The sequence below is a fragment of the Melanostigma gelatinosum genome, assembly GCF_949748355.1.
Source record: "Melanostigma gelatinosum genome assembly, chromosome: 23".
Lineage (NCBI taxonomy): Eukaryota > Metazoa > Chordata > Actinopteri > Perciformes > Zoarcidae > Melanostigma > Melanostigma gelatinosum.
In genome coordinates, this window is record NC_136656.1 from 10,776,205 (window position 1) to 10,848,293 (window position 72,089).

At 43.3% G+C, this 72,089-nt stretch overlaps 2 protein-coding genes and 1 long non-coding RNA gene across 3 annotated transcripts; 1 reads left to right on the top strand and 2 right to left on the bottom strand.

Moving 5' to 3' along the window:
• The first annotated feature begins 8,753 nt into the window (after positions 1 to 8,753).
• On the top strand, positions 8,754 to 51,020 carry sema4f (sema domain, immunoglobulin domain (Ig), transmembrane domain (TM) and short cytoplasmic domain, (semaphorin) 4F). Its single transcript, XM_079295550.1, has 15 exons — positions 8,754 to 9,495; positions 41,059 to 41,210; positions 41,315 to 41,374; positions 45,651 to 45,749; positions 46,421 to 46,532; positions 46,663 to 46,782; positions 46,897 to 47,051; positions 47,134 to 47,315; positions 47,484 to 47,625; positions 47,735 to 47,951; positions 48,146 to 48,255; positions 48,354 to 48,505; positions 48,905 to 48,960; positions 49,075 to 49,265; positions 49,442 to 51,020. The coding sequence occupies exons 1-15, from the start codon at positions 9,405 to 9,407 to the stop codon at positions 50,168 to 50,170; spliced, it is 2,568 nt and encodes an 855-aa protein (XP_079151676.1). The 5' UTR covers positions 8,754 to 9,404; the 3' UTR covers positions 50,171 to 51,020.
• A 3,208-nt stretch (positions 51,021 to 54,228) lies between these two features.
• LOC306796962 lies at positions 54,229 to 55,247 on the bottom strand. Its single transcript, XR_013773084.1, has 3 exons — positions 55,110 to 55,247; positions 54,839 to 54,892; positions 54,229 to 54,722 (listed from the first exon to the last, which is right to left on the bottom strand). It is a non-coding gene; the product is annotated as an uncharacterized lncRNA (long non-coding RNA).
• Positions 55,248 to 57,846: 2,599 nt separating this feature from the next.
• LOC306796632 (uncharacterized protein) lies at positions 57,847 to 58,998 on the bottom strand. The gene is made up of 4 exons (XM_079295673.1): positions 58,979 to 58,998; positions 58,762 to 58,877; positions 58,489 to 58,542; positions 57,847 to 58,377 (listed from the first exon to the last, which is right to left on the bottom strand). The coding sequence occupies exons 2-4, from the start codon at positions 58,873 to 58,875 to the stop codon at positions 58,123 to 58,125; spliced, it is 423 nt and encodes a 140-aa protein (XP_079151799.1). The 5' UTR covers positions 58,876 to 58,877; positions 58,979 to 58,998; the 3' UTR covers positions 57,847 to 58,122.
• Positions 58,999 to 72,089: the final 13,091 nt, after the last annotated feature.

Sequence of the window (72,089 nt, forward strand, 5' to 3'; positions counted from 1 at the left end):
GGACATACCAACAGATGGACATTGCTCTTCCTGGACTCACAAAGCTGCCATGGCTTAAAAAAGTAGTCCATAATAACCCTGACTTGTTGTTATAAGTGAGACCATGAATGTGTTTTGGACCACACACCAGATTGCTCTCTCGCTCTCATGCGCGCACACAGAAGGAGGAGAGATGTTAGCCAGAGTGAGACATGGGCTCTGAATCCCTCTCCTCATGAGGGATGAACCCTTTTTTCTTAAAAGGGACTTGCAGTTCAATAACATACCCTCGAATCTCGAACAGTATTTAAAAAACGCATGATTTATTTGCTGTACCCACTTTGCCATACCTATTTTAGGTTCCCAAACTATAGGTCCTCTCCTCTCCTGCTAGTCAGTCAGCAGATGTTTGGGAGGCACAGATGCCTCCCTCCTGTCCTCCTGTCACTCCTTCTCTGCTTTTTTAATTACCTCTGAATTTATTTGTCCTCGCCCTGGTCGCAAAAGCTTAAAATGAAGAAGCTGTTGTCATTTGAGCAGACGCCAAGCTGGATCATTATGTTGAATTATGTTACTTTAGTCGGGTTCCCATTTAAAACAGACATTTAATACATTCAAAGGAGCTTGTAAATAGGACTCAAACAGCATATAGGAGCCTATTTACGATTACTGTGTACTTATATCCTGTGTTAGTCACTTCATGATATTCATGTTTATGTTAAGCAAGACAAACTTCATTAATTTTCTTCCCACAAACTAATATTTGCAGTCGCGGACACCATTCTGACATACAGTCTTCAACACGTCAGACTGAGGGTTATCATATCTGCAGACAGCCACACATATGCACAGGGAATCATTTAATTAGTGATCTATAGTGCCGTGTAATCAACCTCTGAATCAACTGAATGAAATAATCAGTTTCTGCCAATTATAATCTCTTACCCTTTCAACACTGGCTGCGGTGTAATTACGCCAATGTGATCTGACTGCAATGTTTTTTCTGCAAATGCGAGTACAAGGCTTACAATGTAGTCGTCTTCTCAATATGCTACTATACAGGACACAGGTTGACAGAACGCTGGGTCTTGGTATCAGACTCAGTGCTGAAGCTGGACTCGGTACAGTTTCACAGCTCTGACTCCAGTTCAGCCGGAGCTTTCTTTCCCCTCAAACAATAAATGCTTTCACACTGAAAGACCTTGAACATTTTAAGCAAAGCAAATCTTTGCCTCTGAAATGGGAATATTCCACATCTGCCCGGGCCCACATTGCAGCTCAGTGATAAAGCAAGCAGAGGCAACCGGAGCCAGAGTCAAACTCTGTGGTAGTGTGCGCTTTAAAGGGTTTACATTTCTCTGCTATCAGCCACCCACAGCAGCAGGAACTGTGCTTAAAATCAAGGTTCCTGCAATAAAAAAGCATCTGTGAAATCTACCGTAGTGATGTAACTCATTCCTCCCCTAAAATTGACATTTATTCTTTCTGTGAAACACGGAGACCTTTCTGCCTGCTGCTAATGATGCCCAGTGCACCCCACCACACCTCTATTTAATGACTAAGACCCCTCTTTTCCAGCTGGATGAGGGTCAAAAGATGTTGTCAAGAACAGCTTAGCACGCGACCGACCTGTCTTATCCTTTACCAGGAAACAATGACCCTAATCGCCTCACATGCTGCAAATCTACAAGTAAACAAGCTTGCCGCCTACCATCCTCAGCTCACCCGGGCTAATAAAACACACACACACACACACACACACACACACACACACACACACACACACACACACACACACACGGGTAGAAAATGTACCATGCGCGGATGCTTGATACCCTACCCAACATTTGAACAGCACATTTTTGTTTGCACCACTGCAAGTGCAGTGCTGCAATAGTGAGATAAAAAATGTTCCTTTGCAGGCAATCTTTTTATGTATTTGGAGTCAACACTGAAATCCAACTGAGTCACGCGTTTCGCTTGTTCTTGGACCGCATTCAAGCACCTGTGGAGTAGATGATCCACTATGTAAGCAGCTGTACACCTCAATTTAAACACGCTGGTGTTTAAACTCGCTGCCTCTTCCTCTGCACCCCCACACTCACAATCCTGTTTTTCAGATTTGTTCAGATTTTTTCACCCTCACTACTTTTGTATTCATGTCACAGTGAGCCGAGGAGCTTCACTTTGTACCAAGCACTTGTTTCTTCAATTAGATCTCAGTGGGGCGGAGGAGTACAGTGTCGTACTCGCCCGAGGCTCTCTCCTGCTCTCTGCCTCTCCACACAGCAAGAGTGGGTTAACAGGATTAAGGGGACATTTGCATTGGGATGGGTGGAACGCCGAGTATGTTGGCAGGGACTCCATCATGGTATGTATTCAGATATCAGCGAGAGAGAGAGAGAGAGAGAGAGAGAGAGCTCAACGTTTAGCGTATTTAGGTCAGATTTGAAAATTGCATACACTAATACACCCGGAGGATGTTAAGGACCGGAGGAGCAGACTCAAAGACACTGTTTAAAAGGGCATTAGGAGGCGGTGTCGGAGGTTGTGCATCTTGACGTTGGATGCTGATCTAAGAAACTGAATCTGGATCATAAGAGAGTTGACGTTGGCATAATCGACTTAATCTGATTGAGGGCAGCGTCGTCTTCACGGGCTCAATAATTGATAGCACCATCTGCTGTGGAGTCAATCTAGAATCCCACACATAAGGCATTAGGTTAAAGCAATGCTGGGTAATTACGTTTTACCTTTATTTGCCACAAGGAGACTGATACTGAATTGAAGGTTTCATCATGGTGAACACAGGATGAATGTACTTGTAGTTCTCTGGGTTTGTGGGTGTGTCTGCTGAGAGAACGTTCAGTGTTCGGGTTTGTGTGGCGCTAACGCTTGCACTTGGAGTAGCAGACGCTGGAGCCATTAAATGATTTCAATCGTCACACTTTAGGCTAGCTATTTCAACAGCCTTTTCCATTACTCTGAGCTAACCATTTATCCAATCGTATCCATCTACTTTAACCATGTAGCCTATCCATTTTGTTTATTAGCTATTCATCCATCCTGAATGTTTAGCTAGGCATTTATCCATAACTCACAGGTGTCATAGCTGACTAAAAATCTAATTTCTTTTTTATAAAACGACTCGAGTTGCTCCACGATATTTCCACGCATCCCCTGGCAACCGCTGAAGTGCCTCCCTGGTTGTGGATCTCTGCATTACATGATTAGACTTCGCGGTATTCAATTGGAGTGAGCAGGCATTATTGAACAGCAGAATGTGGGTCTTACGAAGCACTTCTCGGTTCTTCGAAAGGATGAGGCCAATGATTATATTTCAGCTCACACTGAAGAATGGCTACACCACCGACGTGCCATCTAATTACAGCTGAAACAATCCCCTTAATTCGACAGGGCTTTCTGATAGGACATGTGTGGGTTTGTGTGCATCCATGTGTTTGCTGTAGATTGTGCTTGTGTCAATAATTGATTGGTCAGCATTGTTTGAACATCTTTAATTCAGTGCACAGGGATGGATAGCACACGCAGTTCTCCCCCATGACTGCACGAGAGAAGTGCCGGCAAACACGTGCTCATTTCTGTCTGATCAAAAGCACTATTGTTAACACTGAACACATGCACGACACACTGCATGTGATGATAGGAGATGGTTTCGTGTCCTCTGCCAAGCATTGTGTCGCAACACCTCAGCAGGTGCAGCCACATGAGAAGCCTCTCAACGTGTCGCCATGTTCCTTGGAAGCATCAGTCATGTTGTGTTCATGTCACGTTGGAAAGAACAGGTTGAGAGATTAATGCAAATTAAGAAACGTTGGATTTGAACCTATGGATTTAAATAAACCAGAGGGCAGATACGAGGGATTTTCTGGTCTTTCCTAATTACGTTCCATCCAATATGACATGCATGAGACATACCTGTAATACAGCCAGGAGAGATTCATCGGAGCGAAAGGCAAAATGAAGTGAACAATCACTGAGTTTCTGAGATGAGTCTTCTCTGAATGGGTCGAGGTAAGAAACAGAAATGATGTCATATTAACGTTGAGAAAAAGATGCTTAAGGAAAGGTCCTGCAAGGACACATGAGAGGATGAGGAAAGGATGTCCTTGCAAGTGTAGCTGAGATGGAACTTCCTAACTCATCCATCTACGAGGGAATGAACAGGTATCACTCTAAGGAGAGTGTGATGTTTTTGTATTGGTTGATTGCAACGAGGGACTCACGCATCCGTTGAAGGTAAGAAATGGAGATGTGGGGGATTGAACCTAAGACCTCAAGCATGCGCTCTACCACTGAGCTACATCCCCTCTGAGTGGCCATGTGTGTTGGGGTAAATCGATTGATGGATGGGTCAACAAAACATCATTTTGTATTTATTAAATAAAGCAAACAAAACAAGCAAACAAACAAGCTAACAAAACTCCTGTCATGCTGTCTCTCCTGTCCTGTGCAGTGCAGCTGTGCAGGTAAAAACTACACGCCCACCCCAGTGCATGCTGGTCCTATCCTCCTATATATAGCAACAGGTGCCACAGTAATTGCCCAAAAAACAATATAACGAAACAAATTACTATTAAAGAGAAAAAACAATCTTAATATATCAAACATCTATAACAATTAAACAATACTACTTATAAATGAGATAACAAAATACAATATCAAATAAATAGCTCCAACAAAAACTGTTGACATTTAGAGTAAATATCCCTTTGGAATGATGCAGTAGCCGCTCAAAACCTCCAGCCAACCATATCACAACATCTGAATATTACCTGTACCCAAACTGGTGCTAATAAAGTGAAGCAGAGAAAAGTTGGAGAGGTTTTTTTAGAGGCATGTTAAGTAAAAAAAAAACTCAGTTACTAACTTTAAATTCATTTACATGTCACGATAGGTGGCACCATTGCTGGAGGAGAGCTGACTGCGAATACTCCTCCATGCCATGCGAATGAATACTGACGGCTGGAATCAACTAGAAATGATCCAGAGACACTGGAGAAGCCATCAGCAACGTTCATAACCCCTCGAAAACAACGTGACAAAACAGCAAAGGTAAGACACAGTTTATGGTTATAGCTGTATAAAGTGAAGTTTATTTGATCTCCTCTCTCCAAGTGTTGGCTGTGGAGTGATGAAACGTAGACTGTGAATGAATCTGTGCAGTCTCAGCTTTTATAATGACATCGTTTGTGCTTGTAGCATGAAGTATATTGCTGGCAAAAAGAAGAAGCTGGTACTTATTGTTAGTTGTTCGTCTAACTCTAAGAGTGTTCATCAAATAAGTGTTTCACCTCTAGCGCCTCCATACATAAGAGGTGGAGACACTGGGGATTGAACCCAGGACCTCATACATGCAAAGCATGCACTCTACCACTGAGCTACATCCCCCACTGCATCAACTCACTGTATTGTAATTGGTGTAATTCAAAGAAGGTGGGGCGATGGTCTCAGTGTCTTCACCTGTCTGAGCAGGAAGAGTTGAATCCATTTATTAAATGACAGATTCATTGATTCTATCTTATATCGTTCACGATATCAACCATCTAGTGGCAGGTTAACATGTCTGTGTATCTTGAGTAACCTGGACATAAATACCCGCAATCATGTATCATTTGGGTGGAAGGAAACGAATCAAATGCTTTAACTTCAGTGTTGATCCAAATCTCCAGGCTTACCTGGGCTCAGCACAGAAAATCACAGCCGCTGCCTGAATCACTTCCATCTCCTCCCCGCAATATAACAGCAGAGTCCATTGTCCGGGGATTAGCGGTAAAGGTTTGGGGCAGTTTCTTCCATTTCCTCCTCAGCAGAGGTGAGGGATGGGGGGTAAATCAGTTGGCAACTAGCCAGCTTCGATACAAACACCAAGCAATGCATATCACAGAGGGTGAGTATTGACCCCACACTTGCCTTGTCATTTTTCTTCAGTCAGACATTGTGGGCGAAATGCTCTCATTCTGCACCGGGTTTCTGCTCTACGATGGAGCCTTTGACTGACAGCTTGAGTGACATATTTAGACAGAGGGAGGTAGAGGAGAAAATGTGGACATATGCAGCCGGAGAGGTGGAAAGTGTGATAGAAAATAGAAAAGATAGAAATAGATAGAATCTTTTGAGCAAAGTCTGCCCTGATGTTCATGGACAAATGTGTGTGTGTGTGTGTGTGTTTGCCGGGCCCAAAGCTGATCAAGAAGCAGCTGCTCGGTGATTCTGAGCCATATAATTACATTTTCAGGAGGTCGGTGGCTCGTGTGTCTCCCTCCATCTCTTTCCACTGTCTGCTTTTCTTTTCTGTCATCCTCCTCAGCCACAACAATCCCCCAATTTCAACCAGTGATCCCCAGCCATTCGTCACACACAAACTCACACATGCACAAACACACACGTATGTGCAAAACCTTTGGCCTGGCTGCATGCATTCGCTCAAAATTTGTAAAACAAAAAAAAAATGTATATGTGCACCCATGCATTGCAAACATGCACACACACACACATGTTCTACAGTCAAAAAGACACATTTAAAGACAGGCACGCACACTGACACACAGATTAACAGACGGAGTGCAGCGTCACGCATTGGGGCTTCCTTACATCGTGGTCTGAATATTAATGTGTGGTGACAGATAAGCAGCCGTGGCAATCCCTTTAAGGCCGTACTCCTCCCTGGTTAATTTATGCCTATCTGTATGTCCAATTTATGCAGATTTGGTGTTTCGGTTTGAACCAGTGTGGTTTGAAGGCTTCAATCAATCTGACTGTGACTGTGCATCTCGCTGTGTCTTTGTGTCTGCTTATAACGCCACCTAATTTACCGATACCTGGAAGACACCTGGTTAGAAGCCATGTTTTTCAGTGCATTGTTGTATATTTAATTACCACTTGTCCTCACCTGTCCAGCAGGGGGCAGCAGTCAAGCTTGACTTCAGCTCCAAGGGATTGGATGGATCCTGAATCAAATGTCAACGCCCTCTTTATTTGCTCCAGATGCACTGGAGTCAGTCTAAAGAGACAGTGACCCATGTCTGGACCTCCACACTGACATTGATAAATATACTAGCCAGCCAAAAGTCAAGGGTGAAGGCAGGGTGGGGTTTTCCCCCAGCGCCCTGATCTCCAACTGCCACTATGCTGATGAAGACGTTCATTGTGATACTGAGCGTTGTTTACTCATTCAAAAGTCACTGGCCGCGTAAAGATGAGACGCTCAGTGTGAGCTTAATCGGGCTCGATTAGAGACGGCGCCACTCACTTCTTATAGCTCCGTGTGGCTTTTCTTTATCATCGCTCCCTTACCCGACCCCTGTCCTCCTCCTCATCCCCCCTCCTCGTCAACCAAAGCCTTTAATCCGTGCCCCTCTGTGACCCCTCCCTTTTGTCCCGGAGTCGGGGTACATGTCTGCACCCCCGCCCCGTGAAATTGGCCGGTCAGCGCCGCCAGCCATCCTGCTCTCCTCCTCAGAGAAAGGGCGATTTAGCGGGAGGCTGAGTGTTTCATTGCAGTTATGGCTGCTGCATAAATTATTCAAAATGTATTCGAATTACAACACACGTGTGAGCAATTTCCAAACTAAGGATGCTGCGGTTTATTGATTTTCAAATAACTGTGTGTCATCACCACCTTAAATCACATTGCGTTATATTTTTTGAAGTACTAAATGTCAAGACAAATGAATAGCACATGCCAGAACACAGCCTCTCTGTGGATTATTAGTGTGGTTGAGGCCTGCAGACCATTGACCTCACTGTTTAATCATCTTTACTTAAAACGCTCCGCCCCCGATGATGTCAGATGACTGACAGGTGGATTAAGGAAGCCAGACCACACGGAGCAGAGTTAAAAGGAGCAGAGAGAAGCTTCCTTGACAAATGTTACTTCTTTAAACAGATATGTCCAGTGGGTAATGATTGAATAATGCTCTCCTGCACTTTGCAGTCACAATGTCTGATAGACAATTGGCTAACAGAGAGATTCATCAGTAGGTTTTCCTTTTTAAGCTTTTACTCCCCCTCCTGTGAGTTTCACTAAGTGTGAAGGGTCATCTAGTTCAGTCGAGGAAAACCTTGAGGAAAGCATTTGCTGGCATTAGTTGGTCCGATTCAGAATTAAGAGGATACATCTAAATCCGATCTGCACTTTTTAACACAAACTTTTAATATAAGGATATAAGGATCTCTTAATTTTTTTTAATTTTTTTAAAGAGGCTACAAAAAGTATTTGGAGAAAAACAAAACTACTGGTTAAACCTTGCTTGTTCTCTATAAATCCCATTCTAAAAAGGGCACATCTCAGTTTGAATTCAGTAGAAAGTGTTGCATGCATCCTCCAGGTTTTAGGACTTCTGCAACGACAGGTTTCACTTTAACCACGACAGGCTTTCGTCTCATTGTATGACAGGGCAGACAGTTCCATAATTGGATAATAGTCTAGTGGACACAGTAGAAACCTGTAATCACTCCCTGACCCCACTGCCTGCCATTTCCCACACATGAAATGAATCTGTAATTTTAAAGAACCTCGTAAAAACAACAACTTCCGCTTACCAGGAAGTTTGATATGAATCGCTTGTGGCGTATCTTCCAAAAGAAAACTAGGTCCGCACCTGTCGGCCGTGACGTCACCCTCCTACCTGTGTACCCTCGCGCTGCCTTTTTTCCGGAGGGCGGGGCGCGAGACGTTCGGCTCCTTCAGCGCTCGAGCGTTGTAGCAGCACACATCCTCTAGCCCGGTCACGCGCCGCCCTCCACAGCACCGTGCACCGTGCCAGCGCTCGAGCTCCAGCGACACAGCGCGCGGTCAGAATTTGGTTTCACTTCACGGACCTCAACGTGATTTCCCTGCTTTATTTTCCTCACATGCTTTTAAACTGAAGAAGAGCGGAGGTTTTTTTCTACAAGCGGGACAAGCTCGGCAACACCGGGGCACAGAGCGGGCATAAGAGCGAGGCTTCAGCTTACTATAACCCGGGACACTGGACATTATTCCTGCACGAGAGGACGGTACTTTGGATTACTCTGACGCACAGTTGTGACTGGAATACACCACAAATATAACTACAACAACGTGCCCTCTGGTTCTTAGCATGTCGCTTTTCACAAGTAGGTAATACAATACATGAGCGGATGCATGCATTAATGTGCGCTTTGTGCCGATTTTAGCTCCGGGGAGAGCGGTAACCTGTAGCAGAATAGCAGAATAAAACGTTTCAGGAAGCTTTTCTTTTTTTTTAAATAACCAAAAACTTATCTGACATTGTCTTGGAGCGTGCTCTGCACCTTTTTCTTTAAATTCGGAGAAACCTGCGAAGGCCGGACAGGATCAGGATGCACCACAGCTGAAACCACGAGTCCGAGGACTTTGGTGTTGAAATCAGATCGGACGGACCTCCAGGAGCCGAATCACGATGAGTCCTGATGGTGCCATGTTGGTCCTGCTACCGACGCTGTGCCTGCTCTCCGGAGCCACCTGGGCAGCGACTCTGGGCGGGCTGGGAGGTGAGTGCGAAACAGACACTCACGAGGGCAATATTAGTGACGATCAAAGCTGAAGTGATATTTAAAAAAAGAACAGCTGATTGTTATTTGGGAGGGCTGTCTTCACTTTGATGCATTTAAAAATGTGCTTAATGTTCATTTGCAAATGAAAACATGTTTCAGCTGGCCTCATCATCAGTGATGATGATGATGATAAAAGCTATCAAAACAATAACATGCCCGAGGCTGGTGCAACATCTGCGACTTCAGCATAGTTTGCAGGATATTCTTGTGCCATTCAATCATATGCACAGCCGAACTATAAGCTCTAAAACATGCTGTGTGATTAGCTTTGCCAGTGTTTGGCGCAAAACTTAATTCAACCCAAAGGTAAACCCGCAGTGCCACGCAGTCAACCTGCGCTCTGCGCTGCTGTTACGCAGTCGGGGCGCGGTGCCAAAGGGCTGCCTTCCGCCTTTATTGTGGCTTGATAAATGGTGACGCTGGCGAGGCAAGCAGGTGCCAGGCATGTCCTGCTCAACGCCAACAACAAGTGCACAGACTGGGCAGAAGCGCCGGGCTGTTGGATTCATCCAGACACGTATGGCTGTGCCCTCAACTTAAAGGGACAGTTCAGACAAATGCGCTTCCCGCTGGAGGGATTGATGCATGTGGGGAATTTGTCTTTTCATTTGCCCTGATCCAGAGAAGGCAGAGGTCAGGATCAGTGGCTCTGTAAGCTGGCAGTGATTCAGCGTCTTGCTCAGGGGGGGATAGCAGACTGGACGCAGGGGCTTAAAAAACCCAAAAGACTCTTAGTTTTCTAGAAAAGTGGCTGTGTGCATCACATAGACACCACTCTGACGGGTGAAAGAGAACCAGACACAGATTCGGATGGCTATAAGTCACAGTGAAGACAAGCTTAACAAGCTCCCCCTTTGTGCCGGGGTCAGCGGCACGGACTCTCCAGCCTTCCTGTTTTCTGGAAACTGGCTGACAGTTAACATGAAAAACATAAAACAAGGGAGGACATCCAACAAAATGATGAGAACCATATGGGGCAGTAGTGAGACAGAGCTATTTTCTGACCCTTTGGAGATTGAATTGCAGCCTCGAGTGTGCATCTCTCCATTTGTCCACGTTTTGAACGTATTCTCTCTCTGTTTGCAGGTTAATAAATCTGTGCTGTTGTTCCCCCATTGTATGTTTTTCGTCTTTCATCCCCCTCTCTATGTTCTCTGTCTGATTATTTGCTCGGGGTCCTTTCTTTCCCTCCCTCTACCATGTGATGGTGTTTACACCCAGATGCAGCGAGGAGGAAAAGATTTAGAGGTTGCGTCACTGTGTGTCCATTGACCATTAACCTGCACTCCAGTCACCTGACTGCATTAATGGGCTTTGCTCCACAGCTGCACTCTGCAGCAGAGCGTATTGTGCTTTTAACCCCTTTGTACTTTCAAACCTGTGATTGATCCACAGCTAAATTCTTACTTCAGACGGCCACTGCTGGCCCGGGGATTCAGGCTCATTCGCTGAATGAATGCAGTGTCTGTAAGTTAGCTGCCTGTCTCTGTGTGTCATTACGCAACTGTGGCCTGTGGGCACGCTGGCCCCGCAACAAATACAGTCGGAACGAGTGCCAGCGAACAGCAATGACAGGGAGACACTCCGAAGCGATGCCCCACAGAGCAGCCTTTCGTGTTTTCACGAAACACTCGCAGAGACAGAAACGCATCAAACATTTGTATTTCTTGTTTTCGTCATTGTCTTTCTGTTGGAACGTTTTTGCCACAGTTACATCAGATACCTCAAAGGTTGCGTGCTAGGTGCAAACGTGTATGACTGTTATCTTGATTGAAGTCCCAACAACGTTGCATTCTGGCAGAGTTAAAAGTAGGTGCCATCCTCACCAGGGTGTGTGTGTGTGTGTGTGTGTGTGTGTGTCCGTGTTTGCATGTGTGTTATGATTACTGAAGAGAGACTCTTATGTAAGACAGTGTTGTTATGAGCAACTGGTCAGGTGATGCTCGTGTTTGTCTGTGTGTGTGTGTGTGTGTCTGTGTGTGTGTCTGTGTGTGTGTGTGTAAAGCTTGGGTTTGCATGTAAAACAATATCCAAGCGACAACCTGCACAGTGTTGTGAGTGTTGAAGCTAACGTACGCTGCCTCCAGATGCAGTCCTGCTCAAAACACGTCTACAACTAAATACGGGATTTACTGTTCCTCCTTATGGCATCATCCTCAGGACCAGACCTGGAGACAAAGTTAAGAAAGTCTTGTTTCAAGATGCCTTTTATCTTTTTAATTCATTTGGGTCCATATTATCCATCCGTCTCGCCTCACACAGATGTTCATTCCCCACTGCCACATCGGCGTCGTGATACATCTGTATGTGTGGTGCTTGTAAGATGCAATATTGAACGGTTGGGTGGCTAATTAGGCTGATGTGGAATCGTTCCAACTCTCTGGTTAAGTGTTTGGGGGAAAGTCGTAAAACTGCTCTGCTGAAATTACCCGCTGCACAATGAAGTCACCATCAGAGTGTGGGCCTTTGGTTTCAAGACATCCCGAACAAGCCTAATTTATTCACATTTGTGTTTTTGCAAACAATTAGGCTCAGCAATCGTGAAACATATTCATCTTACTTATTTCAGTTCGGTTCATTTTAAAATAACAGAGTGCTGAAATAATTTCTATAATGTGCATAGAAATGTAAATAATGAACACACGGCACTGTATTTAAATACTAAACAAAACTCCACTTGGCTTTATATCACATTTATATACATGTGTGTGTGTGTGTGTGTCTGTTGTGACGGGATCAGCTCCAGTCAGTTTCACTGGTCTAGCAGCCGTTTTTTAATGCTCCTCACATGAAAGTCATTAGGGTGTCGGCACACAGGGCCTCCCCTGTGTGCCGACACCCTAATGACTTTCATTGCCTGGCTCCCAGTGGTGCACCCACCGCATGGATCAGGGTCCATTTACTGTGAGGGAGAAGAGGGGCTCTGTCTAATTTGATTTGCTTGGTATCTCTGAAACTATGCAGGTATATAAGCATTATGTCCCTTATGAGGCCACCCAGTGTCCATCGACTGTACCACCTGCAGTTTGCCTGGCCTGCTCACCAAAACTATACTTTCTCTCTTTGTTTGCAGTCAACAGGAGCTTAAAAGGAATCTCACTCCAGTAACTTTCAGTGATAGAAAGACTTATTGTAGTTTTTTATGTTTTTGTGCCAACATTTGCTCTCGGCTAGCGATGAACTATGTGTGGGTGGATGGGAGTCCCATCTAACAAAGACTAATCAAAGCAGGCTGCAGAACACAGTTATCGCCCTGATTTCACTACACACTGTTGTGTCTGCTCTGAGCTTCTCGTGAATTTTACTTGCCAGGTAATTCTGTTGCTTCACACTTCATACTATTATACAAGGAAGCAGCCAACTCTGATGATGAGAGATGAACGTGAAGTGAAATGTCTTGTTTGCTCATCTACCGGTTCTCCCTTTTGTGTCTTGACAAATTGTTTATTTCATAAAAATGTATACATTTTTCATGTTACTGGAGATGATCACCCCCCTTCCTCCCCCTTCACTTGCTCGACCATTTAGCGTCGATGACGTATGTGCCTTGTTTCCTGTTTAACATCATACACGTGTTAAATTATGTGACCTTTGTGTATTAGATCTGAGATCCTGATAAGGCGCTTGATATCGTGGTTGGAAGTGTGGTCAGGCTCATGATGTGCAAAATCCTCGTCCCTGCACACTTTCGCGTCAGAGAAAAGGCTGTGCGGATAGGACAGGAAACCACTAAGCTATCTGAACCGGGCTGAATACTGTGAGAATAACATGTGGACTACAGTACATTATGTGTTTGGGTTGAGGCTACATTGTTGTCTCCCACCAGGGAATACAAAGTGGTTATCCAAAGACAAGAGAATTTCCCTCTTTCTCATCCCTGCATCCCATTCTCTCTCTCGTCTCTGTTCCTTCGTCATACTCATCCAGCACTCATCGCTCTCTTCTTAAGTGTAGCTGATAGGACTTGGTGGAGTTGAGTGGTGCCATGGGAATGGAGAAAGACTTTGGAAAGGCTTTTGGCTCTTCCCTCAGTTTTGTCTGATAAGCCCTGGTTCTTTTTTGCTGGCTGTAGAGTGAGTGCATAACGGAAAGCATTTCCATCTATATCTCTCTTTGGCTGTTAAAATACCTCAAGTGGTTTAAAAACTCCCACCATAGCTTGTCTGCTTATTCCCTGAGCCAAAACGTAGCTTCTCTCGGTCTTTCGCTACATCACAACATTTAATTTCTTCAGTTTCTCACGTTTACTCTTCCTTCTCATTCCTCTGTTTTTGTCTTTTCGTTGATCTTCTGGAATCCATTTTTTTTCATTGGTCTCTGACCGTTGGCTCGGAGAGAAAGAGACCAAGCTAAGACTAAAGCTAACCCTCAACCTAAGCTAAAGCCTCGAACAAGCTAGCAGCATGTTTTTTTTGTCAAGTTATGCGTTCAAGAAAAGAGTACAGCACAGTTAGTAGCATACACTTTGAGAAAACGTGTTTTAAAGTCTGTCATTTAATTGAACTGAAACCAAAATGCGTTAAACATGAAGGCGAGGAATGGAGGAAGTGAATGAAAGAAGGATGAGAGGAGTCAATTCTGAGCTGTCATCGGCCTCCTACAGACAAACATTTTTCTCTCTTTCTCCTTACGTTCGTCAGCAAAGTTCATTAGCTTCTCATGCGCTTTTGCTGATAAAGCGCTCTCTATGAAGCCCCAACATTGTCTCTGATTGTGAGCGCGACATTAGCGCGGCACACGTACATCGCTGTTCATGCACTCTCCCACGTTGTTTGTGAATGGTCAGCCCACACAGGCACTCCTGTGACTGGAGCCCGTCAGAGGAAAGGTCAAGCCGAGTCAGATGCCAAAGGCCACACACACAAAGACACACAAAGTCGAGGCAGGCAGATGCCCTTGGTAGCATTCCCAGGAGGATTTCATGATAGGGATTCTTGGTGGCTTTTTTTCCCGCTCGGTCCTAATTCTCCAACTCTTGTTCCGATACGTCCGTCACCACTTAGCATGACCGCTGTGACCAGTCTAAACACTAAAGGCACTCAACGACGTGGTAGGACGTTGTAGGTGGGTTGGTGGAATTCTCCTTCATTCATTCATTCATTCATTCATTCATTCCTCCTTCCTGCCTTGTTCCCACTCCCTCGCTCATGAGAATCTTATGAATTGCGCTGTCAATGATGTGAAATACAGCTTTCTTAAAGGGTTTCTGGAGTTGAAGCCTTTGTGAGTATGCGTTAGTGTTTCTGGCATTCAGTGTGTATCACCTACAGAGGGCTTTAGAAGAAAGGTTTGCAGGGCGCGGCTCAAGCATATATCATCAACTCATTGGGAGTCACTCCTGCTCTCAGCCCTCATCTCCTTCCTCTCTAGCCCATGGAAATCCCATCTGATAGAACGCAAGTGGAAACCAATTATAATGCACCGAGAACGCTTTTCAGCATTTAGAAGTAGAGGGTACACTTAAGCTGAAGGGTTTGGTTTTTTCTACCAACTTGTTCTATTTAATTTCAGGTTAAAGTGAAGTTTTTTTTCCAGTATTTTAATTAAACCTGGACAGTCCCAGAGGCATTATTAATTGAAAAAACTTCCCGTCTTGTGATGAGATCTGGAGTGAGTTACAGGACTCTGTCTTAGAAACTGTTCAATATTGCTGACGGTCTCCTGGGACCATCGTCAGTCATAGAAATCAGTATTGATTTTATTGTTCACCCACTCAAGGGGAAGTAGAGGAGAACAGGAAGGGGCAGACAGGAGGCTCTGACTAGTTAATGAGCGTGGAACGCGGTTACATTTTGATGAAAAGAGCGCTGATAATAAAAAATCCAAACCGGTCTAATAAGCTTTGGGAAGTTAAACTTATTGTTATTGATATTGTGGAAAAACAGATCCATTTCATTTCCAGGATAAAACCAACCAGACCGACAGGAGGTGAGGGGCGTCACATGGTTTTAAGGCAAAGTCAGAGGTCACACAGGGTCACCTTGTCACTGACAGCATCCACTTAACCTGTTCGCTTTTTCAAGGACACGCACACACACACACACACTGACACACACACACACACACACACACACACACACACACACACACACACACACACACACACACACTGCAGTCACAATGAGAAGATCCTCAAAGAGTTCCTGTTTACTCAGACTGATTGCAAGTCTGGAAGTCATCATCAATCGATCGTGTGTGTGTGTGTGTGTCTTTAGGGCCATTAATGGAAAGACTAGAATGTGAGGGCCCTCCATCTACCTCTCTTTAGGCCCGTTTCACCTTTTGTTATGAGACCTTACATTTGTAATACAGAAGTATGGGTTTAATTCAATTGTAGGGTGAGTTGTTCACATTTAAGACTAATACTGCAAGTGTGTGTGTTGCTCTTTGTTCAGGATCTCGCAGCATTAAAAGGGAGGGGACGGAAGGAAACACACACACACTCACACAGCTCTCTTTTTCTCTCTCCTCTCGTGAGTAGAATACTATACTTCCTTTGGCCCTTTCCTCCGAGACGCACACACAAACAAACACACACTTACCACGCTTCTTTTTGGCCATTGATCTCCACACCCCAGCTGTCTCTCTGCCTGCAGCGCCCACAAACAAATACAAAGCTACATGAGCCGTGTTGTTGTTGTCTCAGTGTCCGAGTCAGAAGAGCATTTTTAAAAGCTGGACACCTCATTTTGGGATGGAATTCGTCACAGAAGCGCTGCACCGGCAGCAGCGAGCAGAAGTCAGCTTATTCCGTATTTGTGCCTGTCGGCGTTTCTTTACTCTGGGTGACAGTTGGGAGCTGGAAGAAGCCACCGTGAGAAGACTGCTGAGTTCTTGAATGCTTTCTCTACCCTCCATATCCTTATAGATGCTATTAGCCAGGTCATAACAGAGTAAGTACACCGGACACACAGATGATGATTACACACAGTCTCTGAAATTTCACCTTTCATCAGAACTGCACCATCAGGTTGAACCGGCTTACAGCTGTAAGCAGGACACACTTTGGCTCAACCGGTTTCCACAGAGAGAAAACAAATGCAGATGGTAATTATTGAATTTACAGTTCAACGAAGCTGGGAAAGTAAGAGTGCTTCTTACGAACACCACAGGGTGTTTGGTGTGTCGGGCTTACCCGTCCTGCTATGATCAAGGAAAAACACCTGGTCATAAAGGCTGCACAGAGACTCTAGTCTGGAACACACTAACACCTACACACAATCTCTCTCTCACACACACACACACACACACACACACTAGTCTTCAAAGAGAAGCTGAGTCATAGATCTTCTAAATGAAATGAATGAACTGATAAGGCCGTGTGTGTGTGTGCGTGTGTCTTCTGGCAGTCTCGGTTGGCACTCAACCACAAGGTCCATTTCTTCCTCACACACTCACACTCACACAAAGACAGTAAGGGCTACCCTGCTGTTCCTACTTTGTGTTTATTGATTGTTGGTGTCTTCCACTGCAGAGAGAGTTTCTTTGGTATTCGCGTGTGTGTGTGTGTGCGTGCATTGATCAGTTTTAAAAGCACTATGTTGACTATGTTGATCTTCAGTTCTCCTTTTTTTGCAGTTTTTTTATCATGTTTTGCATATTGACATTCTGTCTCTCAAATTTTTTGTCCAATTTGGTGTGTGTGTGTGTGTGTGCGTGTGTGTGTGTGTTTTTAAGGAAAGCGGAGTAACACTGGGAACCTTAATGGCAGGAAACAGGCTTGGGCAAAACACAAAGGAAAAACTGTCAGCAGTCCCCCTGACTCTCACACACACACGTAAACACACACACACACAGATACAAATGTATGTAGATATTTTAACATAGATGCCCACGCATGCACATCCACATGCACACACTTCCTGTTCTTCTTTGAAAGCGTTTAAGAAAGCTTGACTTTTTAAAATGTTTCATTACCTGCATGTGCTACTAGTTTTGGAGTCGTTTTGTATTTGTGTGTGTGTGTGCGTGTGTGTGTGTGTGTGTGTGTGTGTGTGTGTGCGCGCGCGCGCGTGCGTGTGGATAAACCTCTCATTAAATCCCTCCCCCCCTCTCTCTTTCCCTTACCGCCCCTCGGTCTCCCTCCTCTGCTCTCTTTATTGTAGTTTCTTTTAATTGGAGTCTGAGGTGGTAATTACAGGGTGGGAGGGAGTCTGGGAAAGGAGGAGGAAGGAGGCATGGTGGTGGAGGGGGGGGGAGACGGAGACGGAGGGAAGACGAGGATAAGAAGGAGGAAGAAACAGCAGGGTTGTGATGACAGAGCAGCAAAGGAGATGAGAGAGGGGTTGAGAACTGATCCTTGTGTACTTCTACTACACGAATACTATTGACATTGCGTCTCGTTTCTACTTGTTTGGTTATTTAAATGAGGAGTTCCCAGGATGCCAAGTTAGTGTTGCCCTATTGCACTGCTGCATATTCTTTGTCTGGGAATTATGATGTATTTTGAATGTTTACCATTACTTAGATTGTATAATCTGAGTTTCTTCTGCCCAAATCCGAGGCCACCTGGACTGTTTAAACTGTCTGACGCACTGATACTGCGGCACACAGACAGAAAAACACACAGCGAGGCCGATGCGCTTTTGAATCTTCGCACAAGAATCTTCGCACATTCTTTTTTTCGTCTCACTTGATCTTTCTCTCCACAGACACTGGCTTCAGCCTTTTCCTGAATCTTCTTATCCTTGTGTTTGTCCGTATTTTTCTTTGTTGCATTCATGAGAAACTTTCCTTTTGTGTGTGTGTGTGTGTGAGTGTGTGTGTGTGTGTGTGTGTGTGTGTGTATATTAGAGCGTACAAATGCTGAAGGCCTCAGTATTTTGCTCTCCTGGAGGGAGTAACCTGTGTTAAATGAGATACAGTAGCTGCCCCTCCTCTCCGGCTGTCTGGGACACACACACACACACACACACACACACACACACAACATTGTTGAAAGCCAGGATACATTAATGCTGATACACATTATCATAATTGAGGTGTCTGCTGAGCCCGTATGTGTATTTTGTGCGTGTGTGTGTGCATCCAGGGGGAATAGAGAAAAAGAGAAAGGGGGTCTTTAGAGCCAGACAGGCACCATACTTTCATCTTTCAGCTCAACATTACAATGGAAGACAGGCTGCCTAAAATGTGTGGCGGTGTGTGTGTGAGAGAAACATCGAAGGCCTCCTAAAAGCGTTATCACACTGTTCTAGAAAGCATGTCGACATTACAAAGCACTACACAGGCGCTTCATAGTCAGACGGTGACATCACAGTAGGACACATTAACTGAGCCTTTGTCTGCATGGAGGAGAGTGCAGATAAAAGCTCAGGCAACAATCATTCAGGTAATTACAGAAAGCATTGTGTTCTCTAAAATAAATGGAATACAAGGTGAAGTTTTTACACAGCAACTCTACTGTGACATGCGGCGTCACACCCGATATGAAACAATTCCATTTTGAAACAGCGGGACCCTGATCCAATTAAAGACGCAAGTTCCCCGACGTGACATCACAGAGTGTCCAGTCAGATGGCATGATGACATCACAGCATCTTGGGCGATCTCATCGGCTTAAGTGCTTTTAAATCACGACCCCCTTGTCTACGTGGGACCGAAGGGAAATGAGATCCCGGCAGTCCAGATTAGATTAGTATCGCGCTGACTGTTGTGTTACAAAAGGAGGAAGAGAGTATGAATGCATGGACATTTACAGGAGATACATAGAAGCATGTTCAAGGAAATGCATCCAAACATTTCACCCTGTATGATAAAAGTGAAGTTAAAGGTTAGAATGTGTTCTATTTCATATTTCGTCGTGTCTTTTCACGATGACACTTTATAGGCTCAATGATAATTTATCGGGAATAAAACCAATAACCAGATGAGTTGATAATGGAATCATTTGTCAGTTGCAGTTTTAGTACGAGCATATCAAGTACAACCTGCTTTTTGCATTGAGCAAATGCCTGCATCCATTTAAATTTAGATCGTGGACGCCTTCACCCATTGAACTAATAGGTATTGAATGGACATCAATCTGTTAATGGGGCTGTGGTGTGTGTGTGTGTGTGTTATTGTGTAGACTAGAGCCTGGCTGTTACACTTATGGGGCATTGAAAGAGAGGACGTATTGCATTAAAGACACTAAGAGGTGACGTGGACTTATCCCACCCAAACATATGGGTTCGGTCAAACTCTGCTGTGTGTGCTTAAGAGGGTAATAAGCTTGTAGTTTGGAAGCCTAATGTACTTTGATAGAGACATTTTCTAAGGCTTTAGTGTGTGTGTGTGTGTACTTTAGTAATATTTTGCACTTGGTAGCTGGCTACTTTAAAAACACTGACAGGGTACTGTTAATGCTTATGATTGTGTTAGTGCGTCCATTTGTGTGCACACATTCAGCTGTGTGTGTGTGTGTGTGTGTGTTAGAATAGGAAGTCAGGTGACCTCATTACACACAAGGAACACACAACAGTTAAGCCTGGTAGACTCGCTCAGCTGTGTTATTTGCCTCTTGAGTTTTCGGTGATGTGTTGACGGCTTGTTTAATGGAGCCCAGGGAGCCGCTGTGCACCTATACCTGTTCAAATATTCTCCCCAAACAAACAATAACGAGCTGCACCGTGTACTGTACTCTGCTGTGCAACAGGATATTGAAGCGCAAAACAACCCTCTAATGTTAACACCACAGGTCTGCTGTGGACAGTGCAGAGCAGTCCTTGCACGTGAAAATGACGTTGATATAAAATATAAACTCAGAGCAGCTTTACTGAGGGACATTCTGGAAAACACTATTATTTTACGGTCTCGTAAGTTGTTTTAGTGCTCATAACAGTGAAAGCGCTACACTTCAATCCAAAACTAAGAATTAGAAATAGATATTTCCTTCACTTAATCTTGTTAAAATCATTATGAGGGTAATGTGTGAGACTGCTCCAGGAAAGATTGCGGCTAAATCCCTCTTTGTCCAACAGTCTGCCTGCTAGTATTAAGCAGCAGCACCCTGGGAAATAAATGTGCACGTTGAGTCTGTTCCAGCATACGGATGTCTGTTTGTAGCTTCGCGTGTAGCACCGTCAGCTGCTCGTGAGTCTTTTTCTTTTACGCAAACGCTCTCGCAGAATTCACACATACACAGTCGGTCAGTGATGAAGGTGAAGGTGAAGAGCGGGGGCGTACAAAGTGCTACACTCATTTAGTTTTAAATGCACAGTTCCGTTAATAACTATAAATGTAATTTACAAGACTATTTATAGTGGAAAGAGTTAAAGAGCTAGTGGCTAACATCTGCTGAAGGTTGACCAAAGGTGTACTCGATGAATTAGCAGCTCAGCTGGTGCATGTTGTACACTGATGGGGAACTAGTGAGATGAAGTTAACTGTTCAAACTGTCGGAAGTCTTTTTTAAGGACAATAATCGAGGTTAGTTTTTGTCCCGGGACCGTGAAGTAAAGCCGGCCTTCTTAAAATATTAAGAAAGTGAGCTGAAGTTTGGTTCCTGGACGTGTGTTCTTGTTTGCTTTCTTTATTATTTCTACATCACAGGTTTGTTAAATGTAGTCCGACCGCTTTGCATTATGAATGTTTAGTGAGTTTGCATGTCCTCATTGTTCATAGCGGGACGTCCTCAGAGACACATGGGAGGAGTCATTGCTGAATACCATTTTGTTTTAGAACTCTGGTATTGTCATTGCTTCCAATTTAGGATGCTTTTGAAGCTAAACTCTGTAACTTTGTGGTAGATAATGCTAATGAAATTGATGGCAATAATTGATGAGCAACAGTCAACAGTTTCGAAGGATTGCAACTCCTGTTTAATGATGCAAATGCATTCATTGGTTTATTTTGTTCTTGTTGCGTGAAGCTAAGTGGCTCCTAAAACACCTTTGAGCTGTTTCTGCCTCCTTCCCTTTCTGCCTCATTGCTCTTTCAGACAGCCCAGATGCTTCTCTTTTCATTTGAGAGATAAATTATCCACTATTCTCATTTTACTGATTATGTCAGTATACAGGAGGAAAGAACAAAGCTGTGCAACAGCTCAAGTCTGAACAGACTGCAAGTTTTACCGCACTAAATGTGTAAACCGTGTAAAGACTCAACCTTAAAGATGTGAGAGCGAGAGAGAGAGCGAGAGAGAGAGAGATCAATTATTCACGCCTAACCTTTTCACCGCCGGTTATTTTAGTGAATCGCTTTGGACAAGCTTGAATTGGTGTGTGTGGAGTGTCTCTTTGTCTGTGTGTCCTCACAAGAACCATACATGCAGTATGATGAGTATTTGCATGCTGCTGGGTTTTGGTGTCTGCAGCGTATGAATCGTCTTCATGAAGGGACTGTAAGCCGGGACTTTATGAGTTGTGTTCATGCATGAGATGTGATGTTTATACTCTACACATATAGTGCATGTTCATGTGTTGTTTTTATCAGTGTCTTTGTGCTTTTGCTTATCTGTGTGTGTGTGTGTGTGTGTGTTAGCTGATGGCTTGTCAGCAGGCCAACCCAACCATTGTGAAGCAGTCACTGCTGCTACATTGGCCTCACGGCTATCAACCACTGATAAAGATGTCGACTAACATGCACTGCTGATGTTATGAAAATAACTTGGTTGACCAGAGAGGAAACTGTCGGCCCGGCCAACATGTACTTTAGACGGGCTCGGCTCAAACTGAACTCCAACTCGCATCCTAGCAGAAGCCTAGAGTCCAGTACAGTTAAATGTAGTGAAAGTATGCCACTGATATGTTAATGCCCTTTAAGATACAAGATACAGTTTAAATGGCGATACACGTTATGTGATAGTTCTTCTCCGTTTCCACACACACAAAGAAAAGCTGATCAGCAGGTTGCGGTGCAGCTAAAAGCCATTACACGGACAAAGATTTCCTTGTTAGGTCAACCCCACACACACACACACACACACACACAGATCTTAGTGCTTGCCAGGAATGAGCTGAGGGTCATTAATCTTGCTTTGCTTCGAACAAACTGACCGAATTCACCCCCATGCACTCACACACACACACATAGACGCGAACAAAGGCCGTCAGGCACAGGAAATAAACTTCTCTCTCTCTTGAAGTGTCTTTTAAAATTCCTCCATCTTGTTTTTCCACTTGTAGATGAACACTGTCTCTCCATCTCACTTCAGTGCATTGTCTTTTCTGAAGGGAGGATCTGTGTTCCCACACACAGGTGCAACCACGTGAGTGTGTGATGTAATGCATAAATAAATAGACTTAAATAGACAGGGTGGTGCTGCTCCATTGCAGTTCCACAGGTTTTGTTTTGGGCCATCTTTCGAATGTGTATTTGTGTTTGTGTGCTCTACACAGACGATGGTGAACAGGGATGTTGTGGAGTGGAGCCACGCAGTGAACAAGAGGATTTGAAGCCTTTTAGTGATTATGGGGGGGGGGGGGCACAAGAGATTAAAATAGTTGTCTCCCCTCTTACTGCTACTGCTGCACTCAAGCTGTTCTTTTAACCACATACCAAAGTTCAGTTGGTTGTTTTTAACTCTTTGTTAGAGACTGGCTGACACATCAACATGGTTGATCTTTATGAGATACAACGATCAATTGATTAGTTGTCAACTGTTGAATTAATCGACAACTATTTTGATAATTTGCTTAATTATTATTATTTATTGATTGTTGGGAAACGGGTAAAATAAATACGTATTATCAACCACAATATACTTATAGTATCAAAAGTAAAAGCACATATGTTATACAGAATGACCCCTGTCCGTGTTGTATTATCATATTATTATTGAGGCCTTAATATGTAAGCAAACAGTCAAATCAGCTCAAATGTCAGTAACAGTATTGACATGGCTGCATTATTCTGTATATACTTCTTAAAACTGGAGTAAATTTCTGGTTGTGTCCATAGATGGGTCAGAGTGGGAGGAAAAAGTAGGAAAAGAGAGGGAGGATGAGAGGACACTTTCTCATCACCGGCAGAAAATGAAAGTGGATGGGAAGAGAGGAGAAAGATGAGAAACAAGGGCAGAAGTCAAGACGAGCTGTCATGTCCTGTAGACCGATGGCAGCCTGAGAGGAGGGGAGATGATAAGTCTCCCCCTCCCTCTCTCTCTCTCCTTCTCTCTCACTGTGTGACCCGCTCTGTCTCTCCCTTTGGGTTCAATCAAGCAGGACAGTTGGTTCGACCCGGTCCGGGGGGGATTTACCATCAGCAGGCATTAATCTGTGTGACAGGGGCTTATTAGATGAGAGCGACCACCCCTGCTGGCTCACACAGTGGATGGAGCCGGCGCTGACACACAGAGAGGTGGCTGAGGGGAAAGTCACACTGTGAGGGCAGAAGAAAGAGAGATAAGTATTTAACTTTTTAAGAAACTAGTTCCTCAGAGGAAGATCAAAGCGACGTGAGGAGAGGAATTCATCTTTATTCACTTTGACGTCAGACGGTCAACATCTATTAGATGTGCAGTGGAAGCCGGTGCTGTCCACGTTTATCATTACAGTACACGGCCCTGCGTGTGCATGTGAGCAAGAGACGTGCACTTAGTGAATGTATTGTACACATTGTTGTTGCGTGTGTTCCTGCCCCCCCACCCCTGACACACATGCACACTGTCCTCAAACATGAGTGGCTGATCTTTAGTGCAGATTACGTAATGACACAGCCGCTCTGCAGCACAGCGTCTCCTCAGGCTGAGGGAGGATATAATGAGACTCATCCTTTCAATACTTAATAAAGTCCTTTCCCTCATGTGGAGTTCTAGGGCGTAGTTTTGCTGCAGAAGGAAGCTGAAGGGAACTTAAATCACCTGTGTTGCGATGCCGCACTGTGCTGACTCGCGCTGCGTCTTTGTGCAAACGAAGCAGATCAGAGAAGGAAGGCAGTGATCTGTGGCACCATAGAGACAGCATGGCAAACAGGCTAATGTACCCTCAATAAACAAGTTACATTTGTGTTTCAATACATTTACAGCAGTCTTTACTTCACTGGAGATTTAGTGTTATCTCAAGGGCACTACGACAGTTGATGGACGTAACACTCACAGGCATCATCTCATTCTCCACTGAGGACAGGAGGGACATCTCAACATCTTATCTTTGTCCTTTGATTTTTGTATACTTTGTTTAATTTACTCACCAAAATCTCTTTAAACTTTGTCGTCTTGTTCCAGCTGACGTAATCCACCAAAGAGTTCTTCTGGTTGCCTTCTATTGTTACAGTGCCCTGACAGCAGTGAGATTCACAAGCAGTAGGGAGTGCTTTGTGGACTTTTTTTGCAAGCAAATAAAAGTCTTTCTGAACATGCAGAAGAGATTGTCATAGTTTTTGCCGCCCTGAGTACTGTCGATGTTCTTCCTCTCAGGCTGTTTACAGCTCAAACAACCTGAAGATATGTCCCAAATCCATAATACACTGAGTGTGTAGTGTGTTTAAACTGAATGCTAAGGAGAATAAATGTATGAGTGTGCTGACGAGGATTATCCCACAAGGCAATGCACAAAAGGAAATGTAGGAGCTTCTCACAGCTGTAAAACATTGTATGTAAATTCACCCTCAACAACATTATTAACTGAACAACCTTGCACAGCCTTTCTCCAACCGCTGATGCAAGCAGAGAGCAAACAAAGCACCACACAAATGCATCGTAACATTGATTTGATTCATGGAGAATAAATCACTGATCTCACACTCTCGCTGAACGTGTTTGCACAAGGCACTTAGGAGGAAACACATGGAGGATGTTGCCACTGTAAAAGTTGCATTCCAGGAAAAGACTCATGCAGTTGGCTACCTACAGTACGTCTGTGTCACTGCATTCATAAACGCTCTGTCTCCCTCTTTCTCTCTCTTTGTTTCTTGGCACTGCAACAAGCTGGCTGATTGACCCCCTCGAGCTGACCCAGTTTTACTGTTTCACAGCACACCCACACACACATACACTCTCTCACACACACACACACACATGCATTACTCAGTTGTAGAGCAGGTCCTGCAGGTGTACGTGATTGGCGGGAAAGAGTGAGGGGGCGGATAGCACCCGGGGATACGGTTACTCCATAACAGCCTAAAGGCAAGTATACCGTATGTACGTCTGAGGGTGTCTCCTATAGTAAATGTCATGTGTATGTATGTGTATGTACAGCATGTCAGGGTTCCTTCAGATAAGCAGGGTTATTTTTTATTTTCCTTTTAACTTTTGAAAACTTTAAAATCAGATTTTACAAATATAATTTGCGACACAATCATTTAGTAGTTTAACTTGTTTCCTTTTTACTCACTTAGAGAGACTCCATAGAGAGTACATAATCAGCAGCTCATGTTTTCTCTTTTCTCCTCCTTATTACTGGACTTTTGGACGCATTGGAAAACAGAAATGTTTGAACCAATGTGTTTCTTAAAACACATTGGCTTGATGACTTTGAGTGTGTGACTACCATGTCATGCTCCTGCCGATGAGAAAGCACTAAGAGCAGCCAGACTGGTTTCCTTATCTTAACCTGAGAAGAGTCCACAGGCTCTGTCTACTCAAGTTGCTGGCAATGATATCATTTAAGGAAATTGAAAATGTATTAGTCTGTGCCAATTTCTATGTTGCAATCTTTGGAATCAATTCATTCTTTGCTGTGATTTCTTTGCATCTTACTTTCTTTCCCTTCTAATGACATGTCAATCAGTACAGTACTTGCTTTTTGGTCTTTCACATGAACTGAACCAAAACCTTACACTTCTGCTTTCTGACCTGTTTCTGTAGCCATGAGGCCACCTGTTCTTCAGATTTAGTTCTACTTCCTGTTGCATGTGGAACCAATCCAAAGTTTTAAGTTTGTTTCCCCGTTTTTATTTTTGACTGCCCCTCACAACATCAACAGCAGAGTGGAGTTCATAAAGCATCGCAGGAAAACATACATTTACATAAACACAGATTTTGCATAAACCCATGTGAGAGCTTTTCCTGCACTACCCAAAAGTGTGTGTGTGTGTGTGTGTGTGTGTGTCCATTGTACTGGAGATGGGGTCAGGAAGGAAAGCCCCGCCCCTTTATTTCCCTTTGTCGCCCAGAGTGACGATGACGTCGCAGAGGAGCCTGGAGCTGCGAACGTGGGAAATGACCTTTAGACCTAAGGTCACGAAGATGCACGCAGGCGTGCACGCAAAAACACACTTGCATTCGGTGTGTGTGTGCATGCTGGAGTGTGACTCGAAAAAGGTAGAAAAAGAGAGGGAGATATATGAAGTCAGGTTAGGGGCTGGACTCGTTGGACTGGGAATCTCATCTCCAGACAGGAATATTCTACCCATGTCAGCAATTTGTCACTGTGTGTGTGTGTTTGAGAGAGAGAGAAGCGGTGAGGGGATAGATAAATGGATTGAGGCAACCTCTCTGACATGATTAACGACCAGACATGCTGTGTCTAAGTGGTGTTTATTTTCGTGTGTGTGTGTGTGTGTGTTGCTGTGTTGAACCTCGATCTGTGCGTGTCAGGATTCTACATTAATCGAAGCGCATGCAAATGAACTCTGCTGCTGCCGTGCACAGTAAGCAGCATCTACTGTGTATCCAGTGTAACTGAGCTTCTTAGTGTAACCAAGTGTTTAACCAAGATATACTGACGGCAGCAGAGGCTAAGGAAGAGTATCTTTCTCTTCAATGAACAATGCTTTAAAATGCCCCATGTCATGCAGGGGAAGATATGAGCATGTAGCTATCGGGTTGTGAGTGTGGGGGAGGGAACTAGCTTATGGGTAATGTGGTCTTTAGGGATGCAGCATGCCTGCTTCAGAGGTGAAACCCACCATCCCTCTAACACTGTGTGTGTGTGTGTGTGTGTGAGTGTGAGTGCAGTTAATGTGTAGCTGTTCGTCTCGATCCTCCTCACTTCCTCTCAACAACTGATCTTTTCTAAATGTCAAACCTACATTATCTTGTCCCTGCAGGCAAATATAAGCTGTATATAGTCTAACACGTGTGTGTGTGTCAGATTCTTGTCTTGAACCTGCAAACATGTATTCACGCAAACGGAGCACACAGAGCATGTGCAGCGCACACAGTACACAGTACAGCGCAGTACATGAAGAACCCAGTGCTTCTCTCATCACACATGTGGGAGTGGAGAGTATTGATTTCTGGTCCGCCATTCATCACATGAGGGAGAGAGAGATAATGTTTACGTATTGATTCATGGAATTACTGTACTGTAAAATACCTTTGCATTTTGAACATGTATGACTTTAGGTTTCAGTTCCCCTTCAACTGAAATACACACCACTTTAAGTTGCTTCCTTCCGTTTTATTCAGAAAAGATGCAAATAGCAACTGGAAGATGCTTCACACACATTTGGTTTGAATGTTAATAGCAAAACAGCTGCAGGAAACTCAAGAAGGCAATCTACACAAGACAGGGCTTCAATAACTGATTCATCTGTCGATTGTGATGAATCTTGACTGTGAAGTATGACTCCTGTTTTTTGAAATTGATTAAAAAGAAAACGTTGACCAGCAGCCACTCGTCATCTTCTGAAGCTCTGACAGGCCGGAGAGTTACGGAGCAGTGGCTGCTAGCTGGCTGAACTTCGCCTCACCCTTTAACTCCCTTACTCCCCCTTCTCTGTTTATATGTTCTAACTGCTTTTAATACCGGAGACTTGAGTTCGTGGAAACGCCACGCTTCATGTTTAATGTTTCAGTGGAACCGAATGGCGTGTGCATGCAGAATGTGTGTTTACCCGTTTGTTTGAGATCTCACAGTGCAGTGAGTCAGCACAGGAGCTTCAGCCAAGTGGAAATAACACACATCTTTTATTCAGCATGGTGTGTGTGTTATGTAAGAAGAAGTAGCTTTCTCACCTGTCTAAGGTTACCTTCTTCAGAAGCTGATGGCTTAACAGAGATAATGTCCCGTCAGCATTTCCAGCTATACACTGAGACGGATGATTGACAGCACGATGTCTAATGATGGGGATTACCCTGACACCTTTTGTTTTTCTTAAAAATGACTGAAATCATTATTCAATTGTCCAAATATTTGAGGATTTATTTCCCTTTCAGCTTAAACCTTTGATAAACAGGAGATTACCCCTCCCTGAAGTCTGTCATTTCATAGCACTGATGCAGGAGCCTTTGACCATGTAGACAATGAATAAATAAAGCCTGCTGCATGTGATAGACACATTGAGGCCGTTCATCACAAACACACACACACACACACACACCTTGATCTATTTTAACAAATGTTTTATTCATGCGTGACTGTGCGTCTGTAAGAGGTGTGGCTCTTAGGTCATTCAACCAACAATTCATGTGGCCGGAGGTTGACAAAGATTTAGCTTCAGTGATTCATAACTTGTGTGGGCATACATGCACACGCAAAGACACACTAATGCTCATGAGATGTTTGTTTTCCTCTCAGACATGAAAGTATATTTCTCTCTCTCTCTCTCTCTCTCTCTCTTGGATATCTTAAATCTTCAAAAAGCCTCCTGGCTGAAGAGTTTTTAATTTATGTTGTTGCATCTACTAAGGGATTACATGACAAAGTGAAATAACCTTTGGGCTCACGCAAATCCACCAGAAATTACATTTCAAAAGAGCATCGATGTCCAACCAAATTACAGGCTGCGTTTCATAAATAAATAAGCCGTAAAAAAACAAAGACGCATGTCTGAACCAGAGACGCACAATGCTTCATCTGCTCTTTCACTTTGGTCTCTTGGTCCTGAGAGTGGCCTGCAGGACAGATAAAGCTATCAGCTCTGCAGACACACAGAGGACCTCAGCGGCCATTTCACAAGAGCAGAGCACTTAACCCACTGACCTTTAGCGCCATATATCACCTCAGACACACGCACTGAACCACCGCAGCCATAACTAGAAATGTGGGCTCAGAAAATGCACCGCTATATCTGTCCACCTTGCACTTTCCATCCCTCCTTCTGTCTCTCTCTCTCTCTCTCTTTAGGTCACTGTGTTCGTGCCTTATTGCCTCCATTCATAGAGACAGATTGCTGTACCAAAGAAAATCGATCAAGTCTTTATTGGTTATTCCACACAGCTATGGACTGTCAGTACCAGAGGCTTCAACTGAACAGAACACAGAGGTCTAGTCTAAGACGTTTCAGCAGGAAAGTCTGCACACTAATTCATCCGTTTCTGCTGGTTATGCACCTCAACATCAGCCTAACAGCTGGCTCGTTAGTGTTATACAGTACCTGAACAGAGGATGTAGAATCTGTGCACTGTTCCGTTGGGTGATCATCAAAACAGAAAAATAACACAAACGGAGCTCTGATTATCTTCTATCTCCACATGCAGCATGCTGGAGTGCCCAAAATAACAACTCAACAATAGATGGTGTTAATTAGTCTTTTTCCATTGGATATGTTGGCAGTTGCTGTTAATAGCCCCAAAAAGACTGAGACTGTTTTGGCACAATCACAAGACTTTTTCGCTACCTGGACTCTCCATTCACTCTTTTCATCTCCCTCGCTCTGTCCCTCCTTCCACGCTCCCGGAGCATCAAAACAAACCATGATCCAGCTGACCTTGATAGCCTGCCAAGTATGGAGGGAAAGAAGGATAGCAGCCAATAGGAGGAGGGAAGAGGAAAAGGAAGCGCTGGATTTTTGTATTTCCACAAGGAAGCATCTCTCGTTCTCGCATTCTCTGTCTTTCTGCTTCTCTGTTTTGGAAACTCCATGTTTTCATCATGTTGTTTGGCAACACTGGTTTCTTTGTAGCTGCAAGGTCATAATCCTGCCTCTAACACCACACACACATACACACACACACACACACAATGATACTGATTCCAGAGTTATCAGTTGCTGTGACGCTAAAAGTGCGTGAGAGGATCGGACTGCATGGAGAGAGGGGTCACAGGTCAAAGAGGGTGCCATGTTTGTGTCAGTGTCTGGTGAGAACTACTCGAGTGGAACCACCAATATAAATACACTGACAGCCACATGGTGAGGTGTGTGTGTGTGTGTTTGTATGACTTTAGCCCCGACACGTACGAGTGAGTTCGTAGCTTGGACTCTGCAGTGCAGGAAGAGGCAGTCATGTTTGGTAACGTGAGACAGAGAGACATACAGACAGACACAGAGAGCGTTTAGAGCCGCTTGTGTCTCGGGGACAATGCGTCCGTTGTTCTTTACACTGAAGGAAACTGAAAAGAGAGTAGCGCAGAACCAGGGCGAAGAGAGGGAGGCGCTGAGAGCATCTCTCCCCAGTCAGGGTGAGCCATTCTGGGACACGGAGTTCCAGCAGAGCCTCCTGGGTCTATGAAGAGCACCAGCTACTCTACCTGGAGCAATGGAGTCCATGGAGTGAGGAAGAGAGAGGAAATTAAAGAAAGATTTACTTTCATAATAGGGTGTTAATAGACTTCAGTGGGTTATTCAATCAGCAGTAATGAAGGCTTTAAGCCTTTTGGCATACACACACTCATCCCCTCACGGTTCGTCAGTGGTTACATGTTGGGTGCTTTGATCTCTGGTCTCTGTCAGTAGCCCAACTCAGTTCAACACACAGGCTACTTTGTTCTGTTGTCGAGAATAGACCCAGCCCCAGACATCATGAACATGATGAGTGTTTTTGAGGCAGCACGGAGTCGTGTCACTTTAAACACTTGTCAAAGTGCCAACATTTTTTTTTTTTTAACTTTACAACAAAGTCTATTCAGAAACCATGACACGGTTACTCAAGATAACCCACAGACCTTGTTGTGAGTTTCATGTGTGTCCCTTTTAAACTCGTTAGCACGTTCTTTACATCGGACAGTATTACTGACGCACAACAAAGTACTGTAGTTGATTTCCCAAAGCTATACGTTTCCTGGTACCTCATTAAAATAATATATGGAATATAGGCTGCAGGATATTATTTGGTCGTTCCATCCACAATGAATAAGGCTGGTTGGTAAGATGTGATGGACATGAGAAGGTATAGGAGTGTGTTTGTGTGATTAGGGGTTTGGGTTGTGGTGTCTAGGATGTGGGGTCACCTGGTATGGGAGTGTGTTCTCTGTGGTTGTCTCGGTGGCCTATCCAGCTGGCTATGTGGATGGAAGAAATGTTTTTACCAGATGGGAGGTAGAACTCCCTGGTTTCTACTAATGTTAATGAGACATGTGCAGGACTGCTGTGTGGCCCTGGATTTGTTTTTCTTCCTCTCCCAGTATGTTAAAGTGCTAGACTCAGCTGTCACACCGTCATCATTAGCTTCCGTCGGTAGTCATCAACGTCGATGTTGAAACAGCTCTTCCCGCTCTCGAACGTGGAAAGGGGGAGATAATGAAGAAATCCCAAAGCTGTTAAACTAATGCATTGTCAACAAAATTAGTGTCCCAAATCCCTCCCCCTCTCCTCTCAGCAATCCAGGTCAGCAGGCTGCTAATTGATGCATCTATTATTGATTAGCTTTGTCTCCCTTTCCTATTAGCCTCAATTACTATCAGCTCCACAAATGGACAAGCTGCTGGCTTGGGGGTTAAAACCTGTTCTCTGAGTTCCCATTCACTCTCTTTTTCATGTCCTTCCAGACAATCTACGTGTATGTCAACATTTATTACACTGATATGCCTGAGACAACACGGAGTAAAGATGTGAGCATCATCTGTGTGTGTGATTGGGAACACAGGAAGCCTTGAGGTGGGCCGCCACTGTGCGGAGCGTTACAACATCGTCATGATCAGCAACAGACAGGAAATTGGCTTTGTTAATTATTAAACCATTGTGTCATTTAAGGCTCGTCAGGGATTGTTTCCCCGGTGACAAACGCACACACTCACTGCCCTTCTTCGTCATCTTTTGACTTATAGTGTTGGTCAAAGAAACGCTCAACAATGTCATCGAAATGAAACTGGGCTTTATCAAACTCTGTGGCGGTTTTCAGCATTAAATTGGCCATATTAAAATGTATTAAACATAATAAAATGTGACGCTCTCTGCAGCCACGATGGGATGTTTGCAGTTCCTTTTTGAAGTAAAGAAAAGCTGAACTATGTGACTGCTGGTGTATGCATATGGGTATGCATATGTGTGTGTCTGTGTGAGTGTTCTACCACATGCGGATGTTAGCTAGAACTGTGTGGCTTCGTGCTGCTATAATGAGACATGTGTGGGGTCTCGATGTGGTCGTGTGTGCGGGGGATAAAGACACGCAGTTAAGTTTTAAGGCGACAAGAACTGCAGAAGAATTGGAAGCTGTTACGTGGATTTTCCAGTTATATGGGGGGATTTAGTGCACTGTATACCGTGTGGTGACACACACGCATGCATGCACCACCATCAATACACTAGCCTGTGTCAATGTGTGTCTGTGTGAGTATGTGTGCCTTCATGCACCACAGTGTGTACTGGCCTGAATCTAACAGTGAGCACAAATGGAAACCCACAATTTAGAGCTGCCACCAGCCAAACGCATCAGGTAACGTGTGTGTCTGCGTGCGTGTGTGTGTGTGTGTGTGTGTGTGTGTGTGTGTGTGTGTGTGTGTGTGTGTGTGTGTGTGTGTGTGTGTGTGTGTGTGTGTGTGTGTGTGTGTGTGTGTGTGTGTGTGTGTGTGTGTGTGTGTGTGTGTGTGCGCTTAAAGGTCCCCATGGTGTTGCACAAGTGGGTTTATCTCACGCCATTTGGTTTTTGCTCAGATACTTCTCTCTCATGCCGTTTCTGCCCGTTTAACTCTCACTTTATTTTCCTTTTTTCGCTCAGTCTCCTGTTGTTACCGCCGCACTCAGGGGAAAATATCTATAGCAACAATATTACAATATCAACACAGAATACAAACTGTGTGGTCAGTCAATCAGAAAGGATAAAATCTAACCCTGATCCCTGTCTTATCTATTAATCCCTCGGCAGGGAGGTCAAAGGTCAGGCTCTGTTACAGAATAGCAGTCGTTAGGGATACAGTGTCTTGCACTTCAGCACAGTGGATGCTGCTGACAATGACCAGCCAAAGTACATGACTGCTAACCACTTGTACACACTGTCATCACCAGAGCACAGGACACAGAAGCGTTCGGTGAGATGAAGCAGCGATGTCACAAGATAAATAAAGTGTTCGATAAAATGAACTGCACATAATTCACGTCCCTACCAAGGCCACAGTCTGTGATGTGGGTGAGCGAGTAGATATTCCCTCATTTGTTCTCGTGTAACAGTTGTTATGGCTGCTCCAGCTCTGTTTGGCTTTAAAGAGACACCGATTGTCTCACTGTTTAGTCTGAATCCACCGACCACAACCTAAACACAGGTACGCAGGTGGGCATTTATGTGAAAGGTGTTCTTAAATGGTAAAAAAAAAGGTTTCCAGGACAGATTTACTGCTCGTTTTGTTCTGTTCAAAACACATTCTTGTATATTTATAGTACATATATTTATGTTCCTCCTCCTCTTACTCCTGTTTAAAAGGCCTGATATCCCTTTGTAGTAAAAGATTCACGATTGCGTAGGATATTCTGCTGAGATATTTATATCATGCAGCAGGATGACTTCATGATATCTCGCAGTAGTCTTACTTACAGCAAGATAAAAATAACACGATAGTGTTGATTCAACGACTCATTTATACATCAACGCCCTCTCACATACACACTAGGCTTTATACACACACACACTTCATGTGTGAGGGCTGGTGAATGCTGCAGGCACCGGCTTCAAAACCAACACACACACACACACACACACACACTGCACACACACATGCTAATCCTGCAGGGCATGGGTGAATTTAGGGCAAGCCTGATTAGTAGTGCTACTGCTTATCACCAAGAGCCAGCGAGAGAGAGAGCGTTTGGAGGTGGGAGAGAAACTGGGAAGAGGAAGTGGGAGGTTGGTAACTGGGAGAATTGGGTGAGAGAATTGGAAGGATAGCAATGTGGATTCACACAAAGGAATTCTTTTTTCAGTATTATTATTACAGTTTTATGAATCTAAAATCATCCAAATACAAACACACGGAATAATAAAAAGAAACGGGAGAAGAAGAAGAGTAGTGGAACACAAAGTGATGAAGTGGGCAATCAGCCACTGCAACCTTGGACCTCCTCCTCCTCCCCTTCATCTGCACTGTCTTTGTATCCTGTGCTTCCTCCTACATCTTCTTCAGTCTTCCCCTTTTCTCTCTCAGCTGTCTCTCTGGTTTTTCTTTTGCTTGGTAAGCTTCCACCTCCCTCAGGTCTTTGTGTGTGTGTGTGTGTGTGTGTGTGTGCTCCCAGTGAAGCAGAACCACAAGTGAGAGGCCAGCGTTGTGTGTCAGGGTCATTTGGTGTTTTTGATGTCTTCACCTCTGAGTGGAGAGGAGGAAGGCCAGATGTGCTTTACAGCGTAGGTACCACTTAAATAATAAGTCACTTTTTTTTAAATACAGGGCTTATGATTTGTAACGAAAAGCTGTATTAATGCTTAATAAATAGAATAATGATAAATAGAAAATATTGATACACTTGAGTATTGCAATATTTTGTGTTGTGTTTAAACCCCTGAAGGCTCGAGCTCTTCAGCCATAGAGAATGAAGGCATCTGCAAATATGACGGATCCTCGTCTTTACACTGAAACAGTTTTCTTGAAGTAAGATTTAATTAACTCAATATTTCACCTTGCTTACAGTATCACGATATATTGTATTGTTACCCCTGTATCGTGATATGTATCGTATTGCCAGATTATTGCCAATACACAGTCACAATCTGGCCCAAAGCTTGTTCTTGTTAATTGTCTCTAATAAATCTATGACGCAAACAATTAACAAATCCATAAGTTACGAATTATAAACGACTTATAAAGTGTCTTATTAGAAAGTGATGCTCTAAGTGTATCATAGCTTCTGTTGGCACTGCCATGAGCTTTTCCACTAGTTTATACCAGCATCTCCACACATCCCCAAACAGTCTTAACTAAACACTTGAGCCACCTTCAGTGTTTACACAACTCTTAAGTCTCTTTTTCCCTTTCAAAGGTTCTTGAAATTGTTGTTTCTCAGGATCTAGTTTTTCTAAAGAGAGATCCGCTCAGTCACGCACTGACACTCTAACTGTGTGAGGACAAACTGTTTTGTTCATTTAGACGTTCATTTCTGGGGTGAAATTGGTGTTCAAATTTCATTAAAGTGACCATAAAAGATTTTACAGACGATTACATCTGACTTGATGAAATCCCCAGACACGCTGGCTCACAGGCTTTACTGTGGCTCTAATAAATCTAACTGACAGGAACAATAAGCTGTTAGAAGGACCTGAGTACAAGACTCGATAATGTGTACGTGTATTCAGCTGTGAGTTAAGAGTGACCTTGTTGTTCTTTATGGAAGGCTTTTTCTGTGCTGTGATGTATTAGGTATATTAAATTAGCAGAATTTAGCTGTGACATTGGTGCGTCCATGCAAAAACACACTCATTTTCATGTGATGGTCTACAGCTACTCCTATTGACATAATAGCTCTTACTGATACCACAATTTAGATTTCAGAAACGTGTATGTAATCTTTAAGAAAGACTATTTCTGTCCGCACATACAAACTGTCTCACACATGTTGTGTTTTTGCCTCGTTGGCATTCAGCCTGCATTGGTATGTAGCGGCTAATGCTAACAGGAGCTACAGGAGGACCAGTCCATCCGTAGATCTAACGTGCGTGAGGCTTTGATGCTTTCAGGCTTTTGTGAGGCCCGTTTATTGACTGAAACAAGGCTGAAAGTGCCCGTGACCACTACAAGAGGAGGCTTGTCTGTCTCTATTCGCTTGCTCTCTCTTGATCTCTGTCACACAAATGAGACAGTGTGTTGTTCATCTAGAGGGAGATAATATTTCGTCTAAATAGCAGCTGCAGGCCGAGCTATTTGTCTTCACCTCCGCCGAGGAGGTTATGTTTTTCTGATGGGTTTTGTCCGTTTGTCCGCAGGATTACGGAAAACTCACCGGCCCGCTTTTCATGAAACTTTGTGGAAGGATGTCTCATGGGCCATGGAAGAACCTATTCACATTATGAGCGGCTTGGCCTTGACAGAGGTCTGCGCTCTCTGAGTGCCCTTCTAGTTATTCTTGTATTTTCAATTCACATTCCGAACACTCTGCCTCCCTCTCCCTCTTACTTTAACACACTCGACTCAAACGGCTCTTGAGACAGGATATGCCTGAATAGCTGACTTCATCAATCAAAGCAAAGACAATGAGCCACTTACGAACAATAAGAAGGGGTTAACTAAACATTACACACACACACACACACACACAATCTCAGTAGGCGTTTTCATTGCCTGAACAACAGTATAGAATATATATATTCTATACTGCCTCTAATAAATCTCTAATCAATAAATATAGAATATATATATTCTATACTATATATATATATACACACACACACACACGTCTGAGTGCCGCTGAAGTATTCAGAGGAAACAGCAGCCGGAATATGGCATTGAGCTGAGTGGATGATAGCAAAGAGAGCTATAAATGTGTGTTTCTGCAGAGTGCGCGACTGTTTTGATCATGCAGCTGTGTCCTGTCTCACCATAGGGGCTGAGAGAGAGTGTGTGTGTGCGCAAGAGACTGTGGGGGCAGGAGCATGTGTGTGCCTCTCTGCATCTCTTCTCTCCAACCCGTCAGTTTTGATTGACACATGGAGGAGGGAGGTGTATAATTTATCACTTCCTGGTTGGTCCCATCCCACAATGTCCTGCAGCCAGAGACTAGGTTTGGTCCCCCCAGAGCAAAAGTCACTTTATTAAACCCTTAATGGACACACGCACACACGCACGCACGCACGCACGCACACACACACACACACACACACACACACACACACACAGAGAGAGACTCTGTTGGTCCCTCTCTCTGGCTGCCTCTCAGTCATGTTTAATGTATAATGAATGAATGATTCATGGCAGGGGAGAGGATTTTGTATTTTAGGACGACTTATTCATTTATACTCACACCAGTCGCTTTTTAAAATGATACCCCGGGTGAGATTTCTTTCTTTCCAGCATGTAGAAGGTCGCCAGGTTTTCTAGACACATCACGGGGATCATGTTTAATTCGCACTTCCTCATTTTCTGTTAAATCCTGCATTGTGACGATTGTCCCAGTTACATCCATGTTCAAAAAAAGCACTTTAATAACCACCGCTCTATTTTTAACGTTTATTCATCCAGGGATTACAGTGACGGTCTGTGTGGGGTGCCTGTTCTTTGAGTTAAAGCTGCACTAATCAATATGTTGTTATCAAAAATGGGATGAAATGACAAATGACAATTGAGATAATCAGAATTGTTACCCAAACCTGCAGTTCCTCGCAACTGATTAGCCTCCTTTAGCTCATTGTTTTTGTTCTTTTCGGCCCATAACTTTAGCGTTTGCATGTTTTCACTCTCGGTGCTCTCATGAACCTCTCTTTCAGCCACAGCAGGCAGCTGCTATCAGTGGAACATCTCTGATAAACTCTCATGAAGCTTCTCTAAAGTGAATTTATTCGGACTCAGTTCTCAGCCTTTGTTAATTCAGTGTGCAGAGGTGCCATTATATTTACTTTATTCTACGGCCTGTGACCGCCACACAGACACCCAGGCAGGAGGTGATATTTGATACGTGGCGAGCTGCGGGCCCCTGCTGTCAAAGAGGACACGTTTACCCGACATGCAGAGCTTCCCTTGTGACACATGTCCAATCATATTTATTCACAAAGAGCTTCTAACAAACAGCTACGTATGTCACAATGACGGTAAAAGACAAGAAGGCAGCGAATAACAAGGAAATGCATAATATGTTATTTCTTTCCGAGGCATGCATCAGGCCTTTTTTTGTTTTTGATTGAGTGTGTGTCTGGATGTTCGAGGTGTGTGTGTGTGAGAAGGGCAGATGGTGTAGCTCTAGGAATCATCTCTCTACAGCAGGTGGTGTGTGTGTGTGTCGTCATGTCCTACACAGCCGGCGAGGACCAGTGTACAAGGACATCTCTCCAGACCTTGCCTTTGGCCTGTGTCACTAACACTCATGTCTTTCTTGTGTGTGTGTGTGTGTGTGTGACCAGCAGAAAGACAGGCAGTGAAGTGAGTTTGAAGATGTGATGTCTTTCGGCGATGTGAGGCTGCAGGGTGATGAAAGGATGGATGGATGGATGGATGACTGAGCAGATGAAGAGAAGCGACAAAAGTGTGAAAAGATGAGAGAATGAGACTCGGAGGTTTCCAATGATTCTCCTTCAGCTTTCATCTGAAGTCGGCTTTGATTGACAGTTTGAGGAGGGACGTGTTTATTTCATGAGCTCGGGGTGTAAAAGTGGAAGAAGGACTTTTAATCAAGGGCAACACAGAACAACTCAACACATGATATCAGCAGCTTTGTTGTATTTGAGGAACAGCTAAACACTCGTGTCTCGTATTCGTCTGCTTCAACAGACGGCCATCTCCCTCCTCTCATTGGCTGATTTTCAGGAAGTTGCAGTCCCACAGCAGGCAAATCAGAGCGTGCGGCTTGCTATTCGACTGCCTGGAGGCCTTTAAACGAACAGATGGCTCCTTAGTGAATGAGAAATGACATTGATGTGGAACGTTACGGGAAACAGACACAGCCCGACTGGATGGACGGCAGGGGGAGAGGACATGTCTGTGATTCAGATACGGGCAGATGTCAGTGTGTTGGGATCTTTTTTTCACTTCACAGAATGACACAGACAGGCTCTAAGTGGAAAACCATGTCGGTGGCGAGTGCCATCAATCAGAATATTCTGACACGGTACCTTGAGGAACATGACCCCCACCCACACACAATTTGGCAGCTGTCGCCCAAAAGATTAAATCTGTTATGGTGGATGGAACTCAAAGGATTTCCCTCACACTCTGTTCTCTTTCATGTGATTTGGGAAGTTCTACTAGTATTTACTGTCTTCCTTTGAACAATTATCTTGATGAAGGTGAATAAATAAATGTCCTGCTCCTTTCTGTTTTGTTGTACACGCTTCATTGTCACCACCTCACACCTCCACCTGCAGAATAATACAGGGTGTGTGCACGATTGTGTTTGTTCTCTCCTTTCATCTCCCTTTCTGCCGAGTTCCCACATTATCAGGCGAGTTAGAAAAGCCCATTACGGAAAGGAATGCTGTTTGTTCTCCTGTCGAGTGTTTACGGGGCTCGTGGTTCCATTTGACGCCGGCACACGTTAAGTAGAGGAGAGTGTGTGCAAGTGTTTGGAGGATGATGAGGCTGCGTCATGGATGAAGATTAAAGCAACTTTATCAAAAACAATGTGAACGCAGTCCTCTTACAAATACGAAGTCGATAATATCGGCCCGGCTCATCTATAGGTGTAGCTCCAGGTTTTAGCTGTCAGATGTTGGTCTCTCTTCGACCTTTTGATTCTATATGAATATAACAAATATGAATTAATTTGGTGTGATGGATTAACATGAAACATGAAATGAAAATGTTCCTGCAGAAGATTAACCCAGCATCTCACGTTAAGCTGTGAGTCTGCATCTGTTTTCCCAAAGGAGGGTGTGGGCTTTGTTATCGTCATTAGTCACGTTCCGTTCAGTTTTTGATTGTGCAAATACACGAGTAACGTGAAACGAGTAATATGTAATGTATCGTTTTGCTCTAGTTGGTTTGTTTGAGGTTAAAAATATTACAGGCTTCATTGATTAGCATTCGTCTTTAATCTTCCCCCCGATGACTTTTAACCTGTGGTGTGTGTGTGTGTGTGTGTGTGTGTGTGTGTGTGTGTGTGTGTGTGTGTGTGTGTGTGTGTGTGTGTGTGTGTGTGTGTGTGTGTGTGTGTGTGTGTGTGTGTGTGTGTGTGTGTGTGTGTGTGTGTTAAAGGGGTTAATCTGTAGCTCCTCAAAGCAGCTGGGACATGAACACACACACACACACACACACACACACACACACACATGTACTTGGTCCTGTAGTGGATGATGGAGCAGGATAGAGTGGGACGGAGAGAGCAAACAAGAGCTGGAACACAACTCAAAAGCATTTGGGATTAGATTAATGTGATGTTTTTTTAGATTAAAAAGACAAACACAGTGGAGATTACACATCATGCATTATGTAATAGATTCGTACATTATTTATTATACATCATGATTATGCATAATTCAGTTTTGGGTATTTCTCCACAGCAGTGGATTTGAATCGATATTGGGAAACGTTCAAATAGAGGCAGACAGATAGAAACACAGAAGTTGGTGTTTGTCGTGTATCTGTTAGGAGAGAGGAAAGGGGGAAATGACACCAAACGGAGAGAGAAATAAAAAGACTTAGACTGAGAGAGATTAAAGGGGTTAATCTGTAGCTCTAATTGTGTAAGAGGGCAGGGTGACACAAGGGGTACTCTCATCTCTCATCCCTTATCCCTCATCTCTTCATCTCTTTAAACCTCTTTCTGGGAAAATGGTGTTGGATTTATCTCATCCTGTCAAGCATTTATTCTGACATTTACATGACTTAAGGAGGCTGATAGTACTTATTCCAGTTTCCGAGCAGAACACAAACTTCTCCTAAATGTTGAAAATCTCTTTTTTTTTGTCCACAGACAAAATTCAAATTCTTGTGCCGGAGAAGTTCCAGGGCGTGGCCAACTTCAGCACCTTCCTGCTGGACCGTTCATCAGGCACGCTGTTCCTGGGTGCCAGGGACGCCATACTGGCTGTGGACACCAACAAGCTCAACCAAAAACCAAAAGTGGTAGGGTGTGTGTGTGTGTGTGTGTGTGTGTGTGTGTTGATTGAGTGGTAATTATATTTCTCACATTCTATTATTAACAGTGTTGATTTTCTATCTCCTCTCAGATTGTTTGGGATGTGCCGGAGGAGAAGAGGAGGTCTTGTGTGGCAAAGGGAAAGACGGAGGTGAGAGCTGTGTGTGTGTGTGTGTGTGTGTGTGTGTGTGTGTGTGTGTGTGTGTTGTCCCCTCACACACCTTCTTATTTTGAATTTATGTTTAGTTCCTGCAGGAACAGGTTGTTTGGCCCAGTGGTGCTGAGATAACATGTGTTTGTGCCAATATTAGATAATTTATACACATTTTTACGAAGATTATTGAAAGCCGACCGAGAAGCTAAACGGATTTGATGAAGGGCTGGAAGCAATGTTCCCTCTAAGCTGCGCGCTTGAGCAATCGCGCACTGCTCGCACATTCTCAGCGCACAAGAAAATCTATGCAGCGCATAAAATAAAATTCAACATAAACGTATTAATTAATATCTAATATTAGTCCTAATCTTATCTAATCAATTAAACCAATAATAATAATAATAATAATTTTGTTTTCTGTACTATTTTGCAACGTAACTCAGTGAGTGACAGGTGTCCAGCCAATGATACGATTCGGTTCACTTACGCTACGCAGCCAATCATAGCATTGGCACTATTGCCCTGCCCATTCGCGCTGCAGGTTAGCTAGCTATCAACAGTGCGGCGGAGTTACGAGACGCAAATGCTAACCCCTTATCATGGCGAAACGAACGGGCAGCGACACATCCACTCACCAAGCCATTGGAAAAAAGAAATGTGGTTAAGATGGAATGGCTGTCGGAGTATGTTCAAATAGAAGAACAAGCGGTGAAACTGGGTGAGATTTTTTCTTTTTCGAGGGGGAAGGGTCTACTCTGCAAAACATGCAGCGAAGCTAAAGTAGCAAATGAGTTTTCCGAGGGAAAAATGTGGACTGAATGGAAGTTGGACTACCTCAAGCGTCACATTCAGCAGAAAAAACTAAAAATAAAATCAAAACAGCATCCAGAAATCGTCTTGAAGTGGCACATTTGGACCAGCTGATGCGCATTAAGTCAAAGCAAGAAGCAGACGAAGCCATCAACCTGCACAAAGTGTACAACCATTGGAGAAGTGAGAAGGACAGACGTGAAAAATAAGGTAAAATTTAAGTCAGATTTGTGCATATTCTAGTGACATTTATTAAGATGTTTTACTTATGGATATTAATCATTAAATTATGTTACTACTAGATAATTTATGGGTAGTAGAAATGATAATAAAAAACTGAGTAATTACATATTTTACAGACAGAGTTACAGGAATTTACACTGTATCACAAGCTACAGCACACGTCATTGTGCAAAATGTGAATGTTTTAATGTGAACAAAATGTTATGTCTGAAAGGTGTATATGTATCATTTCTTCCAGAACAGGACCCTCACACAGGCCAAAGCAAGACTCTTCCCATGGCCAAGCAGGACTCTCACATAAAACATACTACACATCTCATGAACAACAAGATTTTTGTCTTTTTCCTTTAAAGTTTGTCAAATCACTTATATTAAAAGTAAACTAGTGAAAATTGCTGCTGTAATTTGATTCTTTTAATAAGCCATGTAACTTGCTATGATCCAAGGTTTTGAACAGGTGTGATACTGGTGTGTGGCCACAGCGTGCACATCTGATGTTGCTCACAGTGGTCCTCAGTGTGCTCAGGGAGCTTGTGTGTATGCCCAGACACATGAAAAATTAGAGGGAACATTGGCTGGAAGGATTCAGACGCAATAAAAAACCACACCCTAGTATAGTAATATTTCCTTTTTATTTTCATTATAATTTATTGGACTCAAGTGGCCTCAGAGATGTGTGCTCCAGTATGGCCGTGTATCTGTGTGTGTGTGTGTGTGTGTGTCACAACCCCGTGCTGTTAGGCATCGGATGGGAAGTTCTGGGACTCATGCCAAATCCTGTGTGTGTGTGTGTGTGTGTGTGTGTGTGTGTGTGTGTGTGTGTGTGTGTGTGTGTGTGTGTGTGTGTGTGTGTGTGTGTGTGTGTGTGTGTGTGTGTGTGTGTGTGTGTGTGTGTGCGCGGCGAGAAAGAGAGAGAGAGAATAAGAGTGGTGTATGTGAAGTCACAGATGCTCAGTAACTGTGTACGGTAACTGATTAAATAGAGCGTACTGTACACTCAAGCTGCACATCTCATTCTGCTTTGACTTTAACATGACGTCAACCAAACTGCTTACAGTAAACTAACTGTACACTGGAACTTTGTTGAGTACTGTCTTACTGATTCTTTGGTTTTGACAGTTCAATGGGCAGGCTTGTATAGAGTTCCAGCATCATAACTGAGCCCTCTAAAGACCTGATGATGCTCAAAATATGCCTGAAATATGCCTTTGGTCCAGCAATTTACAGCAAATTAGATAAACAAAGCTCATGGAAGCACTGTGTATTAACAGAAGAAGTGAAATTAGTTTTGACCCATTTCATGCAATCATCATTTGCACAGTTTTCTGCTGAAGTGAATGTTTTTTCTGAGAAAACATTGATTACAAGATTACAAGTGAGTCAGAGTGATTAAGAAGATGGAGAGAGGGGAGGAAACAGGAAGGGGAAGAAAGACTGATGGGAAGGAAGCATGGGGGGCATTGTTACGAGAGAGAGAATTAATTAGATTAGAGAGACAAGACGGTAGACTCAACAAGAAACTACCGTGAAGTTAACCCTGAGAGACGCGTGTGTGTGTGTGTGTGTGTGTGTGTGTGTGTGTGTGTGTGTGTGTGTGTGTGTGTGTGTGTGTGTGTGTGTGTGTGTGTGTGTGTGTGTGTGTGTGTGTGTGTGTGTGTGTGTGTGTGTGTGTGTGTGTGTGTGTGTGTGTGTGTGTGTGTGTGTGAGTGAATCATGCAAAGACGACAGACTCAGAGGGACACATCCGGGCAAGTTGGCAGGGTTACACAATGCTCAACTTCTATCAGCTGGATGTTTCTCCACACAGGAGATCAGGATGTGTTGTAAAAGATAAAATAGTGTTTCACTGGAGTCTGATGCAAACACAATGAGGCAGAACAAAACATCATAGATATTGTTTGTGAGAAGGGAGGCTACTACTACTCTACTGAGCTCAAAAGCGATTCACGCGGCAACAGCTGTTGACTCAGTGATTATTATTTGGTGTTGACTGGAGACTATACGCAGCGGTTTGTGCTGCCTTTCAACACATACAATGTTACGTGAGAGTAATGCATTTATACCAATATTAGTGTTGGCACCCTCTGGGGGAAATTAATTTCACTTTGGTACAGAAAGACACTGAAAGTTCACAGACAGAAAATCGATCAGTCAGGACCCAACGAATCACACACTCATCGCAATCCTCTTCGCCCTTGTCTCCACAAACCCAGACTGGTTTCTAACGATGTCTGTCTGCTATTTGGTGCTGGAGAGGTAGAGCACAGTAGGTTGGCAAGCGTTGGTGATATCACGTGATATGCTAATAGATGGTTCATCGCCATAAAAAGCTGAATCTGGTGCAGTAACATAACTCTCTTGGAGGAAACAAGAGCTTTTACGATTATGATGTCCAATTATGATCTTCAACACACTCGCATAGAATGAAATAGAATTGAACAGAATGGAGCCATTCGATTCACCTCCTGCCAGATTGTGAGTGAATCTTATTGGCATGAATGAGGTCAGTTTTGGACCAATGAAACAGCTAATCCCGAGCTGATCTCATTGTTAGCAGCCCGAGCTCTCTGTCCCTCAGACACAGGTTGGTGGTGGGGGCTGCTTCGGGGGACATGATCTGGGCATCAGAGAGGATCAGGTCCCGGGGGGGGTTGAAAGTGACTCAGGCCTGGAGCTCATCCAAGTTGGCACACAAAGACGCACACACGCACACGCTTGCTAAAAAACTACCTGCGTCATGGCTTCGTGGTAACTGGGGAGGAACAATGAGGATGTTTTTCCATAACGGCTGCAGACCGACTATGCACGTCTGAGGAGAGGGGAGCTCGACAAATGCATCATCTATGTTGAGTATTTATTAGACCTACAAAGGAGCACACGTGCATTTCATTGTTATTTTTGCATTAAAAAGTGGTCTTAAGTTGCAGTTTGCATGGCTGTGTGAGTGTGAGTCGGTTTGGATGGTCTCTGCTGGTCGCGATGGGGGTCTCAAGTGTCTCTCCCACCAGTGGGGGTCTCCACTTTCCATTCAGAAGCATTGATACTCTAGCTGTTGTCAGAATCCACTCCAACCTTTCTCCTAAAGCTCAGTGTGGTTAATTCTGTTCACTGGCAAAAACAGACATGGATACAAGTTTAGTAAAGAATAAAACAGATTTCAGAAGTTGAGCGAGATGTCAAGGCTTTATCTTGATTTCTGGGTTTTTGTCTCCCCCTGCAGGTCGACTGTAACAATTACATCCGTCTGCTGGAGTTTCTGGGCGACGGACGCATCTACGTGTGTGGCACCTACGCCTTCGAGCCCCAGTGTGCCTTCCTGGTGAGTTAGTGTGTGTGTGTGTGTGTGTGTGTGTGTGTGTGTGTGTGTGTGTGTGTGCGCGCGTGTGTGTGTTTGTGTGTGTGAGACATAGGGCAGATCTTTTGCCCGAGGATCTATCCACCACTGCACACACACACACGCGGCTGCAGCGCATGATTCCAAACCGGTGTGTTTGCTTGCACGTGTGTCCCTGTACACGCGTGTCTGTGTATGTTTGCGCCTACAGTATGAGCATTAAGAGCCGCAAATGAATCCCTGTGACAAGTTCCCACACTCATTCACAACCAAGTCCTTCACCGAACAGACAGGCAGAAGGGCACACAAACAAAAGCAACCGCTCTGTTATCCTACCACCGCAGCGAATGTATTCACATGTAAACTCACACCCCACTCAGTACTTATTAGACAAAGATGTGGTGCCAGTCAGCCAACAAAAGCGTGTAGATTCTTCTTTTCTTGCAAGTGACAATTTGATTATAGTGACATTTTAAGCAGAACACCTGTGGAGATCAAATTCAAAGAAAAAATAAATCATTGTCTGTAATTTAGAAGATAACAAAACACAAGGCAGCTGTGAATATAAAGGACGATCTACGAAATGACCTTTTATGTATTTGTTGATTTAGTGTTGCCATTGTGGGTCTAACTTCTCTTTTCCTGTCGTCCTGCAGGAGCTCTCCTCCTTCACCCTGGAGAAAGCCGAGGATGGAGGGGTGAAGATGGAGCCGGGGAAGGGCAAGTGTCCCTTTGAGCCGAGTCAGCACTACACAGCTGTTATGGCAGGTGGGGCAGTACCACTGAATGACAAACTGATTGATGAATCTCCATGTTTGTCTGTTGCCTGGTTGATCAGAATATTAGCTTAATCCCAGGTACTAACTCACTTCTCTCTCTCTCTCTCTCTCTTGTCTAGCTGGTACTCTATACACAGCAGCCACCAGTAACTTCCTGGGAACGCTGTTCGACATCTCCCGGGCAACGGGCGCTGAGCAGGAGCGCATCCGAACTGAGCGATCCATCAACTGGCTGAGTGGTGAGACACACATGCGCACACTAAACCCACACGTGCACGGACATGCAAAGACAGAAACGCACTTTCACTTAAAGTTTCACTCAAATTGTGTGTGTGTGTGTGTGTGTTTCTCAGACCCCGAGTTTGTGAGCTCAGCCTTCATAGAGCAGTCTGCAGGCAGCACCCCGACAGGAGACGATGACAAAATCTACTTCTTCTTCACCGAGGTGGCCAAAGAGTATGATCTATACACCAAAGTCAAAGTGCCCAGGGTGGCACGCGTCTGCAAGGTAAACCCGCCGTCCTGATTGAGTGATGGATTGGCTGATTGATCGCCTCATGTGAATTCACTGTCGGGCTTTTTCCGTTCAGTCTGACGTGGGAGGGATGAAGACTCTGCAGCGACGTTGGACCACCTTCCTCAAGGCCCAGCTGGTGTGTGAGGACAAGCCGAGCGGTGAGCGCTACAACATCCTGACTGATGTTTTCACCACGGAACACACACCGGGCGATCCCAGCAGCACACACTTCTACGGGCTGTTCACCTCCCAGTGGTAAGCTGAGGAACAAGATATATTTGCTGTGCAGCGTGAGAGTGGTGTCAATCTTCTCATCTCACTTTCGTCAAGAAACGGAATACACGTATTTCCCAAAACGTCAAACTATTCATTTATGATTGGACAGCATGGCTTCATGGGAACCATTCTGTTCCCCATTCTTAGGGAGCGGGAAGAGTTGTCAGCAGTGTGTGTTTTCAGTCTGTCTGACATCAGCAAAGTGTTGGACGGCCCCTTTAAAGAGCTGAAGAAGACCTGCGAGAACTGGATCAACCCTGACCCTGTTCCCACACCAAGGCCTGGCCAGGTACTGAACTGTACAACCACATGTCGACTCTGCATTTTACGTTCTACATTCATTACACATTTCTTAACTCGGGCATGCTTTTTTTCATTCTCCCCTGCACATTGTGTAGTGTTTGAACAATGCTTTGAAGGCTGAGGGCTTCGAGTCCTCACTCAAACTTCCCGACAAGGTGTTGACGTTCGTGAGGGACCACCCCCTGATGGAGAACAGTGTAACTGCAGCGCCCCTGCTGGTGCGGAAGGGAATCCGATACACCAAGCTGGCTGTAAGTCAGACGGGCAGCGAGGACGACGAGCGGAGGGCAGCAGTGCTGCACCTTGGAACGGGTGAGGAGACACAAGTTAACTCAAACTGTCTGTGGAAACTAGAGTTAATGCAGATTATGATTGTGTTAGAAAACAAATTAATATGAAGTGCATTGCTGTACTCGGACATGTAAAAGTTAATGGACATGACAGATTTAATACAAAATTCAGTGTTGTAAATGTTTAAAAAAATAAACTGTTTGTGTGTGTTGCAGATCGCGGGGAGCTCCACCAAGTGGCAGTAGTGGGCCAGAACGCCACCTTACTGCAGGAGCTTTCTCTGTTCACCTCACAAGAGCCTGTCAACAATATATTGCTGCACCAGGTATTTGCACCACAAAAACATGCATATTTTAATCTGCAGCTCCCAGAAATATCTGTTATGCTGCTCAGTGCTTCTGTAACGGTTCCCCGTGTTTCCAGGGCCGGGCTCTGGTGGGCAGCCCTCTGTCTCTGGCCCGTGTCCAGGCTGAAGGCTGCTCTCTGTATCCCAGCTGTGTGGTGTGTGCCAGAGCCAGAGGACTGGGCTGTGTGTGGAGCACAGAGGACGAAGCCTGCAGGCCCACAACAGCAGAGTGAGTACTACGGGAATATCTCTGAGCTGGAAACCTTCCAAAAATGAGAAGCGTTTTCTGACCCAGTATTGGAATAGAATATGGTTTAGTTATGTGTGAACATTGACCTATTTTCTTTATAGTATGTTAATTAATCATCTTGTGTATTTTTGTTAAACCTTTAAAAATATACCATATGCCTATAGCTTAAAGTCTTCAAAATCCAACAGCAAAAAAAGCGAACAATATTGTGACCACATAAAAACAAGAACATATTTGCATTCTCAGTGTAGTAATAATGTGTGTGTGTGTGTGTGTGTGTGTGTGTGTGTGTGTGTGTGTGTGTGTGTGTGTGTGTGTGTGTGTGTGTGTGTGTGTGTGTGTGTGTGTGTGTGTGTGTGTGTGTGTGTGTGTATCCAGGCCTGGTCCAGGTGATATTGTGGACAACGCCTTGAGAAAGTGTGATATGGCGGAGGGTAAGTGCATCTGGTTTTTTTTACTTTAAGACAATGCATTATGATTGCTGATGATTTCAAACCTGTCTCTATCATTCAACTCTCATCTGTCTCCCTGCGTGTTGTCTCCTCCAGGGCGCTGCACCCCGTCCATGAGGGAGCTGCGAGTCTCTCTGGGTCTGCGCCTCCTGTTGCCGTGTGTCCAGCTGTCTCCCCGGTCCTGTAGCTGGGAGCATCCCCCCCACAGCCACACCCGGCAGCACCACTCTGACCTGGAGGTGACTGTCACCGAGGACAGCCTTGGGAAATACATATGCACATGCCAGGTACACAGACAGAACCGTTAGCTCACCACATTGACCCTATTTCATGGTTTCCTGCTATTGTAAAGTAATAACAAATGTTTTTCGTGGCAGCTTGTGTGTTAGCGGCAAATCTTTTATCAACAACTCAAAATCAAACAACTCTCTTCCTCTTTCTCTGTCATGTTGCTCTGCTCCAGGAGGCGGGACCAGGTAGCAGAGACCCCACCCCCTGCCGCAGAGCAGCCTATCACTTGACACTGGAAGGCCCCAGTGCTGGAGGAGCCGTGGCGGCAGCAGGAGTTCGTCACGTCCTGGCCATCTACATCCTTTTCTTCGTCCTGGGTTTAGCGTTTGGTGTATTTCTCCTCTACTTCGTGACACGTCGCCGCAGCATTGCCCGCCAGGGTCACCACCTGCCGGATAATTCGCTGTCGTCAGATAAGGGGCGGGACTTGCTGGGCTCCTCAGCCACGCCGCAGTCTCCCAGCAGTGCCAGCCTGCTGTCCGACGGATTCAGATTGACAGAAAAACTCAACGGGACGGCGACCACAAACACGACCACAACGCTTCTAAGCAACCAGGGGAATGGTGGTCACCTTGGGAACAGCTACAGCGGCACCCTGATCCACAGCAACCCCAGCAACGGCCACGGGAATGCTCTGTATGCCAACTGCAACACAAGCAGCAGCGGGCTGAAGTTAACCTCTGAAATTTTAGCTGCAGACTTGCTGGATGGAAGGACGGGGGAGAGGGAGATGGGGAGGCCCGAGGCGGTAGAGAGGAAGTCGAGGGAGGGGGACGAGGTGGATGAGGGGCTGGGGGACGGGTTAGGGGAGGGATTAAAAGGACTAGAGGAGGAGATGGCCAGCTTTCCCCTGTTTAAATTACCAGCACCACTGGCCAAGTGTGAAGAAAGTTCAATATGAAAAGATACAAATGTTGATCGCACCATTTTGCATCCTCCAAACAAACTGAATAAAACCGGGAGGACGACATAATGGCTACTGTCAAATGCCTTTGACTGGGAGATGTGGCATGAAGAGACTACAGAGATATATGAGAAATATATGATAATGCTACGCCATGCATGTGAGAGAGGAAACGTGTTACAGTGCTGTGAGTCATTCAGGATGAGAGCCACCGCTGAATAAATGTCAGATGTAATATAAAAATGTAAATATGAGCATTCTGAACTTGACTGTGGACACGGAGCTGAGTGTAATGTCGCTCAATTTAAATGTTTAAAAAAAAAAAGAAATCAAAGATGAAATGTCGACATGTGTAGACATAGAAAAGCCATATTGTCCTTCTGCTTAACTTAACTGCTGTTGTTTGCTCTCTCATTCTCTTCTCCTGATGGCATTGCAAAAGAAAAGTGCACTTTGAATGTCTCAGCATCTCTCTGTATTTATGTTCCTCTCTCTGACGCACCGTTCAGACCCCAGACCTCATCAGGTCCAAAGGCACCAAGGGACTGCTGAGCCATAGACTGCACAGGGGGGGGGCTGGGCTTCAAACAGAGAGGTGTCCCTCTCGGAGACTAAAGACCCAGAAAGGGAGTCCCTCACATGGGCTACAGTGACCGTGACCGGGCTGACCCTGTTCGAGAACACCTGCCAGATTTGTGTGAATGTGGGAAGTTTAAGATGCAAGTGACAGCTGCCCAGATCGGTCACTGTTCACCGTCAGTTACTGAGGCAGGAGTTAATGAGTTTCTAAAGATGTGAAATTCATTTCAGTCTCACGGAGTGGACACAAAGTCACCATCACCTCGTTTTGTGAGTTTGAAACTTAAAAAATGTATTGTTTTTGTCATGTTTTGTAATAAAGCCTAAACAAAGTTGCTGTTAACTGTTCCCATACTGTCTGTTGAAGATCTGGATGTGAGAAACAAATGATGCTGAGTGCTTCTCTTGCCTCCCCAGAAATGGACCAAACTTGTTAGTAAATTCTGCGTGTGTGCACGCGTGCGTGTATCGCTCCTTAAGTTATGAAATACATAGTATAAAAACCTTTCCAACCCCAAGACTCTGGCTCAGGCCCACGGTCAAAAATGACATGCCCAACATGAATAGACATAAACCAGATGAAACCAACCAGCTTGCTAAACTGCAAGCGTGTCTTAAGGACATAAAAACCTGGATGACCTGCAACTTCCTGATGTTAAACTCAGACAAAACTGAAGTTATTCTACTCGGCCCAGAACACCTCCGACATCAGTTGTCTAATGATGTAGTTTCTCTAGATGGCATTGCGCTGGCATCCAGCAGCACCGTCAAGAATCTTGGAGTTACCTTTGATCAGGATTTGTCTTTCAACTCTCAGATAAAACTTATTTCTAGGACTGCCTTTTTTCACCGACGTAATATTTCAAAAATCAGGCACATCCTATCTCAAAGCGATGCAGAGAAATTAGTTCATGCATTTGTCACCTCTAGACTAGATTACTGCAATTCCTTATTTTCAGGCTGCTCTAATAAGTCTCTTAAATCTCTCCAGCTGATCCAGAATGCTGCAGCTCGTGTACTAACAAGAACTAAGAGGAGAGATCATATTACTCCTGTATTAGCTTCTCTGCACTGGCTCCCTGTAAAATCTAGAATAGAAATTAAAATCCTTTTACTGACCTACAAAGCCCGAACTGGTCAGGCTCCATCATATCTTAAAGAGCTTATAGTACCATACTGCCCTACTAGAGAGCTGTGATTCAGGGTTACTTGTGGTTCCTAGAGTCTTAAAAAGTAGGACGGGAGCCAGAGCCTTCAGTTATCAAGCTCCTCTTCTGTGGAACCAGCTTCCCGTTTCAGTCCGGGGGGCAGACACACTCACCACATTTAAGAGTAGGCTTAAGACTTTCCTCTTTGATAGTGCTCATAGTTAGGGCTGGCTCTGGCTTGCCTTGGACCGGCCCATGGACAAACTGGTATAGGCAAAAACTACAGGGGGACTTCCTACACTGAGCACCTCTCTCCTCCTCTTCTTCACCTCCGTCTGTATGCATTGATGTCCCATTAATGCTCATTACTAACTTTACTTCTTCCCCGGAGTATTTGTGCTTCCTCTCCTCACAGGATGACCGCAGTTTTATCTGGACACTGGTTCTTCAACCAGCGATGGCCCTGCTGACACCTACTACGATCTTCATTGTTAACATTATTAATCCTATTACCGATACCATTAATGCACAGTACTGATTTTGTCTCTTCCCCGGAGTCCTTGTGCTTCCTCTCCTCACAGGTTTCCATGGAGCATGGTTTGATCTGGACCCTGGTCCTTCCTCCTACCATGGCCCTGCTGACTCCAACTGCTAATATCACTTTTATTATTACTCACATTACTATTTCATACTACCGATACCATGAATGCACATTATTGACCTGCTTCTTCATCAGAGTCTCTGTGCTTTCTCGCCTCACAGGTTCCTGTGTATCCGGGTTTACCTGGACCAGGTGTTGCCTCCTGTCGTGGTTCTGTCATACATTGAATGTGCTGTAATTACATTGAATGTGTTGTAATTCACTATCCTGTTCTACACATGACATCATTGCACTGCTGTCCATCCGGGGAGAGGGATCCCTCCTCTATTGCTCTCCCACAGGTTTCTTCCTCTTTCCACCCCGTTAAAGGGGTTTTTTGGGGAGTTTTTCCTGTTCTGATGTGAGCGTTCCGGGACAAGAGGATGTCAAATGTGTACATATTGTAAAGCCCTCTGAGGCTAATTTGTAATTTGTGATTTTGGGCAATACAAAAATAAATTGAATTGAATTGAATTGAATAGTGTATCTCTGCAACTACGAGGTCTATTTGAATAATCTTGGTATCTTAATAAAGATAACACTTGTGAGATCTCTACAGAGGTTTATGTTTCCTGGGTCAGACTAAATGAAGTTGGAAAACATAAACGACAGATGGAATTTCCGCCGAACATAACTGTTCACGTTTAGAGTAAATATCTCTTCAGCAAACATTATCACAGCATCTGATCATTACTTGTGCACCAACTGGTGCTAATAAAGTAAAGCAGGGCAAATTAGAGAGGTTTCAAATTCAGTGTTAAATCCATGTAAATCGGTTGTTTTGGGCTTTGTGTTGAAATCTGTCACACATTCAAAGAAACCATACCCACATGCAGTACCACGATGTATCCAGTAGAGGGAGACATGTTCTTTCATACAAGGCTGAAGAAAGTTTTGTTCTATGATGGAGGAATAGACTACAAATGCTTCTCAGTGCCATGCACATGACTACAGGTGGCTGGAGTCGACTCAAAATGATCCAGAGACAGTGGAGTAGCCATTAGCAGTGTTGCTATGCTCTCAAACACAACATTTTAATCATAAAACATCAAAAGGTAGGACATAACCTGTGGCTGTGTCTGCATAAAGGGAAGTTTGCATGACATTCATTTTTTCAGCTTCGGCTGCTGGTTTAGTGAGTTGGTCATAGAGTGAGAAGACTTCTACTGATGGAAACTTTAGAGTCTCAGCTTGATTACGTTTGAGCGGGTAACACGAGCATGAAGTAGCAAAGTAGCCATTTTACCCTCACGCACATGGAGTTACATCTTTGACAGCTGCCACAGGAAGTGATGCATTTAATATTGGTGATCTTCCCAATGATGCTGGTGTTTATTAGACCTGATGAAGTGTTGTATGCCATTGAGAAATTGGCAGTAAACCAAGCATGTGGCCTTTGTTGCCTTGTGCGTGTAGACAGTTCCGTGTTTTTCCACTGTCTCTTTATGTCTCTGTACTTTTCTATTTTGCTTTGCAGACACTTTGATATACATTTGACTAGAAGCATATGGTTTACATATGTTTTGCCATTACACAGTTCCGCAAGTGTTTTTTTTTTTTTTAAACCATCCTTATCTCTTTGCTGCTATGTTCTGGGCCTCATCAGCTCTGGCACCAATTCTAACAAACCTGCATCAGAAGTCTGGACCTGATATTTTAGAGTTGCAAGAAAAAAAATGATGAGATAGTTCAATTACACCATTTATTATCAGAAAGTATTGCTCAGAAATACAAAAACAAATGACTTGGGTTAGCCTTCTTAATATTTGAGCTAAGCAGAAGTAAAGTTATTTAGAAGTCATCTTGTATAAACAGTTTCTCCTTCACAAATTGTATATTAAAAAATGAAAATGAATTCATGATTTAAAGGCCAGTTACACAATAAGAAAGAAAAACCGAAGAGATACAATAGATGCAAAATCAGAGATACAATAGACACTGAATGACATTACAATTCAGCTTGATACTTCTCAAGGGCTCGGATACATGCATTATCTCTCCCCAGAATCAGTTCATTGTCAGCCATTTCTGCATCCATCAACTCATTCTGATAATCGATAGATGTCTTGAATTTCTCCAGAGTTTCCTTCAGTGGCAGAAAGTCATCAGGTGATAGATCTGAGACTTTCTCAAAAAAGCTCATTTGTTGACTCACGTACTCTGAAAGGGCGGCCCTTTTTGCCTAATGGGGAAAATATAAATCAAGTCAACATGGCACCATCTCAGATTGCTATGTTGTTACATTATGTTGTGTCCTGCAGTGCATGAAGTAACACGTAAACTTACTGACTGACTCACCTTCAAATTGTCCAAGACTTGTTGAATTTTCTGATTGTCTTCTTTGATCATTTTCTGCAAACACAGCGTGAGAATCAACATGCAGTTACATTTGTGGACATAACAGCCGAAGCATGACAGCAGCTCTGACATATCTGCGCATACGACTGCAGATGGGAAATTAAGAACATTTCAACAGGAAGTTTGCTTGTGGTGAACCACAATAACGACTTGCAAATAAATGCGGAATTGTTTTCTGCAGCAATGGGAGGTTAAGCAGCAATTAATTTACCAGTTTCTCGTCGTCTATCCGTGAGCTTGCGAGGCAAACCAGACACAGCAGAGAGAAGAGGATGTACAGGCCACCAGCCACTCCTCTGCTGCTTGACAAGGCTGCTGCTGCCATCGCTGTTCTAAAGTAAATTATAGAGCAGAAAGGCTCAAGGAAGAGTTCTTCTTCTTCTTTTTTGAGGTTTATTTCCGGTTGGCAAACAATGAATTGGTGCATTACCGCCACCAACTGGTATGGAGTGTGGATCAGGGCGTCTAATAGGACACTTATATACAGAATTTAATTCAAAAGGAAAAGAAACAAAACAACGAGCTCATATTTTCTTGATAATATTAATTAATCTTAGATATTGAAATAATACTTGATAACATTCACTTTTTGAGTTATTTTGCAGAATACCCACTATATCCAGCCGTACCTTCATCTTGCCGAGATCTTCAATCAGTTGCCCTCTTTCCTGCTCATATTCCTGACATTGTATGATTACATGCTCTATTGTTTCCTCTTGCTCACAACAGTCACATTTTCCTGTTTCATGTTTACCTATTTTTTTAAGCATACCGGTTAGGCCTGTATGTCCAAATCTAAGCCTTGATATCACCGTTTCCTCTCTCCTGTTCCTTCCTGCACATCTCATTTCTCTTTCATCACTTTCCTCTGAACTCTGTAAAACCACCCAAGGAAGAGTTGAAAACAAGTCTACATGATAAACCATTTTCCAGTGAGTCGTAGTTTCTGATCTTACCTGTGATGTTAATGGATGATGAGCTGCAGTACAGGTGATGAATTCAAAAACATGATGAGGTGACACACCCCGACATGCTTTATATCAGTGATTGTCAACTGGTGGGTCGCGGACCCGTTTTCAGTGGGTCGCAGCGCTTTGCCTAAAAAAGAAAATATCCTGTGCTTTTATTTTGAAGGGGATTTTTTATGCAGGGGAGTGCCGTCTATTCACACTCCATATCAGCATTTGGCGTTAATGCGTTGTAATGCTGATATACACCCGCTATTACCCTCTAGTGGTTAAATCGTGTAATGTTTATGATTCATTAAATGATGTAACACTGCTGCCCTCTAGTGGTTAAATCATGTAATGTTTATGATTCATTAAATTATGTAACACTGTTGCCCTCTAGTGGTTAAATCGTGTAATGTTTATGATTCATTAAATTATGTAACACTGCTGCCCTCTAGTGGTTAAATCATGTAATGTTCATGATTCATTAAATGATGTAACACTGCTGCCCTCTAGAGGCTGAAGAAGCTTTTAAAAACTGGGTTTTATCAGGAAAAGCAAGACATGGTCCAGAGTGTGAACACAAGATGCTAGATTGAAATATGCTGTGCGCTTTATTAAAATAAATGAACAGACCATGAGGGCAAACTCCATGGCCAAAAAGCTTCAGCAGAATAATGTCTATGATTTCTGGAAAGAAGTTAAGGTTGCCAATAACATTAAGATGCCCTGGCCATCCAACATTGATGGGGCTACTGGTTCAGAAAGTATTGCAGATCTGTGGCGTGAACATTATAGGGATATTTTCAGCAGTGTCAAGAGTGATGCATTTAATATTGGTGATGTTCCTACTGATGCTGGTGTGTTGATTGGGGTGGAACTCTTTGTAGTCGCCTGTAGCCTTGTGTCTATATGGGCAGTGGGAAAGTACGTGTTTCTCCGAGAGACTGTGAAAGCGAGTTTTGTACTAATTTGGGGAAATGTCTCTTTTATGATGGAAACTTTTAATTGTTTTAGTTCCCTTAAGTGTCTGACCATCATTCAAAATCTTCCTCTTTCCACGTCATGCTAAGAGAGGTACTAGTACTGTACTGAGGACATTAAACAGTACATCAAAAAGAGGGGGGGGGGGGCTCTTGGAATGGAGGTTGGATCTGCCTTTATTGTGGGTCCAGCTCCACTCCTGTAGGTCAGCCAATACTGAAACTGCAGCTTTCCAATCAGTGATAATAACAGTAGTAATTAATATCACTAAATAAAAAATACTGTGAACTCTTGAGGTGCCAGTAGAGGTGATGCAGTATGTATGCATACACACAGTACATGGGTGGAAGTAAGGAATTATATTGACTCTCTTTACAGGAAGAAAGTGGCCCCTTCACTTTAATCAGCAGCAGGCAAGCAAGCCACGAGAGTTGTAGCATTTAGGATTCACTGAGGAGCGAGGAGGCTTTATAGGAGCTATAAGCGAGGAAACGAATGCTACTGTTCCTTTTGTATTCCTATGGTGTACTTATCTATGATGATCAAATACTTAATTAAATACTTACGTAATTAAAAGTAAACACAAGTTCTCTAAACACTGTCCTGCTCATCTGACAGATTATAAAAAATGTCAGGATCACAAAACATGGACAGCTGATGCAGTTGTGACACACGTCATATTTAATTGATGTCTGTGAGGCAAGGAAAGGAATCGAGGATGTACAAACTGGGAAATGACAAAGGCCACTGGTGTCACCTTGCCCACAGCCCAACTCTTAACTCACCGATTCATTCAGATTAACAATTGAGAATTACTTTGATGATTGGACTCAGCGAGGCCAGAATAAAGACAAGATACGACAGAACAGTTCTGCAACTTTTGTTTAACCATCCTTATCTCTTCGCTGCTATGTTCTGGGCCTCATCAGCTCTGGCACCAATTCTACATAAAACAAACCTGCATCAGAAGTCTGGACCTGATATTTCAGAGTTGCAAGAAAAATTATGCAATAGTTCAATTACACCATTTATTATCAGAAATTATTGCTCAGGAATACAAAAACAAATGACTTGGGTTCGCCTTCTTAATATTTGAGCTAAGCAGAAGTACAATTATTTAGAAGTCATCTTGTATAAACACTGTTTCTACTTCACAAATTGTACATTCAAAGAGGAAAAATTAATTCATGATTTAAAGGCCAGTGCAAAGAAACACTGAGAAAGAAAAAGCAAAGAGATACAACAGATGCAAAATCAGAGATACAATAGAGACACTGATTGACATGGACATTACAATTCAGCTTGATGCTCTTCAAGGCATCGGAGACCTGCCTTAGCTCTTCCCAGATTCATTTCAGTGTAAGCTACTTTTGCATCCAAAATGTCATTCTGCTCATCTATGTAAGTCTTGATTTTCTCCAGATTTTCCTTCAGTGGCAGAAAGTCATCAGGTGATAGATCTGAGACTTTCTCAGCAAATGCAATCAGTGCTTCATTAAAGCGCATATGTTCACGCGTGGCCTCTGAAATGGTGACCCTTTGTGCCTAATGGAGACAATTAAAATCAATTCGTGACCATCTCAGATTGCTATGTTGTTACATTATGTTGTGTCCTGCAGTGCATGAAGTAACACGTAAACTTACTGACTGACTCACCTTCCAATTGTCCAAGACTTGTTGAATTTTCTGATTGTCTTCTTTGATCATTTTCTGCAAACACAGCGTGAGAATCAACATGCAGTTACATTTGTGGACATAACAGCCGAAGCATGACAGCAGCTCTGACATATCTGCGCATACGACTGCAGATGGGAAAATTAAGAACATTTCAACAGGAAGTTTGCTTGTGGTGAACCACAATAACGACTTGCAAAATAAATGCGGAATTGTTTTCTGCAGCAATGGGAGGTTAAGCAGCAATTCATTTACCAGTTTCTCGTCGTCTATCCGTGAGCTTGCGAGGCAAACCAGACACAGCAGAGAGAAGAGGATGTACAGGCCACCAGCCACTCCTCTGCTGCTTGACAAGGCTGCTGCTGCCATCGCTGTTCCAAAGTAAATTATAGAGCACAAAGGCTCAAGGAAGAGTTGGAAACAAGTCTACATGATCAACCATTTTCCAGTGAGTCGTAGTTTCTGATCTTACCTGTGATGTTAATGGATGATGAGCTGCAGTACAGGTGATGAATTCAAAAATATGATGAGGTGACACACCCCGACATGCTTTATATTAGTGATTCTCAACTGGTGGTTCGCGGACCCGTTTTCAGTGGGTCGCAGCGCTTTGCCTGAAAAAAACATCCTGTGCTTTTATTTTGAAGGGGATTTTTTATGCAGGGGAGTGCCGTCTATTCACACTCCATATCAGCATTTGGCGTTAATGCGTTGTAATGCTAATATACACCCACTATTTCCCAGCAGAGAAGAACACCAGCAAAGTTTGTTTTCACATGAAGGGAAATGTTCCTTGATTTGGGTCACTGCTTGTCGTTAAGAGGTGATGGTGGGTCCCACACACAGACCAGTTGAGAACCACTGCTTTCCTCCGGGTGTCACCTCGCCCACTGCGAGTTAAGTTTCACTTTTACAGAAATCAGTTTAGCTTTCTCAGAAATAGTGACAGCAAATGCCAGCATCCGTTGGTGCAGATACAGGAAACACATATAGCAAATACAAAAAATAGTCAATACAAACATTATTATGTGCAATGACATTGGAAATCACAAATATGAAACAGAAACTGGAAAAAGGTTCCGGGGAGTCAGAAAGAAATTGTGTGTGTGTGTGTGTTGTTTTGAATTTTTCCTGCAGGAACACGTTGTTTGGCCCAGTGGTGCCGAGATAATGTGTTGGAGCCAATATTAGGATTCAAACCCAATTAAACAAACAAAGAAACACCCTAATAAAGCAAACATTTATTGGATTCAAGTGGCCTCAGATTTGAAATGTGTGATTTCATGCCTCTATATTTTGTGCTCCAGTATGGACGTGTGTGTGTGTGTGCGTGTGTGAGCCAGGGCATCTTAATGTTATTGGCAACCTTAACTCCTTTCCAGAATCATAGACATTCTTCTGCTGAAGCTTTTTGGCCATGGAGTTTGCCCTCATGGCCTGTTCATTTCTTTGAATAAAGCGCACAGCATATATCTGGCATGTGCGTGTGTCTTGTGTTCACACTCTGGACCATGTCTTGCTTTTCCTGATAAAACCCAGTTTTTAAGGCAAGGCAAGGCAAGGCAAGGCAAAGCAAGGCAAGGCAAGTTTATTTGTATAGCACATTTCAACAACAAGGTAATTCAAAGTGCTTCACATAAAACCATTAAAAGCATCAAAACATAAGGCAAAAGAAAAGGAGATTTAAAAACAATTAAGAACATTCATTAAAACATTAAAAAACAGTACAAGAAATAAAATGCAGTAGTAAAATGCAGAAATGCAGGAAATTGATTAATATATGAATTGAATGTGGTTCAATTAAAGGCAGCAGCAAACAGAAAAGTCTTCAATCTTGATTTAAATGAGCTGAGGGTCTCAGCAGACCTGCAGCTTTCTGGGACTTTGTTCCAGATATGTGGAGCAGAAAAACTGAACGCTGCTTCTCCATGTTTAGTTCTGACTCTGGGAACAGAAAGTAGACCGGTCCCAGACGACCTGAGGGGTCGGGATGGTTCATAAGGTAGCAGCAGATCAGAGATGTATTTTGGCGCTAAACCATTCAGTGCTTTGTAAACCAACAGCAGGATTTTAAAGTCAATTCTTTGTTGGACAGGAAGCCAGTGCAAAGACCTCAGAACTGGAGTGATGTGGTCCACCCTCCTGGTCTTAGTGAGGACTCGAGCTGCAGCGTTCTGAATCAGCTGCAGCTTTCTGACGGACTTTTTACAGAGACCTGTAAACACACCGTTACAGTAGTCCAGTCTGCTGAAGATAAATGCGTGGACAAGTTTTTCCAAATCCTGTTGAGACATAAGTCCTCTAATCCTTGATATATTCTTCAGGTGATAGTAGGCTGATTTTGTAATTGTCTTGATATGGCTGTTCAGGTTGAGGTCTGAATCCATAACTACACCTAGATTTCTGGCTTGGTTTGTGGGTTTTAACATCAGTGACTGAAGCTGAGCGGTGATTTTCAATTGTTCGTCCTTGGTACCGAAAACAATTACTTCTGTTTTATCTTTGTTTAATTGAAGAAAATTCTGGCACATCCAGTTGTTGATTTGTTCAATGCAGTTACCCAGCCCTTGTATGGGATTATAGTCCCCTGGTGACATAGTTATGTAGATTTGTGTATCGTCTGCATAATTATGATAACACACTTTGTTGTTTTTCATAATCTGAGCTAGTGGAAGCATGTAGATGTTGAACAGAAGAGGCCCCAGTATTGAACCTTGGGGAACACCACATGTCATTTTAGTCAGCTCCGATGTGTAATGAGCTACAGACACAAAGTATTCTCGGCCCTTCAAGTAGGATTCAAACCAGTTAAGTGCTGTGCCAGAGAGTCCCACCCAGATTTTTAGTCTTTCTAGGAGTATGGCATGGTCGACCGTGTCGAATGCAGCACTGAGATCTAGTAAGACTAAGACTGAACTTCTGCCATTGTCTATGTTTAAGTGGATGTCGTTGAAAACCTTAACAAGAGCAGTTTCAGTGCTGTGGTGCTGTCGAAAGCCTGACTGGAAAACATCAAAGCAGTTATTTACGGTCAAGAAGTCGGTCAGCTGTTGGAAAACCGCTTTTTCAATTATTTTACTCAAAAATGGGAGGTTTGATATTGGCCTATAATTTTTCATCGTTGCGGAGTCTAAACTAACCTTCTTTAGGAGCGGTTTAATAACTGCAGTTTTTAGGGCTTGTGGGAAGACGCCTGACAGAAGGGATGTGTTTACAATTTGTAAAAGATCAGTGGTCATGCAGTTTGAAATATTTTTGAAAAAGTGTGTTGGTAGAATATCCAAGCAGCAGGAGGATGACTTCAGATGTTGTATAATGTCTTCTAGGCTTCTACGGTCGATTGAATGAAATTGTGTCATGATATTTGAATGGATGTTATCCAGGTGGATTGGAGTTCAGCAGCTACCGACACTGGAGGGTTTGTTAGCCTGTCGACGGTAGCAAATAAGGCGCGTGTGTTGTTCTTGTTTTTGGTTATGATGTCAGAGAAGAATGACTGCCTTGCATTTCTAAGTTCCAAATTATATTTGCGAAGTCTCTCTTTATAGATGTCACAGTGAACCTGGAGATTAGTTTTTCGCCACCTGCGCTCAGCTTTCCGACACTCTCGTTTCTCCATTTTGACCAGCGTAGCATTTCTCCAAGGAGATCTTTGCTTACCCGAGACAACCTTCACTTTAGTGGGTGCAATGGCATCAATAATATTTTTAACTTTAAAATTGAAGCCATCTACAAGCTCATTGACTAAGAGGTAAGAGAGGGCTGGTGTGGAGGAGAACTTCTGAATAAATAGTTCACTGGTGTTTTCAGAGATGTAACGCTTTGTCACAACCTTGGTTTGGACATTTGTGTGCAAGGAGATTGCACTCTCAAAGAAAACACAGAAATGATCAGAGAGTGCAACATCAGTCACAGCAACCTTGGAAATGTTTCCACCTTTGGTGATGATTAGGTCCAGAGTGTGCCCCTGTTGTGGGTGGGTCCTGTCACATGCTGAGTCAGATCATAGTTATCAAGGACACCACATAGTTCTATAGACTCTCTGTCCTGGGGATTATCAACATGGATATTAAAATCACCAACAATAACAACACAGTCAAAATCAATACAGATTACAGACAGCAGTTCAGTAAACTCATCAAAGAAGGTTGCACAGTATTTAGGCGGTCTGTAAATGTTTAGGAATAAAGCTTGAGTGGAATTCAGAGCCACATATTCAAAAGAACTAAAATGACCAAAGGACATCTGCTTGCATTGAAGAGAATCATTAAATAAAATAGCAACTCCACCTCCTTTCTTATGCGCTCTTGTTTCGCTCATGAAACTGAAGTTGGGAGGTGTTGATTCAATAAGAACAGCTGCACTGTTATCTTGATTTAACCAAGTTTCAGTTAAAAACAAAATGTCCAGTTTGTGCCGAACAATAAAATCATTGATTAAAAATGTTTTTCCTGACAGAGACCTGACATTTAATAAAGCTAAGTTTAATGTGGTTAAAGCTTTATTTGCCCAATTTATTTGGACAGGCTGACGAGGAATGTATGCTAAGTTTGATAAGTTTGCAGGTTTACTATTGTTTCTTCGCAGCCTCACCTTTCTTTTTCTATAAACTTGCAAGACAGTAATTGGAACGGCTAGCTGCATACAGGGCCCCGACTTTTCCTGGAGAGAGTCATTGGTATCATTAGCCTTGTAGCCTGGACCCAGAAGATATCAATTATTTCCGTTATCATGTAGGGGAGACAGAAGATTAAAAGCTTCTTCAGCCTCTATATGGAGTTCAGACACATATTCATTCCATCCTGGCCTAAGATGCTGTTTAGCTTTCTTTTTGCAGAATGATTCACTGACATTATTTAGACAATTCACAATTTGATCACACATTATGCAGAGATCACTATTGTGGTTTTGGTTTTTACAGTTAACGTTGCCACACAGAATTACATCAAGTGGTATTTCAATATTGCTGAAGGGCTTATCAGTTTGTGAATTGTAATGCAAGAAATCATCTTCTGTGAGCTTTGATCTACTTTAAAGTTTTGTTCATGGTTATCATCACTGTCAACTCAGGTAGACTCTCAACATGTAATCTCACAGAGACAGGTATGTGATCTGTTGGAGCCAGCATGGCCTACTTCCTGACTCCATGCTGACTGTTTTGTTAGTGCCAGTAATCAAAGATAAAACCGGTAAATATCCAGCATTGAAAATTACAGACCAATTGCTCTGGCTGTTGTACTTTCTAAAGTATTAGAAGAAATTCGCTTCGATAGGATTCAGAATACATGACAGCCACTGACAATACATTTGTTTTTTTTAAATAAACATAGTACAGACTTGGTCTTTGTTGGTGAAATGTTTCTCACATACAAAGAACAATTACTTATTGTAAAAAACTCCAAATATATAGTAGAGTAAAATGTTTTTGGTGCGTTTTCTAGAAACTACAGGTCTGATGAGGAAAGTGGGAACAGGTGTGTAGGTGGGAGGCGATGTCATGTGACCAGGACTGGCAGGTCTGGGGAGTGAGCAGGGGCTGGAGAGAAGGACAGAGAGCCAGGACGGGCAAAACCACCAACCCACTACGAAGTCTCTGACCCCCCTCGAACTTCTCAGACAGTTTAAGTCAGGGGTGCCGCCACGTCATTTTATGTGGCCCGCCAATCCGCCAGAATTTCTTTTCTTATAAAAAAAAAAAGTTAGATTTGATAATAAAAACATCCCCATAGTCGAAGTTATGAGATAGAAAGGCATAATGATGAGCTACTTAAACACACAGTCACAGAAGCAGCTCTTTGGCTGTTACTGTACACTTGGAAATATTATTGTGAGTATATTGATGACTACTTTAAACGTGGCTTTACAACACATGAAACACTTCACATGGGATTGTGCAAACGCACCATTGAAAGGATTTTAAGCTTTGAACAAAGTTATAATTACTTGTGTTTGATCTTTGATAGAGTAATGTGGGTTTATTAACCCTAAATTAAAAGGATTTAAGTTATAATAACATCAATGTGCTTAAATATAGTTTTACATTTATGTAACTGCATGTACAATATTTTAACATTTGAATAAACAATCAAATGCAGAGAGTTATTTACCAATATGTTAGGAGTAGTTACATTTACACCGTCTTACATTTACAACCGGCCCTTTGAGGGCGACCGTGATGCTGATGTGGCCCGGAGTGAAGATGAGTTTGACACCCCTGGTCTAGCTAGTGGCCTCCCGAATAGACAAAACATCTGTGGTGTTCAATGACAATGTCAGTGTAAGTTCAAGCAGAGCCACTTGAGAGAGAACGTTAACTAATTATTACATGCACAGTCATTTCAATTTTTCTCTAACACATTCTAAATTGTTTGTCAAACTACAAGAGCGAGCGGTCCCTCCATATTTGATAAGGATTTAGCACTTTCGGTATTCGCATCAAACCATGCGAGCTAGATGGGGTGAGAGTGTATCTGCACCCTTTGTAGTGACCAATGGCGTCTGACAAGGTGGAATACTGTCACCTGCTCTTTTTAATCTATATATAGATGATCTGTCTAAAAAGTTAAGAGTGTAAGACGTATGGTGGAGGAAAGTCTTATTATAACCATCTGATGTACGCTGATGACTTTGTGGTCCTGTCTCCTTATAGCGCTGGTTTAGTTGCTCAGAGTCTGCTCACGGCATGGCGTGCAGTATGACATTAAATTCAACTCTAAAAAGAGAGTTATCATGATTGCTCAAACCAAGGAGGATCAGAAGGTACATTTTCCTTCGTTTTATATGACGGGCCAAGAGCTGAATGTGGTGCCAAAATGAGATAATTGAGTCACATCATCAGGAATGACCTCAGGGATGATGACGATGTGCAGCGCCAGTGTTGAAAACTACAAACTGACTATTAACTATTAAACCTGTTGGGGAAAAATCGAAATGACTCTTACTATGCATTTAATAATCAGTGAATGTTGTGCATTTAAACAGAGGCTCATGTCCTCTGGAAGTGTTTAAAACTCTGTGCTTGTGTGAACTTTCACTGACACGAGGTCTCTCAGCATTTGTTAAGGCTATCAAGAAGCAGATGACATTCGAAAGAACATCTCCAGCTGTTTACCCTAAATAAGCCACAATAAACCCGTGAAGGCGTCAATACTTACGCCTTGTTGATTTGCTACCATGACTTCCTGATTACGAGAAAGTGACCCAAAGGCTAGAACAAATAGTTTCAGGCGTTGTACCAGACTTGGTGATAATAACGCTGTGTGAGCGCAGTGTGTGTGTGTGTGTGTGTTTTCCTTAGTGGCAGATGTCTTATCATGAACTACCCTGTGACATTCCGACATGTGTTTACAAGCGTTTGTAGCTCAGAGGCAGACCTTTGAGCAGCCTTGATGCGACAACTTGTTTGTGTTTCAACTCTGTTCCTTCTTGCAAGAATAAATGTCCAATGATTGATGATTTTCACACCAGTCTCGCGTGAATATTTCTAACAGTTGATAAGGTGGTGGTCGAGGAAACTCGCCTGGCTTTACTGTGATTCCTGACGTCTACCCTGCTTCCACAAGGCCGAGAGGCCCTCTGGCCGAGTGCAGCTATCAGTCTCGTCAGTTAATGGCAGCTTTCCTCTCATGGGTTTAGGCTCTTGGTGAGGTGCCAGGATAGGTTTTGATATCTAGGATTTAAGCTATAAGGGATTGTTTAGTGGACTAGGAACTAGGATAACCATTCAGAACTATTATTGTTATGCACACAACAATACTTATATTTATAGCCGTGAAATCACTTCATATGAATACAATACATAAATGCATGAATTAGATTACCGTATACGTTTTTATTTTATTTTAGTCATGTGTTCAGTCTGTGTTCTTTGGCCTGATCGTCTTAGTCCGTTCTTTATTCTTCTAACTCTAGGGCAGCGCTTCTGGGATCTCAAACCTACTTGACAAGGCCTTATAGAAATGTTCGATTAAGTTTTAAGCACATTTGTGACGCTATGACCGATTAATTCAGATTAACAACTGAGAAAGACTTTGATGATTGGACTCAGTTAGACCTGAATAAAGACATGTAGTTTTTTTTAACCATCCTTATCTCTTCGCTGCTATGTTCTGGGCCTCATCAGCTCTGGCACCAATCTTACATAAAACAAACCTGCATCAGAAGTCTGGACCTGATATTTCAGAGTTGCAAGAAAGGAAGAAAAAAATGATGCGATGGTTCAATTACACCATTTATTATCAGAAAGTATTGCTCAGGAATACAAAAACAAATGACTTGGGTTAGTCTTCTTGATATTTGAGCTAAGTAGAAGTACAATTATTTAGAAGTGCTTATGTTGTGTTATTTTGTATAAACATTGTTTCTACTTCACAAATTGTATATTAAAAAAGGAAAGATTAATTCATGATTTAAAGGCCAGTGCAAAGAAACGCAATGAGAAAGAAAAGCCGAAAAGATACAATAGATGCAAAATCAGAGATACAGTGGAGACACTGATTGACATGGACATCACAATTCAGCTTGAAACTCTTCAACGGCTCGGAGAAATTCCTTTGATTTTCCCAGTTCCAGTTCAAAGTCAGCTATGGCTGCATCCAACAACTCATTCTGCTCATCTACATTAGTCTTGATGTTTTTCATGAGGCCCTTGGTGCTCTCCAGACGTCCCTTCTGTTGCAGAAGGGTGTCAGAGGATTCTTCAATGAGATCCTCAAGACGTGCACTCATTGCTTCTTGAGAGCTCATAGATTCACTCACGAACACTGAAAAGGCGACCCTTTTTGCCTAATGGGGAAAATTTAAATCAATTCGTGACATGGCACCATCTCAGATTGCTATGTTGTTACATTATGTTGTGTCCTGCAGTGCATGAAGTAACACGTAAACTTACTGACTGACTCACCTTCAAATTGTCCAAGTCTTGTTCTGATGTCTGAATGTCTTTCTTGATCATTTTCTGCAAACACAGCGTGAGAATCAACATGCAGTTACATTTGTGGACATAACAGCCGAAGCATGACAGCAGCTCTGACATATCTGCGCATATGACTGCTGATGGGAAAATTAAGAACATTTCAACAGGAAGTTTGCTTGTGGTGAACCACAATAACGACTTGCAAATAAATGCGGAATTGTTTTCTACAGCAATGGGAGGTTAAGCAGCAATTCATTTACCAGTGTCTTGTCGTCTATCCGTGAGCTTGCGAGGCAAACCAGACACAGCAGAGAGAAGAGGATGTACAGGCCACCAGCCACTCCTCTGCTGCTTGACAAGGCTGCTGCTGCCATCGCTGTTCTAAAGTAAATTATAGAGCACAAAGGCTCAAGGAAGAGTTGAAAACAAGTCTACATGATCAACCATTTTCCAGTGAGTCATAGTTTCTGATCTTACCTGTGATGTTAATGGATGAAGAGCTGCAGTACAGGTGATGAATTCAAAAACATGATGAGGTGACACACCCCGACATGCTTTATATACTCCAGGTGTCACCTCGCCCACTGAGAGTTAAGTTTCACTTTTACAGAAATAGTATTGGCAAAGAATCAGCACAGGAATATATCAACACCCTGTAGTGCAGGTAGACACTGAGAGCAACAAAACACAACTCGATGACAAACCAGTACAAAACTGGTCAACAATATGGAGTAGAAACTATTACAATGCTGTAGAATACAGTACATTACAAATGTGAAATTGATGGAGGACTTTGAAGGTTTTGGTTTAGAAAATGTTATTGATTTATGGCAAAAACCGAGCAACCGCACTGAAACCAGAGCAAATACAAAAAATAGTCAATACAAACATTATTATGTGCAATGACAGGAAATCACAAATATGAAACAGAAACTGGAAAAAGGTTCGGGGGAGCCAGAAAGAAATTGTTTGTGTGTGCGTGCGTGTGTGTGTGTGTGTGTGTGTGTTCTTATGAATTGATGTTCAGTGCAGGAACAGGTTGTTTGACCCAGTGGTGCCGAGATAACATGTGTTGGAGCCAATATTAGATTTTTAAACAGGTTTTTACGAAGATGATTGAAAGCCAACCTAAACAGCTCAAAAGATTCGATAAAGGGCTGGAAGGATTCAGACCCAATTTTTAAAAAACTACACCCTAATAAAGTAATACTTCCTTTTTATTTTGGGTAACATGTATTGGATTCAAGTGGCCTCAGAGATTTGAAATGTGTGATTTCATGCCTCTATATGTTGTGCTCCAGTATGGCCGTGTGTGTGTGTGTGTGTGTGTGTGTGTGTGTTAAACAGAGAGCCCAGTAGGAAGCATGAAACTTCATGTCTGCATATACCTTGCTGGCATACTACAAAAACAAGCATTTACAATCAATACTTCACTACCATAGCATTTAAGTATCGCTGCCCATCCTCTGACTTTTTCTTTCACTTCATGATAAACTGTCACTCGTCAATTGTTCTATACTTTGAGTTTCACTTCCTTGGAAACGAGTCACCTGTGTAAGCCCACCCCAATGCTATTAGACAGTCAATTACTTGTGGTGTGTCACTTATTGTGTCATTGCAACGAGGCTGTAAACATGATGTGTATGTGTCGCCTGCTCTGAAAAACCGAGGTACCAGCAGGTGTGGAAGTAACAAATAACAATTACTCTCATTTCTGTAACAAAGATGTTATTTGTGTTCTGAATTTTTTTCTTATTCACTGATACGATTTACTAATTTGACTAATTTACTTTTTTGTCACAAGTATTGTACTTCGCTCCACTTTAAGTCGCATCCGACTGCGTCTGCAGCTGCAGGAGGGCTGAGCTGCAGAGAGGTGACACTCTGGAAATGATACGCGTTCTAAACGTTGACCTTCAGTGTCAGGGTGTGGGGGTGCAGTCACAACAGGGCGTGGCTAGTAGTGAGTGAACAGTACAAAAATGAACAATGCAGTCAAATTAAGGATCCCCTCATTATGGATTATCTTTAGCATTATTGTAGCTTTGCATTTAAAAAACAAGAAGGTTGCATTCTGCCTGACTGATTTAGAAGGCTGCATATTTATATCCACCTCCGTCCTCTTTGTTCACGCCCGTGAGAAGGCATACTCTGTCGGTACATTTGTTCAGAAATACATTTTTACATGTTATGCAAGCTTTACTTACACAATTTGTCAACTTTAAGATACAGTATGGATTTAATTTCATGAGACTTCAAGTCAGCTCCTGTCTTGGCCATTTTTTTTGGGAGTGTTAAACTAGCTGCATAGCCACGTACGTAAATGCGTGATGAGGTCAGAACAGAACCAAATCAAACACGAAGTTGAGTCACCAACAGGTGCTCGTTGAATGTCAAAGACCTGCAACATGGTTGTGTGTGTCGGCTGCTTAGTGTGTAAGAACCTCAGTTTCACCTTTACTTCAATATGTGTGTGAGCTGCAGCTATTGTAAAGTTTATATTGTTGATACATCTCAGGGCTGCTGCCTTGTGGATGTTTTACTCTGCTTTTCATACTTTTTTATTTGTATTTATTGTTGGTCAGTTTTGTATCTTTTTTTGGTAAGTTAGTGAAGCTATACCACATCAGGATGACTTTGATAAGTCTTTGGACTTGCGGTTATTGGTTAGGTGTGTGTGTGTGTGTGTGTGTGTGTGTGTGTGTGTGTGTGTGTGTGTGTGTGTGTGTGTGTGTGTGTGTGTGTGTGTGTGTGTGTGTGTGTGTGTGTGTGTGTGTGTGTGTGTGTGTGTGTGTGTGTTGCTTGCAGTGGGGAGGATGTTGCTCCACTCTCTTGGGTCCCTGAGTTTCGGTTGCCTGTAGCTCTGGAAAGAGGTTTTAATGTTTGTGACCACTTACAACCACAATCTCTCTTGTCTAGAAAGCCGTATTGGATAGTTTCTGCTGTATTCCTGCTGGCCTGCTGCTGAGCGACATTATTGAACCTCCTCTTTGCCGAGCTCTGCATGTCGTTCAGTAGGAGACGGGCACTGCTTTAGTCCACTCCTTCATAGAAATTTACCTGAGATGATTCATTTGTGTATCGTGTTTTTGCATCTAATTTGTATCTGTAACATGTTCCCTGTTTGTGGTGGAGATCCCCTCATGTCGCTCAGCAGCCCTGACAACACATTAGTGTGGTGTTTTTCTCAGACATGGAGTGATACAGAAAGTGCAAAGGAATTAGACATCATAGTGGTATGTATGTGGTTAATATTTCACGGCTATGAACCAATCGGATTTCTTCATCTGAGCTACCGGTTTCATACAAATGATAATCAGTTGTATGCTCAGGCTGCAACTTGCCCTCTACAGACAACGATTTTGTCAAAGTTGCTTTCCACCATGTAGGAAAACATGCACCTGTCCTTCATATTGATTCTCCATATAAACTCACTGAAGCGCTGTCTATCTATCGTCTTTCTTTTGAGATGGGTTTTAAATCTTGATTGGTTCCAATTCTTGGTGTCCAGTGTGCTTGGTTTCGTGTACATGCTTTTGCATTCCAATACTATTGCTTCAATCACGACCGTCACAGATTTTTTGGCCTTTGTTGTTTTTAGGGAAAATGCATTCTTTACTATGAACACCAGAGGTCAGTGTTGGATTATATCATCTGTTGTAGTTTGTGAGTTGGCATGAGGCTGATGTGGGGTGGAACTCTTTGTAGTCGCCTGTAGCCTTGTGTCTATATGGGCAGTGGGAAAGTACGTGTTTCTCCGAGAGACTGTGACAGCGAGTTTTGTAGTAATTTGGGGAAATGTCTCTTTTATGATGGAAACTTTTAATTGTTTTAGTTCCCTTAAGTGTCTGACCATCATTCAAAATCTTCCTCTTTCCACGTCATGCTAAGAGAGGTACTAGTACTGTACTGAGGACATTAAACAGTACATCAAAAAGAGGGGGGGGGGCTCTTGGAATGGAGGTTGGATCTGCCTTTATTGTGGGTCCAGCTCCACTCCTGTAGGTCAGCCAATACTGAAACTGCAGCTTTCCAATCAGTGATAATAACAGCAGTAATTAATATCACTAAATAAAAAATACTGTGAACTCTTGAGGTGCCAGTAGAGGTGATGCAGTATGTATGCATACACACAGTACATGGGTGGAAGTAAGGAATTATATTGACTCTCTTTACAGGAAGAAAGTGGCCCCTTCACTTCAATCAGCAGCAGGCAAGCAAGCCACGAGAGTCGTAGCATTTAGGATTCACTGAGGAGCGAGGAGGCTTTATAGGAGCTATAAGCGAGGAAACGAATGCTACTGTTACTTTTGTATTCCTATGGTGTACTTATCTATGATGATCAAATACTGGATCAAACTATCAGCTCTTCACCTTCCGCTGCTCTAACCGTATTCCTCTTTGACATTTCACCTGCAAATGACTTGTGTTTTCATCTTGAATGAAGGCTACACCCAACTCAACATCATGGGTACAAGTGCAAAAAGCAGCTAAAAGTTAACACAAGTTCTCTAAACACTGTTCATCTGACAGAGATCATAAAAAAATGGCAGTATAACAAAACATGGACAGCTGATGCAGTTGTGACACACGTCATATTTAATTGATGTCTGTGAGGCAAGGAAAGGATTCGAGGATGTACAAAATGGGAAATGAGAAAGGCCACTGG

Bases quoted from the DNA above. Each gene is read 5' to 3' on its own strand.
- sema4f (XM_079295550.1), top strand. From the start codon at position 9,405: ATGAGTCCTGATGGTGCCATGTTGGTCCTGCTACCGACGCTGTGCCTG. The intron at 41,211-41,314 runs GTAGGGTGTGTG...ATCTCCTCTCAG, and splicing joins TCAACCAAAAACCAAAAGTG to ATTGTTTGGGATGTGCCGGA. The intron at 47,626-47,734 runs GTACTGAACTGT...CACATTGTGTAG, and splicing joins CCACACCAAGGCCTGGCCAG to TGTTTGAACAATGCTTTGAA.
- LOC306796632 (XM_079295673.1), bottom strand. From the start codon at position 58,875: ATGGCAGCAGCAGCCTTGTCAAGCAGCAGAGGAGTGGCTGGTGGCCTG. The intron at 58,543-58,761 runs GTAAATGAATTG...CTGTGTTTGCAG, and splicing joins GGATAGACGACGAGAAACTG to AAAATGATCAAAGAAGACAA. The intron at 58,378-58,488 runs GTGAGTCAGTCA...TGTCTCCATTAG, and splicing joins AAGTCTTGGACAATTGGAAG to GCACAAAGGGTCACCATTTC.